Source organism: Garra rufa, chromosome 19, assembly GCF_049309525.1.
Source record: "Garra rufa chromosome 19, GarRuf1.0, whole genome shotgun sequence".
NCBI classification, from domain to species: Eukaryota; Metazoa; Chordata; class Actinopteri; order Cypriniformes; family Cyprinidae; genus Garra; species Garra rufa.
In genome coordinates this window covers 37,297,583-37,369,671 of record NC_133379.1, presented here as the reverse complement: position 1 = coordinate 37,369,671, position 72,089 = coordinate 37,297,583, and the positions used below count along the sequence as shown (strand labels likewise).

At 37.5% G+C, this 72,089-nt stretch overlaps 4 protein-coding genes and 1 long non-coding RNA gene across 6 annotated transcripts; all 5 read left to right on the top strand.

The window, feature by feature from the left end:
* Positions 1–19,661: 19,661 nt before the first annotated feature.
* On the top strand, positions 19,662–25,775 carry LOC141292972 (urokinase plasminogen activator surface receptor-like). Of its 2 annotated transcripts, XM_073825020.1 has the most exons (5): positions 19,662–19,788; positions 19,873–19,989; positions 23,212–23,349; positions 23,492–23,668; positions 23,860–25,775. In XM_073825020.1, exons 1-5 carry the CDS (start codon positions 19,740–19,742, stop codon positions 24,057–24,059), a joined length of 681 nt encoding a protein of 226 aa, XP_073681121.1. In that variant the 5' UTR covers positions 19,662–19,739; the 3' UTR covers positions 24,060–25,775. The 2 variants fall into 2 exon arrangements, with proteins under 2 accessions (XP_073681121.1, XP_073681122.1); XM_073825021.1 differs by lacking the exon at positions 23,212–23,349.
* An 11,105-nt stretch (positions 25,776–36,880) lies between these two features.
* On the top strand, positions 36,881–38,489 carry LOC141291868 (uncharacterized). The gene is made up of 5 exons (XM_073823881.1): positions 36,881–36,932; positions 37,016–37,126; positions 37,461–37,586; positions 37,748–37,909; positions 38,088–38,489. The coding sequence occupies exons 1-5, from the start codon at positions 36,884–36,886 to the stop codon at positions 38,276–38,278; spliced, it is 639 nt and encodes a 212-aa protein (XP_073679982.1). The 5' UTR covers positions 36,881–36,883; the 3' UTR covers positions 38,279–38,489.
* An 8,459-nt stretch (positions 38,490–46,948) lies between these two features.
* Positions 46,949–48,397, top strand: LOC141291924 (uncharacterized). Its single transcript, XR_012340419.1, has 3 exons — positions 46,949–47,168; positions 47,547–47,675; positions 47,834–48,397. It is a non-coding gene; the product is annotated as an uncharacterized lncRNA (long non-coding RNA).
* Positions 48,398–53,776: 5,379 nt separating this feature from the next.
* On the top strand, positions 53,777–56,873 carry LOC141291858 (urokinase plasminogen activator surface receptor-like). Its single transcript, XM_073823874.1, has 5 exons — positions 53,777–53,859; positions 53,949–54,071; positions 54,518–54,649; positions 54,839–54,946; positions 55,080–56,873. The coding sequence occupies exons 1-5, from the start codon at positions 53,811–53,813 to the stop codon at positions 55,283–55,285; spliced, it is 618 nt and encodes a 205-aa protein (XP_073679975.1). The 5' UTR covers positions 53,777–53,810; the 3' UTR covers positions 55,286–56,873.
* A 6,081-nt stretch (positions 56,874–62,954) lies between these two features.
* LOC141292089 (urokinase plasminogen activator surface receptor-like) lies at positions 62,955–65,703 on the top strand. The gene is made up of 4 exons (XM_073824050.1): positions 62,955–63,003; positions 64,724–64,861; positions 65,087–65,194; positions 65,510–65,703. Exons 1-4 carry the CDS (start codon positions 62,955–62,957, stop codon positions 65,701–65,703), a joined length of 489 nt encoding a protein of 162 aa, XP_073680151.1.
* Positions 65,704–72,089: the final 6,386 nt, after the last annotated feature.

Genomic DNA, 72,089 nt, shown 5'->3' with positions numbered 1-72,089 from the left:
AATTGTCAGTTTGTGCCCTATCACAACATTTCCTTAAACATCGGTTCGTCACTATGCAAAATTACATGCAAGAAGACAAAAGGTTGATTGATGTATAAGAATATTTTAAAAATGTATAACGAGTTAGATCAAATTATACATTTATGATACATTTTTTTAAATGTATTACAATTCTAATTTGTAATAAATATTTAAAATGCAGATTTATGTAGCTGATTATCACATAATCGCAAAAGAAAAACATAAAACTAAAAACAACTTAATGCAAAATACTTAGGAGCTTATTGTAATGATTAAATGGGCAGAAAATTGATTCACTGTTTGCTAAGGTGGTTATTTTCAGTAGGTCTGTACTGTAACACTACTACGATAACAAAAAACATATTTTTTTGCTTGATTAAAACAAAACCAGTAATTCATTTTAAACAACATATACCATAGACCATTCTGTTGATTTAAAAGATGTGTACCTTTTTACTTTGCTTTGCTTGTTAGCTTATTTGTATGTTCTTCAATTGGATTCTTTAGCTATTATTTATTATCGGCAGTTATACTTTTTAGTATTCCATGCTTTTTATATTAACAATATATAAAACAATGAAAGAAAGAAATATATTTCATCTAATAAGCTTCAGCATCCCTACATAGGACAAATTTAATGGAAAATATGTGGATATTTTTCCCATTTCCTTTCATTTTATGGACTAACGAACTACCTAAATAAATAAAGAAATACAACATAAACAAAACAAACACAGAGACATTTTTTAAATATGTGTTCCACAAAAGAAAGAACGTCAAACAGGTTTGGAATGACATGACAATACGATGTAATTTTTGGGAAAGCTGTCCCTTTAAAATGGTTTAAGACTGATTCCTTGTAATTCCTTATTAAACAGTCCTTTATCATTAACATCCATGTAAATTACATAGACAGTGGAGAAAAAAATACAGAAAACGAGTTGCAATGTACTGTATTAATATTAAGGTATTGATGTCTTTCTGTATTGTTTCATCTGTATTTTGAATTTTTGCGCATCACTGCATTGTTTTAGGGTTTACAGAAATGTTTGTAAAATTACTGGATAATTCTATTAGTTTTTTTAACAGTGTAAGTTTTTGTTTCTTATTTCAGAAATGTGTTAAACTTCTGTTAATTTTCCTACAAAGACCCTCCCCTTTTGATGAGCTATAAAATGGGTGCTGAAACAGACACGTTATCTCATTCATCTCCTGATCAAAGATGGATCTGCAAATCTCAGTTTTTCTTCTGTTCATACTTTTCACTGCAGGTACAAAGACAAATAATGTTTGTAATGTTATTGGGTACAAATACAGAATTTGCTGACACATTTGACTGATGAAGCTGCTTTTATTTACTGGTGCTGAAACAATGGAAATGTAATTTATCATAGAACTGCTAATTTCCATAAGTAAGTAAAGGTCATTAACTAAGTGCATAATAAACAGTAAAACTATTGGTGCTACAAACCAGTGTGTTTATGATTACGACAATGCATTAAAATAATATGATAAGAAATACCAATGTGAAATATTAAGCAGCATAACTGACTGTTTTTGAACAGTTCAAATATCTGGAAGTGTTCAAGCTTAAATTGCTGTGGATACGTTTAGATTTTTTTCACATAACTGCAAATGTTGAAAATGTTTCATTATCCTATTTTAAAGACATTTATGTCTTTTCTGAAGGTCCCATTTCGACGATCACAATAATTAAAAAATGTTCACCTGCATGTGTATCTGGAACCCAACAGATATCAGGACAGACAATAACTACCCAGTGCTGTGACACTGACCTCTGCAATGCAGCAGGTATTGTTCTTTATATGATCAGAAAATCTTATGAAGTAGTCAAGTGCTTTCAGAAAGTTTCTACTGTTTTTAGAAAACTGAGATGAAATGTATCAATAACAAATCATTTTTAATTACTACTATTATTAGTTGCAGCATTAATTAACAGTAATTTCCTTATTTGTTCAGATGGCATGTATAAGGGAAGCTTCCTCCTCCTCTCTCCTCTGCTCTTCTACTTCCTGTTTCAGTGACTGCAGCTGCACTCTCAGATTCTACAGCTGCAGGAGAAACGTCTTGGTTACGTATGTAACCAAGACGTTCCCTCTCAGTCGGTCTCTACGACGTCACGTCGGAGACCGACGAATTGGGATCCCTAGCAAAGCGCCGCAGCTGCTGCCCCCCTCCAGTGTCCTGAGCAAGCCACCTGGCCTCCAATTTTTGCTAAGGCCAAGGGCGGATCAGAAAAGACCAGTCACTGTATAACATAGCACTACCTACTTAGTGAAGCTGGAGCACTGGGAACGTGCGGAGCTCCCACCCATCCCGCAGGAGGTTCGGAGCAATACGCATATGGCTCAATTAGGACATATGGAAGAATGGAGGTGATTGAACCCTCGTGAAGATGGTAGAAGGTTACCGGGGAAACACGGTCTCTGTGGGTACCGTGGAAGACATATGGGATTCACTTAAGTCTCTCATGTATCCTAAGCCTTCTATCGGTTCTAAAGATTCATCGAGAGAGGCCTGGCGCCTAGACGCTCCGCTACGTCTGGAGCCGAGGAAGGAGGACTCGACAGGGTCTTCATGGACACTCTGGAGAAGATAGCAAGCCGACCTGAGCCAGTGCCTCTCAGTGCTTCTACCCGTTTGAGGTGAGAACACAGGAGGAGACTGGCTCTACACGAAGGCTATAAAACCTAGCGAACGTGTTAGGGGTCGCCCAACCCGCAGCTCTACAAATGTCAGATAGCGAGGCGCCACGAGCCAGCGCCCAGGAGGATGCAATACTCCTAGTAGAGTGAGCTCGCAACCTGAGCGGGCAGGGCACGCCCTGAGCTTGATAAGCCAAGGCGATGGCATCCACTATCCAGTGTGCCATCCTCTGCTTGGAGACGGCCTTCCCCTTCTGCCGTCCTCCGTGACAAATAAAGAGCTGATCTGAGGTCCTGAAGCTTTGCGTCCGGTCGACGTAGCATCTTAATGCTCGGACGGGACAAAGCAAAGCTAGGGCTGGGTCTGCCTCCTCCGGGGGCAGCGCTTGCAGGCTCACCACTTGGTCCCTGAAGGGAGTAGTGGGAACCTTGGGCACGTAGCCAGGCCGGGGCCTCAGGGTTACCTGGGAATCTGCCGGCCCGAACTGAAGGCACGAATCGTCGACCGAAAACGCCTGCAGGTCCCCTACCCTCTTGATGGAGGCCAATGCCAGCAGGAGCAGAGTCTTCATAGAGAGATACTTCAGCTCGACTGACTGTAAAGGCTCAAAGGGGACCCGCTGTAGTGCTGTGAGCACCAGAGACAGGTCCCAAGAGGGTACGGAGGGGGGCCTAGGAGGATTTAACCTCCTGGCTCCCCTGAGAAACCTGACGACCAGGTCGTGCCTACCTATTGACCTTCCTTCAACGGGGTCATGGTTTGCAGAAATAGCGGCCACATAGACCTTAAGGGTGGAGGGTGACAGCCTACGCTCCAACCCTTGCTGCAAAAAGGTAAGCACGACTCCGACCGAGCATCTTCGGGGATCCTCATTTCTTGAGAAAGCCCATTCGACGAACAGGTTCCACTTCAAGGCGTAAGCATGTCTCGTGGATGCAGCTCTCGCCGAAGTGATGGTGTCTACCACTCCTTGGGGTAGATCACTCAGAACCTCCGCGTCCCGTCCAGGGACCAGACATGTAGTTTCCAGAGGTCTGGACGCGGGTGCCACAAGGTGCCCCGTCTCTGAGTCAGTAAATCCTTCCTCAGAGGAATCCGCCAGGGAGGGGCTGTCGCGAGGAGCATCAGTTCTGGGAACCAGGTCCGAGTAGGCCAGTAAGGCGCCACTAACAGGACCTGCTCCTCGTCCTCCCTGACCTTGCACAGTGTCTGTGCGAGAAGGCTCACTGGGGGAAACGCATACTTGCGAAGGCCCCGTGGCCAGCTGCATGCCAGGGAGTCCGTGCCGAGTGTACCCTCGGTCAGGGAGTAAAAGAGCTGGCAGTGGGACGTCTCTGGAGAAGCAAACAGGTCTACCTGAGCTTTCCCGAAACGTCTCCAGATCAGCTGGACCGACTGGGGATGGAGTCTCCACTCTCCGGGAAGCGCAGCTCGTGAGAGCTCGTCGGCTGCACGGTTGAGCAAACCCGGAATGTGAATGGCACGAAGCGACCTCAGATGCTTCTGACTCCAGAGGAGGAGAGAACGGGCGAGCTGCGACATGCGACGGGAGCGTAGACCACCTTGTCGGTTGATGTACGCAACGGTCGCAGTGTTGTCCGTACGGACCAGCACGTGTTTGCCTCGAAGGCGCCCTTTGAGACGGTTCAAGGCAAGGCGTACTGCCAGCAGCTCTAGGCAGTTGATATGCCAGTGTAGCTGGGGGCTCGTCCAAACCCCCGACACTGCCTGCCCGTTGTACGTGGCTCCCCAACCGGTGGTGGAGGCATCCGTGTGTACCACAGCGTGCCTGGAGACCTGTTCTAAGGGAACTCCTGCCCGAAGAAAAGCTAGGTCTGACCACGGGGTGAAGGTTAGGCGACAGGCCGAGGTCACTTTGACCCGGAGAGTGCCGCGCTGCCACGCTCTCCTCGGGACTCGGCCATGAAGCCAGTGCTGAAGTGGCCTCATATGGAGCAGGCCAAGCGGTAAGACTGCCGTAGCTGCTGCCATATGCCCCAGGAGCCTCTGAAACTGTTTCAGTGGGACCACTTCTCTGCTCTTGAACGTATTCAAGCAGTTCAGCACCGACTGAGCCCGCTCTTGCGTGAGGCGAGCTGTTTGGCTGACCGAGTCCAGTTCCACACCAAGAAAAGAGATCCTCTGCACGGGGGAGAGTTTGCTCTTTTCCCAGTTGACCCGAAGGCCCAAGCGGGCGAGGTGTGCCAACACCAGGTCCCTGTGTTCGCATAACTGCTCTCGAGAGTGTGCTAGTATCAGCCAGTCGTCGAGGTAGTTGAGGATACGAACGCCCTGTTCCTTGAGGGGAACAAGGGCCGCCTCCGCGACTTTCGTGAAGACACGGGGGGAGAGGGACAGCCCGAAGGGCAGGACCTTGTACTGATATGCTCTGCCTTCGAACGCGAACCGCAGAAATGGTCTGTGGCGCGGAAGGATCGAAACATGAAAGTACGCGTCCTTCAGGTCGATCGCTGCGAACCAATCCTGGGGACGAACACATCTGAGGATGTGTTTTTGTGTGAGCATTCTGAAAGGTAGCTTGTGAAGAGCTCGATTCAAGATGCGCAGGTCCAGGATCGGTCGTAAACCGCCGCTTTTCTTGGGTACTATGAAGTAGGGGCTGTAAAACCCTGTCTTCATATCGGCTAGAGGGACCGGCTCTATTGCTTTCTTCGCCAGCAAGGTAGCAATCTCTGCCCGTAGGACAGGGGCATCTGCTACTTTCACTGTAGTGAAGTGGATGCCCCTGAACCGAGGCGGACGCCGGGCGAACTGAATCGCGTAGCCGAGCCTGATGGTCCGGAGGAGCCAGCAAGACGGACTGGGAAGCCCTCTCCAGGCCCCCAGCCAACGTACAAGAGGGACCAGCGGGACCACTGACGTACCTGCGGGGGGGGCAGCGAGGTGGAACGCAGGGACCCCGCTCGGGCGTCTCTATGCCGGTCCGAAGCGGGGTCAGGGTGTCTGTGTGTGGTGTGTGCAAGACATTTACCTGCGTTCTGGCAGCTGGTGCGTGAGTAGTCCGTCTTACCGCACTCTCCAACCGCCCAGCGCCATTTGCTGGCGGGAGGGGAGAGGGGGTGAAGCCCGGGGCTAACCCGTGCAACACCCGCTGTCCCCTCTGGGGACCCAGAGATAGTAGAAACTGCTCTTTTATTGAAAATTTGGGTGTCACCGACCGTGAGGCCGATGACGGGTTTCTTAAAAGAAACTTTTTTAAAGGAAACAAAAGATTCTCCGCCCGGCCCTCCTCCGGGGGAGGGAGTGGTGCGATCACCATCTCCCGAAGAGCAGCTTCCTCCATCTCTGGGTCGCCCGTCTCAGGGACGCTTGTTCTTGCGTTTCCCACTGGTCTTGGTGGGAGCCTGGACGGGCGGGGCGGCCGCCCTGGGACCGGCTCCACGGCGCCGCCGTGAAGGCTGCTGCGCAGGCTGCTGTGGAGCGGGGGCGGAGGCAGGGGGCCGCCCTCGGCGACGAGCAGACCGAGGTGCCGCCGGCGGCTGGGTGGAGGCAGCAGCGGGAGCACGCCGGGGCAGGATATGACTGATGGCCTCAGTCTGCTTCTGGGCGGCCGAAAACTGCTGGGCGAAGTTTTCGACCGCGTCGCCGAAGAGGCCGGTCTGGGACACGGGGGCATTCAGGAACCTGACCTTGTCTGCTTCCCTCATGTCGGCCAGACACAGCCAGAGATGGCGTTCCTGGACCACCATCGTGGACATCGCACGACCCAGAGACCGCGCCGTAACCTTCGTCGCTCGTAGCGCGAGGTCCGTAGCGATACGGAGTTCACGTAGAACTTCCGGGTCGTGACCACCCTCGTACAGGTCCTTCAGTGCCTGGGCCTGATGGACCTGTAACAACGCCATAGCGTGTAGGGCGGAGCCAGCAGCGCCACAAGCCGTGTAGGCACTGCCGATCAGAGCCGACGAGTGCCTACAGGCCCGGGAGGGGAGCAACGGGTTGCCCCGCCAAGTGGAAGCGGCGCCGGGACACAATTGCATCGCCACCGCACGCTCCACCGGCGGGACAGCCGCGTACCCCCGCGCTGGTCCGCCATCAAGGGTGGTGAGGGAGGACGTGCCACTGGAGCGGTTTCTGGCAGTAAAAGGTGCCGTCCACGTCCCAGTAAGCTCATCATGCACCTCCGGGAAGAAGGGCACTGGGGTGGGACGCTGAGAACCAGCGCGGGCCACCCCAAGATACCAGTCATCCAGCCGAGAGGGGTCGGGACGTGATGGAGGGTTCCATTCAAGCCCTACCCTCTCGGCGGCCCGGGAAAGCATAGCCATCATCTCGGGGTCGGTATCCGGCACCGCTGACCGCCCAGTGGACGGCAGCGATCCGGAATCGTCCTCCCCCGAGAAGTCTGGCTCACCCCCCGATGCAGCGATTGACATCCGGTCGTCAGGGGGAGCCCCAAAAGTAATGAGCGGTGCCTCACGAGGAGGACCCGAACACTCTTCTGGGAGCTCCAGATGGAACGGGCTGTCGGTGGAAGGAGGAACCCCCAGCGGATCACCCGCCGGGAAATTCCCCACCGTCACCGTCAGACCAGTCAGCCCTCTGCCAGAGGTAGAGTCCCCCCGGCGTTTGCCGGGGGGAACGGTAGATCTGGGCAGAGGAACTGGCACCCCGCCCCTTTGCAGGAAGCGGAGTCTGGTCCGCAGCTCCGTGATGGACATGCCGCCGCAATGACAGCATGACTCATCCACAAACGCCGCCTGAGCGTGCTCAATACCCAGACACGTCAGACAGCGATCGTGACCATCACCTGGCGCCAGGTAACGACCGCATCCAGAAACGCACGGGTGAAACGGCATTGTGTTTCAAATGCCTCGTCTTTAAAAAGACGTTCACCCGTGATACTCTTTTAGAAACTGCTCTAATGCTGAAGCACACAGGGGAGATGGCCGCTGCGACACAGAAGGCAGGTAGTGCAATCCTTGACTGCGCGCTTTTTCCACCCACAGGAGACCACCACCGCTGACGCGCCGTACCGCCAACACCGCAGTAAGAGTTCTAGTAGAATGGCTCGTTGCGTCTCTCTCAAAGAAGATCGGCTCCGATGCGAAATGCTGTCTATGCATTGCACCTGCTGTGTATTTATGCTCACGCTGTGATCAGCGACAGCTGGATGCAATCATGCATGCCAATGTGCATTGGCTCGTTTAGTTTACACACGAAGAGGATTGGTATCTCTAAAGCGATATCCCAATTCGTCGGTCTCCGACGTGACGTCGTAGAGACCGACTGAGAGGGAACTGAATGTCACACACATTTCTATTCATACTTTACTGAATAAATAGTTAATGTTGTATTGCTGTTCTTTGGATTTGTTTAACAGAAAATATGCATTTTATTAAACACTTTTGAGCTAGTTTTGAGAAACAATTATGCGGGGGTAAGATGTGTAAACCTGGCAACCCTGGGGAATGTCTTTTTGAAATAGATGTGAGTACTTTTCAGCGATTAAAACTTTAGAATTTACTCCGTTCTTTGCATATAGATATCATATGGCTTCAGAAGACTTGTTTTTAATACCACTTTTATACTGCGTTTTATGATCAGTTTTTGCAATAAATGCCTGTGACTGTACTTTCATTTGCCTGTTATGTTTTATATTGTTCAGAATTGGGATAGTTTAAGGTAGAGCTGGGCTAGGTGCTCCAAAATATCTATAAATCTATATAAAATGATATATATTTTTACAAAAGTGTGCAAACCATAAAATGTGACTTTAAAAAATGTATTACATGTTAGATGAAATTATAGTACTTATAATTAAATATATCATTTTGTAAATATTATGAGTTGTGGAAGCCAGTTTCCACCACTGAATAAAAAATAAATAAGGTAATTGCGACTTTGTATCTCTCAATTCTGACTTTTTTCTCAGAATTATGAGATATAAACTCGCAATTCTGAGAAATTAAGTCAGAATAGCGTGATATAGGCCTGAATTCGCAATTGCAATTTAGGTTAAAAAGTAGTTAAAAAGTGAAGCTAAAAAGTTAAAAAGTCAGAATTCTGAGATACAAACTTGCAATTCTGTGAAATTAAGTCAGAATTGCGTGATATAGGCCTAATTAATTAAAAATAGGCCGTATTGTGACTTTTTTCAAACCCGAGTTATTAAGTCAGAATTACGTGATAGAAACTCACAATTCTGACTTTTTTCTCAGAGTGGTGAGATATAAACTCTAAATTCTAAGAAATTTAGTCAGAATTGCGATATAAGCCTAAACTCACAATTGCAAGTTATAAAGTGAAGTCAGAAAATGGCAATTCTGACTTTCTTCTCAGAATTGTGAGATATAAATGCACAGCTGCAAGTTATAAAGTCAGAATTGCTAGATATAAAGTTAGAATTGAAGGATATAAGCTCACAATAAACTTGCAATTCTGATTTTTTTTCCTTGTAGTTGCAACTTTGTATCTCTAAATTCTGACTTTTTTCCCAGAATTGTGAGATAGAAACTTGCAATTGCGAGTTACAAAGTGCAGTTTTCCCCCCTTATTTCTTTTGTTTATGTTAGCCCACTTTTTGTTTAATCTATTTTGCTATTATCTTTTAGTACTCCTTGACTTTTATGTTAAAAATACATACATGCATGCATAAAGAAAATTTAATCTTAGGCTTCAGCGTCCTTGTAACCCCGTAAAAAGTGGTTTGGAAACTGGATAACAATAGAAATGCAACGTCTCATAGAACAGAAAGGATCGATTCACTGGCCTGAAAGCAAAGTCCAGCGAAGTCCAAAGTCTTTTTACAGCGCTTCTACAAATTTCACTTGATTTATCAAGAATTAGTTTCAATTTTGATCTAGCTCCATCTTAATCTGACTCCAATTTCAAGTGATCATTAAATTTTGACTGTATTTCTAATCAAAGGTGTTCACAAATATCAATTATGAATTAATTTAAATACTTGATCATTCTAGACATTCCATATTTTCAATTATCCGTTCATCAGGGATCCAATGTCGCTTTTATGTCTCACGTTGGCCTTTGTGTGGATCATTCGACACAAACTCGCCAGCCTGATTATTAATCAGAGGTTGTAGGGGACTAATACCCTCTTTGCCGGCCGCCTACTGCTTGCTTTTACAAAGAGTGTAGTTTACTTAGTCTTTCCCATACACAACTTATTAATATCAGTGATAAGCAGAAATCAGGTCTTCGGAGGACGTGCCTACTGCTTCATCCATTCCCAAGCCTTCAGTTTGTCATATCCTGGCCATATATCTGTGGTAACATCAGCCTCCATGATTTACTAGTTATAATGATTGCAGGAGATTTCAGAATAAAATCAAATATAACATTTTATTTGTCAGGTAAAAATGTATCATGCCAATTACACAATTAAACAATGAGAATCCAATTCAATTTCAATTTAGATAAACACATAACATTGTTCACTCAAAGATGAATCATGAGTGAGAGATGCATACCTGACTATCAAAGAGACATACTGCAGCATGAGAGAGACCTGGTGGTTTTTAGCTCCAGAGACTCTTGCGCAGTATCTGGGTACAGAATCCCGAGGTAGTGTTTTGTCACCTGCCTTAAATACTCCCAGACCAAAAAAAACAAATCTTCCAACCAGTTGTACAAACACAAAGACCTTTTGGTTTGTCAGGAAATCTCGCGACTCACACCTGGTTGGAGATTGTCATCTGACCCTAAGGGGAGAACAAACCCCTTAGCAGCAAATCCAATTCTATAAAAGTTTTCAGTCTTTTTAACAATATAAGTGACTGCTTTGAAATTGAGACCATTTTACCAAAAGACCTTTAGAATGATACCAAACATGAAGGGGAAAAACAATATATACTCAGGATATAACACATGTGGTATATGGATCTTCTTAGTGACTTTCAATTAAAGCTTTTAGGGAGAAAGGTGTGAGAGTAAGAGGCAGGGAATTCAGAGAAGAGAAGGGGGTCATAAATGAGCAAGGAGAGGTCAGGGTGGGGTTGTTTGTTCTCTTAGAAGATCTCTTAGATTAGTTTTATTGCTTTGTTGCATGGCATCTGTTTTCAAGAGTTCCTGGATTTTAATTCCATGAGGAGATAATTTCACACCTTACAGCACCACTAACTGCTTCTGCTATAGGTAATTACTACGTAATTAAAGTAAATAACTAGAGTAACAAGTGCATAATAAGTGCAGGTTTATGATCACAACAATATATAATAATAATTTGATTCCCACTCAGACAGAAATTGAAGGTGGGGATTGTGAATGAACAGCGCTCTTTCCATCTTCAATACCATGACTGAAGTGCCCTTGAGCAAGGAACCGAACCCCCAGTTGCTCCCTGGGCACTAGTGTGTGTTCACAGTGTGTGTGTGTGTGTGTGTGTGTGTGTGTGTGTGTGTGTGTGTGTGTGTGTGTGTGTGTGTGTGTTCACTTCTCACTGCTGTGTGTGCGCACTTGGATGGGTTAAATGCAGAGGCAATTTCGAGTATGGGTCACCATACTTGACAATACGTCACGACTTTCACGACTTTCTAATACGATGATAAGAAATTCCGGTATCAAATATCAAAAACATAACTGACTGTTTTTGTACAGCTACAATGCTTTCTAGACATGTGGACATGTCTACTCTGGATGCTTTTTGATCTTTTCATCTTACTGCAAATTTTGGAATTGTTTTATTATCTTATTATATGGAGACTTATGTTTTTTTGAAGGTTACATTCACACTTCTTTTTAGTCACGTGCTCGTGCATGTGATCAAATAATAGTAATGCAATCTGTTGTTTTCTATTTTACTAAAGCTATAAAGTCTGATTCTTCATGATTTCAGTGAAAATGAAACTATGGTTTCATTTGAACACAAAGTTTCATTTCACAGCAGGTGTGTGGGTGTAGGCCATATAATTGCACCTGTTGTAAACCTTTGATGTTTTACAACAAAGTAAAGTATATAAAAGTGAAATGATCATACAAAGATATATTAGGCATATACAGTTGAAGTCTTTCTACAGTAGAATCTGCAAAATTGTAATGATTTGACCAAAATAAGAGAGATCATACATAATGCATGTTATTTTATTTTTAGTACTGACCTGAAGTCTTGAAAAAAAAAAAGATTAAGCAAAATAAGAAAAATGTATGCATCTCCATTCTGTTCAAAAGTTTGCACCCCCAGGCTCTTAATGCATCGTGTTTCCTTCTAAAGCATCAGTGAGCATTTAAACCTTCTGTAATAGTTGCATATGAGTCTCTCAGTTGTCCTCAATGTGAAAAGATGCATGTTAAAATCATACAGTGATTGTTGGAAATGGTTCAAATACACAAAAATGTTGAAAAACCAAAGAATTTGTGGGACCTGAAGGATTTTTCTAAACAACAGCAGGCAGTTTAACTGTTCCGAACAAACAAGGGACTCATGAACAACTATCACTAAACAAAAACAAACACAGTTGTGGATCATTCAGGTAACAACACAGTATTAAGAATCAAGTGTAACTTTTGAACGGGGCCATTTTTATAAATTCAACCATTGTTTGCTCTTGTGGACTATGTAAAAGTATTTATGCAAAATATCTTATTCAGTTCAGTACTAAATAAAATAAAATGTATTTTGTATGATCCTTCTTATTTTGCAGATTCAGATATATAAAACTATTTAGATTAGTTGGAATGACATGAATAAATGATGACAGAATTGTCATTTTTGCATGAATTGTCTTTTGATATGGTTTGAGTAGACTGTAATTCCTTATCAAACATCCCTTTATCATTAAATTCAATTAAAGCACTTAAGTTTCTGATTCCAGAAATGTATTACACTTCTGTTAAACATTAACTTGCTTATAAAGACCCACACCTTCTGATAAGCTATAAAAGGAGCGCTGAAACAGGCATGTTATCTCATTCACTCCCTGATCAAAGATGGATCTACAGGTCTCATTGTTTCTTCTGTTCACTTTTTTCACTGCAGGTACAGTACAAAGACAAATAATATTTGTAATCGTATTGAGTACAAATACAGATAATAGATGTTTCTCTCTCTTCATGTCTTTTATTACTAAAGGACACTCTCTCAGCTGTTATGAGTGTTTTAGTCAGACGGGTTCTTGTACGGATCAAGAGTTAAAAGCATGTCCCAGTGGATATTTCAAGTGCATGAGTTCAACAACAGTGGCACAAGTTGGTAAGTCCAGTATGATGGATTGAAATGTAACTTATAACAAAACTTATTTTATTAAAGGAATTTTAAAATTGAGAAAAAACTATATAGATCTATATAGATTTCTGACATTTCGTTTGTTTTCTCTTAGATTGTTATGCTAACAATACAAGTTGTATCTAAAAATATATATAAATAATCAATAAATCAGTTGTCCATTAAACTATGTTCTGTTTAACTGTTTTTCCTGAATCATTCATGTTTTTTAGGTGGCACTAGTGGTAAAGCGGAGGTTAAAGAGTGTGCTGTTGACTGTGTAAGTGGATCCATGAACCTCGGCATTGGACAGACATCTTTTGCGTGCTGTAACACAGACCAGTGTAACCTCCTAGGTGCTCCAGGTATTGTGCTTTACTGGCCATATGCAAATTAATATCCATCTTTAAAGTCAACCCTCATTTTACTTCCAAAGGACACACTGTTAAAATGATTGCTGTGATTAGTTATCACAAACTAAATTTCTACTTTATAATAAGTAATAATGTGAAAATGATTTTAGTAGCATTTATTACAGTAAATTCAAACAGGAAATAATATGCTGATTGAATAGAGCGGCTAACAGAGTGTCGTTTCATTAGATTTTGTACGGACAAAAAAATAAAAGAATACTTGTTTTTGTCCTATAGATCCCTCTAATGTCCCCAATGGAAACAAATGTTACTACTGTGATGATAAGAGCTGCTCAAACATATTGAGCTGTAAAGGGAGCGAAGACCGCTGCTTTAAAGTGACAGGTGAGAATCTGGAAGGAGATTACATATTTTTAATCTCTCTTGTTTAGACATTTAATACATATCATATACATCAGTAAACTTAGACTCAACCTGTGGTTTTTTTTTTCCTTTTCTTTAGAAACTGTTGGAGGCCAGTCAGTTTTTCTAAAAGGCTGTGTCTCTAAATCTATTTGTGAAGCTGGAAGATCAGTTAGAGGTGTTACGAGTGCCTCGTGCTGTGAGGGGAACCTGTGTAACGGTGCTAAGAGCGTCACTCAGAGCTTCCTGTTTCTCTGCGGTTCTCTGATCTCCTTCTTCCTGCTGCACTGAATCCAGCAGCTCTTCAGATTCTAAAATGAGACACACTGTACAGAATATAGAGTTTGTATTTTCTCTGTACTATGCATTTTTAGTGTCCTAATGTGATTTTGTTATTCTGATGTGACATTTATGAAATAAAATATTAAGTCAGCTTATTCCTGGGGTCATATTTAAAAAAGCTTGTCTGTAAAGACAACCAAAAGATATAAAGCAATATTCCTAAATCATCATTATTGTGTTCAGAATTATTTTATTATTTAAATAAATAGTTTGTATTATTTGCTTTTCCACTATCAGGAGTTTTCCTTTTCACAGTTACAGATACAAAGGTAAAAGGTGTAACTGTAATATATCACATTGTGATGGACAAGTGCTGGGTATTGATCAGCTTGATTCATATCTTATCAATGAATTTATATATTTTTCAGGTAAATGTCAGTTTTTCTGTCACTTTCAGCTCTCACATTACTGACATTACTATAATATGCATTTTAAAGGAGTCATCGGGTGCAAAACTAACTTTTACACGTTGTATGAACATTAATGTGTGTTGGTAGTTTGTGTACACACCCTACAATGATAAAAATCCACCCAGTGGTATTTTTTTTAATCTTTAAAAGTAATATCCTCTTTTTAAGATCAGCTCATTCTTATCTTCTTGTAGTTGTGACGAAACACATTTGATTGACATGAGCCTCTTATCTTAGACCCGCCCTCACCGAGCTGAAACAGTCCCAATACAGATTGCCATTATGTGACTCAGGTGCAGAGGATGACTCTAATTGTTCTGTTGTTGGATGTAGTAGTGAACATAGCAGTAGTCATTTACTACCGACATCTGAGCCGCTGAAGACGCAGAGGTTTAAGATTGCATTCGTTTTTAAAGCGCTGATCCTGATATGCATCTATCTTTGTGTGAATCACTCGTGATGCAGCTTCACCCACAGCAGAAGTGAGTATAAGGGTTTTTTATGCATCTTTGTTGGCAAGTATCGCCGATAAATGCAGTTAAACGCGGCTAAATGTGGCTAAAGTAAACATAATCCCAGAGAGGGGTGGGGCGAGCAGAGCTCGGTGGCATTTAAAGGGGCCATGTCTTAAAATGTTGCAGAGCTGATTTTGACAAGGTAAAAGGGTGTTTTTTTTTTTACACTACTATTAAAATTTTTTAACCAAAGTATATTAGAGACTTTTCATTAAGACCCTAAAGAATCATATGTACTTGAAATATGAAAATGGGCATCCGAAAGTTTAAAATTAACTGTAGATCACAAACTGTTCAAATTCAATTGTTATTTGGTTTTAGATAAACATATCAACCTCAGCATCATTTTGCATTTAAATTTGCACTTAGTGTAAATAGCATCTATTGCTTTTGCACATTGTTTAAATGTGAAGCACTGTTGGTAAACCTTGGAGCTCTTTTAGTAGTGCTATAAAAATAAATAAACCACACCAAACCAAACTAGTTTTGTGCAATAAATCCCTGTGACTGTGCTTTTATTTGCCTGCTATGTTACATGTTTTATATTGTTCAAAAGTGGGTAGGTTTAAGGTAGGGGTGGTATTAGGTATTCCAAAATATGTATGAAGGTATACATTTATATAAAATGATTTATATTTTTAGAAATGCATGCAAAACATTAAATGCATCTTGATCTGATGCATAAGGCAAACAACTAAAACCAATGAAGCACGTTGCACATACAAAAGTGATGCAAAGGGGACCCTAACAACACTGCATCCCAATGGCTTTCACTTTATGGATTAAATAAAAAGCACACACATACACACAAACACAAATAAGATTTCTCAAATATCTTTTTTGTGTACCACTGAAGAAAGAACATCAAACAGGTTTGGAATGACATAAGTAGATGAATTGGCTTTTTAAAACGGTCCCTTTAAAATGGTTTAAGTAAACTGTAATTCCTTTTCAAACTTTCCTTTGTCGTTAACTTCTATTCAATTATGTAAGCTTCTGTTTCCATAAATGGTTCCATTTGTTAAACTTTCGTTTGCTCATAAAGACCCACATCTTATGATAGGCTATAAAATGACAGTTGAAACAGACACGCTTTATCATTCAGCTCCTGATTTTAATTCCAAAGGACACGCTATAAAAATGATTGCTGCAATTAGTTACCTTATTAGTTCTTCCACATTGACTGAATCAATCATTTATTTTTTCTCGCTTATACACAGATGCACTGTCATGTTAGAATAGAAAAGGGTCCTGTCCAAACTGTTCAAATCATACAATACCCTAAAACATTATTATATGCTTAACATTAATGTTTGTACTCATGGAAATGACTAAAGTAGTCAAACCTGTTCATCAGAAGGGAGTGTCCCAATACTTTTGACAATATAGTGTATGTGTGTGTAATTACATTACCCTTAAGCTTTATGCTGTAAATTTTCAAAACAAAGTATAATAATAAATGTATTTTAATAATAAATAAAGAGTTTGGCTATTTTTCTAGTAAAGAAAGATTATCAATAATACTTATTAAAACTTCATGTTTTCCACAGTTAGTTCATTAAGATAAGTACTTTTGTTCAAATTGGTAGTTGAAACATCATCCTAGTTCAGTTTAAACACTCATCTTTAAATCGTTAAAATGTCTTACAAGATATTCTACCAAAAAAAAAAGAAAACTCGTCATTTTATTCCCGTTATGTATTATATAAATCAAACATCCAGTTGAGAAATAACAGTCAAATGTTTAAAACGTTTGGTTTTGTACATTTCAGTAAATATGATCTATGTAATCAATAATAAGGTTATCATTAATATTTTTTTAATAAATAAAATTCCAGGGAGTGACCATAAAACAGAAAAGAACATAGAAATATACAAAATGATCTTTTACTGAGCTAGAACAGGACAATAAAACAACATTCAAGCAATTGTCCATATTAATTTAACTGTCAATCAAAGAAAACTTTGTATGTCCTCATGTTCAGCATTAGGGTTCAAATTAACTGTAGATCACAAACTGTCAAATTCAATTTAGATAAAATAATTAACATTGGCATCATTTCTCTTGTCTGTTCTCTGTGGCTTTTATTTACAGTTCAAATAAAAAAATTTAATTGCAAATACATGAAAGAGGTTTTCATTCAGTTTCCCACTTCATCACTCAGGCTGATCAGGCATTTCTATATAAATTTGCATCTGACTCTCAGGTGCAAAGGTTTATACTCTACAAATATTTCATCAAGACTTAACCAGAATTGACCTAAGCAAAGCCATTTAGTAGCTACTTCAAGCGGCTAAAAAGCAAATGTGCTCTTAAAGTAATTAGGAATAGAAAAACTCAACACAGAATTGTAATTTTTTGGTAAATACAGCAATTTATTAATTGTTAAATAGTTGGCTTAAGCAAACCTAAACATTCCTAACAAAAATACACACCAAGGACGATAACGATATAGTATACAGAAGATATAGATCTACGGAATCACTTTCAGAACGATTCTTTTCCTGCTGATGAACAATAAAAACATTGACATGCAATAAATCCTGCTGCACAAGATTGAGAATTTAAAGCGGCTGAAAAGTGTGTGCTTAGAATAAACTTTTCTCCAAAAGACCATCCCCTCAGATAATCTATAAAATAAACACTGCAACAGTCATGTTATTTCATTGACCTCAGAAAAATTGAACCAATTCACTGTTTTTTCTTCTGTTTATTCTTTTCACTGCAAATAAAAGAGAAACAGTTTTTGCATTGTTGTATTTTTATTATCCTACTATATATAACTGATATTACTATACTATACCATTACTAGTGGGGATTCCAAGTGCTAGCTTAAATACATGTTATTAGGCCACAGATACATTTGTAGAGTGCCAAAGTTTATCAGTGGCAACATACACTGGTTTTGTGTGCAGTATGATGGATTGAAATATACTGTTATATTTGAAAACTGCGTTTAGCATCATTTTACACAACATTTGTACACATGCTGTAGATCTTTGCACTTGCTGACATCGAAACACCTACTGCACAGCTCAATAGTTTTAAGTTTCATTATTGTGTTATATCAGTTTGTTATGGAAGCGTTTGGAAGCGTTTCCGCCACTTAATAATAAATAAAGGTAATTGCGACTTTTTTTTATCTCACAATTCTTTTGGTTTTTTGGCATCTCGCAGTTCTAAAATTTTTCCTCAGAATTGCGTCATATAAACTCTCAAATCTGACTCTTATAACTGTGAGATATAAATGCACAATTGTGAGTTATAAAGTCAGAATTGCTAGATACAAAGTCAGAATTGTGGGATATAAACTCACAATTGCGAGAAATAAAGTCTTCTAATAGCTTTTTTTCTGACTTTTTTAATCGCAATAGCGAGTTTATATCGCACTTCATTTCTCAAAATTGCGAGTTTACATCTCAGAATTCTGACTTTATAACTCGCAATGGCGAATTTATTTTGAATTTATTTCATGCAATTCTGACTTTATAACTCTTGATAACAATTGCGAGTTTATATTGTGACTTTATTTCTCAGAATTGGGAGTTTGTATCACACAGTTCTAAGAAAAAAGTCAGAATTGTGAGATAAGTCCCAATAGCCGTTTTTATTTTTTATTCACCCTGCTGAAAAAACAGCATATGCTGGTTAGGTAGGTTTTGGTGCTGGTATGCTGGTTTTAGCTGGTTTATGCTGGTCCTTTGCTGGTCCTTTGCTGGTTTATGCAGGCCATTTGCTGGTTTATGCTGGTCCTTTGCTGGTTTATGCTGGTCCTTTACCAGCAACATGACCAGCATAAACCAGCAAAGGACCAGCATAAACCAGCTAAAACCAGCATCCCAGCACCAAAACCTACCTAACCAGCATATGCTGTTTTTTTCAGCAGGGTAGGCTGTAACGAGCTTCCATAGTTTGTTGTACCTCTCAACTAATAATGTAACAGCAAGTTTTTGCTTAAGAAAAACCTCAAGACGCATGTATTGTATGTGCAATACCGCCACAAGAGAGCGCTACTGGTGCATACAGTCTTCCATGCAACATGGACTTGTTCCTCATTTCACCATTGCCTCATTTTATTAAACCATGGTAAAAATACACTATATGGGCAAAACCATGTGAACACCTGAACATCCAATACAAAGCCACAAGTGTTTATAGGGAGTTGATCCTCCCTACTATTGTACAGTTTTGCACTAGATGTTACAGAATCACTGAGATTCAGGTCTGGGTTTGGTGCAGGTACATCAAGCTCTTTAAGACCAGATTCAAAAGAACCTTCCTCGTTTGTCTGTAGAAAGTGATTCTATGGCATAACAAGATTTACTTTCAGACATCTGAGAAACAGGTAGGGCCTACTATAACTGTCAGTTTACTGTTTCATTTTGTTTATGTACTGTAGATTTGCTTATTGCAGGAGTGTCACATCAATCCTGCCCAAACACACCTTCCTGGAAGTTCCCAGTAATCATGAAGACCTTGAATAGCAGGTTCAGGTGTGTTTAATCTGGCTGGAGCTCAAATCTGCAGGACAACGGCCTTTTAGAAGCAGGATTGCACATCCCGGCATATAACCGCATGTTACATATGTAACTGTTTTTAACACTGATAAGAAAAAGTAGTTTCTTGAGCAGCAAATCAGCATATTAGAATGATGTGTCTACTGTACATTACACAGCTACAATTTCCTTAATCTCAATTTCTGTTTTATGAAATATCCACTTAACTACTTTCTGTTAAACTGTCATTATCTCATGAAAGCCCGTCCCTTTTTACTAGGATATAAAATCAGCACTGAAACACCATATTTAATTTGCCTCCTGAACAGAGATGGATCTGCAAATCTCAGTTTTCGTTCTGTTCCTTTTTTTCACTGCAGGTACAGAGACAAATTGCTTGTATTAAATACAATATAGAGATGACTGGATTTCTCTCTCACTGCCTCTCTCTTTTATTACTAAAGGACACTCTAGATACTGTTATGACTGCACAAATACAACAGATTCTTGTGCAAAACCACTGGTAACAACATGTCCTGATCAGCACTCATGCTACAGTTTAACATCTGTAGGACAATATGGTAAGTCCAGCACATTTGATTGAAATTTACTGTTATATTTGACTCATGGGGATGCTGCAACAGTGTAAATATATGCATGTATAATATGTATGATTGATACGGATACAGATTACTGCTGCTTAATTCATTTTCAAACAGAATGTTGCGTAAATAATTTCTTAATTGAAAAACATTGAACATTGATTTTAGGCATTTTCACTTTTAGATCTCATTTTATATTGCACATTTTGTCTTTTCTCTTATGCCATGCAGCTGCTAAAAAGACAAAACTTCATATTTTGTAGGGCTGCCCTTGACTAAAGGTTCTTCTGGTCGGCTATTAGTCGTTCATTTTACAAGATTAGTTGACTACTCACGTTTATATTAATAATCCATACTAATATGTCTCAGATAACATTTCAAAAGCAAATCAAAGCCATTTCCATCATGACATCCTAATTAAAAAAATATATATTCTTGGAGCAGCTGCTGTCCTTTGTCCAAGAAGTAGGTCCTCAGTAGGCATGTAGCTTATGTAACAGAATCACTGGCTATATATAAAATAAAAAAGAGTTTAAGAATGACACAGGATGCTCACACCAGGCTAGCTTGTATACATTTCATTAGGCCACAGATATATTTGTAGATGTTTCAGGCATTGGTGCAAACACAAACAAACAGTCAAGCCCGAAATGATTCATACCCCTGGCAAATTCGGATTTAAAGTTACTTTTATTCAACCAGCATTTTTTTTCTTTGATTAGAAATGACACAGACATCTCCCAGAAGATAAGACGATGTACAAGAGGCATCATTGTGGAAAAGAATATTACTCATCTTTTATTTACATTTGAAAAAAGTGGCATGTCCAAAATTATTTATACCCTTCTCAATAATCAATAGAAAAGCCTTTATTGGCTATTACAGCAATCAAACGCTTCCTATAATTGCTGACCAACTTTTTGCATGTCTCCACTGGTATTTTTGCCCATTCATCTTTAGCGATGAGCTCCAACTCTTTCAGGTTGGAGGGTCTCCTTGCCATCACCCTGATCTTTAGTTCCCTTCAGATTCTCAATTGGATTGTGTTTTGGGTCGTTGTCGTGCTGAAATGTCCACTGGTGCCCACGGCCAAGTTTCTCTGCAGACTGCCTGATGTTGTTGTTAAGACAAACAATTCAATTTTAGTTATATCTGACCATAAAACAGAAGACCAGTCAAGTCTTCTTCTTTGTCCAGATGAGCATTTGCAAAGGCCAAGCGGGCTTCTGTGTGCTTTATCTGGAGAAGTGGTGTCCTCCTTGGTCTGAGTCTGTGGAACCCAGCGGTGTGCAGTATCCGTTGGACTGTCTGCCTTGAGATGTTGTCTCCAGCAGAGCCCAGATTCATCAGGATGGCCTTGGTGGTGATCCTTGGATTTTTTTTACCTCTCTCACTATCCTCCTGGCCAGCACAGGTGTCACTTTTGGTTTTTCCGACCACGTCCTCTAAAATTTTTCACAGTGCTGATGGTCAATGGAACTTCAAGACATTTAGATATGGTCTTACAGCCCTTTCCTGACTTGTGAGCAGCCACAATGCGCAGCCACAGGTGCTCAGTGAGCTCCTTTGTCTTAGCCATGACTGTCCACAAACCAACAGCAGAGAGCTTCTGTTTTTCACCTCTTGAGTTAAAACATCTGTTCCAAATGAATCAGGCTAATTAGGAGGCTTTAGAACAGCTTGGACTATTTGGAATGGTATAGAACTTTGGATTTTCCCATAGACTGTGACAGTTTGCAAATGGTATGAATAATTTTGGACATGCCACTTTTTGTTCAAATGTAAATAAAAGCTGAGAAAATGATGCCTCTTGTACATCGCCTTATTATCTTTTGGGAGAAGCCTGTGTCATTTCCGGTCAAAAAAAAAAAAAAAAAAACTTGCTGGTTAAACAAAGGTAACTTTAAGTCAGAATTTGCCAGGGTATGAATAATTTTGGGCTTGACTGTACTTCTATAGATATTTTCCAAGTGATTTTTTTGTTGTTGCAATTAATCAACTAATGAAATTTTGCTCGGTGTAACGTGGGGTTTTGTTTTGTCTTGGGGTTTTCATGTTCATGTTTTCATGTCTTTTATTTTGTATTTGTTTCATGCCGTTATGTCTTGCTTCCCTTGCCCTCGTGTATTCCTGCCATTGGCCCCTTTGTTCCTTGCGTCATGTTCTGATTGGTTGTCTATTGGTTGCTATGTCCTGTTTCTTGTTTTTCATTGGTTGGTTTGTGTCATGTGATCCTCATTGTTTAGTATAAATAGGCCTTATGTTTCAGTTGTTCCCTGTCGTGTATTGAAGTTGTAATTCTGCTGTTTGGTGAGTGTTTATCAAGTCTGTTTCAAGTCACGTTTATGTCAAGTCTGTATCAAGTCAAGTCAAGTCTGTTCATGACAAGTCAAGCCTTTGTCAAGTTCTCAAGTCAAGTCTCGTCGTTGTTTGGATTTCACATTTGGTTTGTTTGTTTGGATTTTGCATCACATCATTTCAATAAACTGCACTTGGGTTCACTACATCTCGCCATCTCAGTGGATAATTGCTACACTTGGCATTTTCTTCACAACAGACACGAATTCACGTCATGGGAGGGGCTTCTGCCACTCGTCAGCGGGAAAGTAGTTGTAAAATATGTGAATGAGCTCAATTTGCCATCTTTAGCTTGCTTGTAGTCTCAATATGTATGTATATGTAGGTCAAATTGAGTAAAGAGCGTTTTTTAAAACTTACCAGATTGTCCGACCTATTCACTCACTTTCTTCCTACCAAAATCCTTTTTATTCCTGTTTCTACAAAAGTCTGAAGAAGTATCGTACAGCTCCGAGTAACCACAGACATCAACGGTGATTTTGTCCTCCATTGTTGTTTCGGATTTCTGCCTCTGTCACTACTAGAGCAAGCTCCTGATTGGTTAACGCGGCGTGAATTTTTTGATTTTTGAACTCACGCGTTTTGCGCGATTCGCGCGAATGGCGCGGCAATCGCTTGATACGCTCAATGCGCGCCGCTTCATTCGCGCTATTCGCGCGTTTCGCGCCGCCTCTTTCGCGCGTTTCGCGCCGCAGGATGGCTATTCGCGTCTTTGCATTGACTTAACATGTAAATCACTCGCACTTGCCGCTTCATTCGCGTCCGGTGTGAACGCACCATAAGGGTTAGGGGGCAGCCCCAATATTTTGACATATTTATTTCTGTATCGTTTGTATTTTTTAGGAAACATTCCTGCTACATTGAAGTATAAAGGTTGTATTTCACCTTTTGGCTGTGTGAATGGGTCCACAAACTTCAACAGTAATAATGTATCTTATTTCTGCTGTAGCACGGACTTTTGTAATAAAAAGGATGCTCCAGGTAGGCTACTGTACTTTATACTATATGCAAATGACTGTCCTCTTTAAGTCAACACTTCTTTTGCATCTATAGAACTTTCAATTCACAATTGCAGGAATTGATTGAAAGAAGCAGTTAAAGTAGTGTTATATTTTTTTTCCAGATCCTATTGGAAATTCTGGTCTCAATGTCCCCAGTGTCATCCAAATCACCACTGTCTTCAATGACTCCAATACCTCCAGTACCCCTAATGGAAAGAGATGTCACTATTGTGTTTGGCAGAACTGCTCAAAAATAATGAACTGTACAGGGGAGGAAGACCACTGCTTTGATGCAAAAGGTGAGAATCTGCTAAATGAAGAGGATTTAAGTAAAGTGATTTTCCTCTTTATCACTGGTTGGTCTTATTTTTGAGCATTTAGTACATAGTTAATATATACCAATTATTTTCTTACTTAGGCAGTGATTTTTTTTATGTCATCTCAACTTGCATTCGTGACTCAACTTTTCTGTTTTCTTTCCGTCCATCAGGGACTTTTGGAAGAATGTTGTTTAATTTAAAAGGCTGTGTCACTAAAGCTGACTGCGATGCTGCAACATCATCTCCTCATATTAAGAGCATCTCATGCTGTGAGGGGGACCTGTGTAACAGTCCTAACAGTGCTAACAGTGTCACCCAGAGCTTCCTGTTCCTCTGCTGTTCTCTGCTCTCCTTCATCCTGCTGCACTGAATCCAGCAGATCTTCACATTCTACATTGTGACAAACTCAATGTACAGAATATATAGCTTGCATTTTTGTTGGTATTCTGATGTGATGAACTAAAAAGTATACATGAAATTTATGTAAAATCTATGTATATTATCATTTTGCGAAAGTTCTAAAGAAAGCTCATTACATATGGCCAACTAAATCTGTAACATGTTATATATATGTATATGTTATATATTTATTACCCTAAAGCCTCAAGCTGTAAAAAGTCCAAACAAGTACAATAATAAAAGTGCAGAGTGCATAGGGCCCAGGGGTTCAGAGATTATTATTATTAATATTTTTTTAATATTAATATTTAAAAAAAAAATAATAATGCTGTAAACTACTAAGGGAAGGTTAATGTAACATTTTCTGAGGTAATTGTAAAGTTACTGTTTTTGACATCTTTCCATGATCAAGACACTGACTTATTTCAATAAGTTGTACCATACCTATCTAAATAACTTTTGATGTTAATATGGGTTTATTTAGAGTTTTTTTTTTACCTATAAAGAGGTAGAGATGCTTGGTTCATTCATGCACCACTCTGCCGTTTTAACCTTCATGCAAGATAAATACGAGGACAAGATTGGTAATAACAGGATTTGGGATAATCAGGACCTGTATTGTATTTTACAAAAATAAACCCAGATAGTTGCAAATAAGGAATAGGCCTAGAACATTTGTTGTGACAGATTTCATCTGCTCAAAAATCTGCAAATCTCAGTTAATTCTTTAGGTCTACATTCTTCTTCGTTAAACACTTCCTTCCATACAAATAATATTACTCTATCAATATTTAATCAACAGGAATATATATTTATATCCTAACATTCATATGCATTACTTCAAGCTGATACACTATATTGGCAAAAGTATGTGAACATCTGAAAATCATACTTATTTGTTCCTGCTGAACATTTGATCTTGAAATCAATTCAAAGCCACAAGCGTTTATAGGAAGTTTATCCTCCCTTTGCAGCTATTACAGCTTTATTCTTCTCTAGTTTTGCAATAGATGTTACAGAATCTCTGAGGTTTAGGTCTTGGTTTTGGTGCAGGTGCATCATCTTTAAAACCAGATTCAAAAAGATCTTCCTCAAATGTCTGTGGAAAGTGATTTTGACATAACATTTGACACAAGATGTGCTTTCACTGGGATTGAAAACTCATTAATCATAAGGTGTTCACAAACCCTTACACAATAACTGAATCATACAGTTAGTTGAGAAATACGTTAACTGTCATCCTAATGTTACAGTCATTTTGTTTTTGTACATTTCAGTAAACAAGATCTAATCAATATTAATAATGCCTTGAATGAGACATTAAACAATTCATCACTAAAACAAACTTAAAAAATAAAATACATGAACAAAGCCTAAAACAGATGTGACATGCAGGGTTGCCAGGTTTTCACAACAAATCTCATCCAATTGGGTTAAAAAAAAAAGAGGCTGAGAAATTAATTTAATACTCAATCAAGGAATACAGAGAAATGCCACTTCTGCTTTGTATTTTCTCAAGTTTCACAATTAAACTATTTAATGCTACTTCCTAGAAACCTGTTTGATTTTATATATTTCAGGTGTGTATTTTTATAATAGATCTGTGTTTTGTAAAAAAAAAAAAAAAAAAAAAAAAAAAATCAAATATTTTAAATAAGAGGATTTTTTTTTGTTTATCTTATGTTGTTTCTACAAGATTGGGAACATTTCATCACACTATGTAAATGCAATCTAAATATCGAAAGGAAATAAAAGCATGTTAAGCAAAAACATGTTATTAAACTAATATCCAGTGTGTGTTCTATGTATGTCATATTGCTGAACGTCACCTACAGGTCCTTCTCAAAAAATTAGCATATTGTGATAAAGTTCATTATTTTCTGTAATGTACTGATAAACTTTAGACTTTCATATATTTTAGATTCATTACACACAACTGAAGTAGTTCAAGCCTTTTATTGTTTTAATATTGATGATTTTGGCATACAGCTCATGAAAACCCAAAATTCCTATCTCAAAAAATTAGCATATCCGACCAATAAAAGAAAAGTGTTTTTAATACAAAAAAAGTCAACCTTCAAATAATTATGTTCAGTTATGCACTCAATACTTGGTCGGGAATCCTTTTGCAGAAATGACTGCTTCAATGCGGCGTGGCATGGAGGCAATCAGCCTGTGGCACTGCTGAGGTGTTATGGAGGCCCAGGATGCTTCGATAGCGGCCTTAAGCTCATCCAGAGTGTTGGGTCTCTCAACTTTCTCTTCACAATATCCCACAGATTCTCTATGGGGTTCAGGTCAGGAGAGTTGGCAGGCCAATTGAGCACAGTAATACCATGGTCAGTAAACCATTTACCAGTGGTTTTGGCACTGTGAGCAGGTGCCAGGTCGTGCTGAAAAATGAAATCTTCATCTCCATAAAGCTTTTCAGCAGATGGAAGCATGAAGTGCTCCAAAATCTCCTGATAGCTAGCTGCATTGACCCTGCCCTTGATAAAACACAGTGGACCAACACCAGCTGTATGCCAAAATCATCAATATTAAAACAATAAAAGGCTTGAACTACTTCAGTTGTGTGTAATGAATCTAAAATATATGAAAGTCTAATGTTTATCAGTACATTACAGAAAACAATTAACTTTATCACAATATGCTAATTTTTTGAGAAGGACCTGCATTTTTATCCTTTAACTGAACACTACAGTATATTGATGTGCAAAGAGGAAAGAGAATGAAAATCAATCTTGGCCTGATTTCTCAATATCTTCCCATCATCACCACCACCCAACATAAACCATACCCTAATCATTCTATGCAAACTGAAATCTAACTGTTAGGCCCGTAATGAGTTATTTGTAAAGACGTACCGTAATTACATTTCTTTTGTCATGTCCTCTTACTCATCTTTAACTTGTATCCATTTCCCGTTCAGGGTGATTTTTGGTGAATAATGCTCAAGTAATTCAAATACTGATCTTAATCCAAAACATAAACTAATGCATAATGCATTTAACAGATAGTTCAGACAAAAATGATTTTAATTATTTACTCACCCTCATGACTATGCAAACCGAGCTGTCTTCCTTCTGGTACAGAAGAAAAGAGTATGTGTAAAAAATAAATAAATAAATAAATAAATGGTCATTTTAGCCAGGCTTGGTATTTTTGTTCTGTAAATTGTGTTTTTCTGATGTATATCATTCTGATATTGTTTCTGTTGTTCTGTTCCATTCTGCCCAAACACACCTTCCTGGAAGTTTCCAGTTATCCTGAAAACCTTGATTAGCTGGTTCAGGTGTGTTTAATCAGGACTGGAGCTCAAATCTGCATGACAGTAGTCCTTTAGTAACAGAATGGACACACCTAATATAATGCATGTTACAGATTTAGTTGGCCATATGCACAGAGCTTTCTTCAGAACTTCTGCATAATGATAAGCAGCTCGTAAACTTCCACTGAAGCTCATTTTATATGTGCTATATATACAGGTCCTTCTCAAAAAATTAGCATATTGTGATAAAGTTAATTATTTTCTGTAATGTACTGATAAACTTTAGACTTTCATAAATTTTAGATTCATTACACACATTTGAAAGTAGTTCTAGCCTTTTATTGTTTCAATATTGATGATTTTGGGCATACAGCTCATGAAAACCCAAAATTCCTATCTCAAAAAATTAGCATATTTCATCCGACCAATAAAAGAAAAGTGTTTTTAATACAAAAAAAGTCAACCTTCAAATAATTATGTTCAGTTATGCACTCAATACTTGGTCGGGAATCCTTTTGCAGAAATGACTGCTTCAATGCGGCGTGGCATGGAGGCAATCAGCCTGTGGCACTGCTGAGGTGTTATGGAGGCCCAGGATGCTTCGATAGCGGCCTTAAGCTCATCCAGAGTGTTGGGTCTTGCGTCTCTCAACTTTCTCTTTACAATATCCCACAGATTCTCTATGGGGTTCAGGTCAGGAGATTTGGCAGGCCAATTGAGCACAGTAATACCATGGTCAGTAAACCATTTACCAGTGGTTTTGGCACTGTGAGCAGGTGCCAGATTGTGCTGAAAAATGAAATCTTCATCTCCATAAAGCTTTTCATCAGATGGAAGCATGAAGTGCTCCAAAATCTCCTGATAGCTAGCTGCATTGAAGCAGTCATTTCTGCAAAAGGATTCCCGACCAAGTATTGAGTGCATAACTGAACATAATTATTTGAAGGTTGACTTTTTTTGTATTAAAAACACTTTTCTTTTATTGGTCGGATGAAATATGCTAATTTTTTGAGATTGGAATTTTGGGTTTTCATGAGCTGTATGCCAAAATCATCAATATTGAAACAATAAAAGGCTAGAACTACTTTCAGTTGTGTGTAATGAATCTAAAATATATGAAAGTCTAAAGTTTATCAGTACATTACAGAAAATAATGAACTTTATCACAATATGCTAATTTTTTGAGAAGGACCTGTATTTGGACACACTTGAGACTCCTCTACTGCCTCGTTCTTATCAGAAACTGAGAAAAATAATAATTGCAACATTGAAAATAATAATAGCGGCATGAACGTTCATATTTAACAACATATCATTTAAATGCGGAGCCTGGTAATCCCAGAAGAATACCTGCATAGTTGTACGTGTAAATGCTGACAGCTAAACACTATCATAACGTGTTTAGGCTAAGGTTAGCTAGCTAGCAATACTTCTCTTCAAGGACACTTTAATCGTATTCTTGATTATCAGTAACTTGCCTTCAAAGTCATGAACACGTTTTTAAAATCTTGAAAATTTTTAAAGCCTTGATTACTTTACTTTAACTCAACAGCTCATTCATTAATAAAGACGACATGGAAAAAATGTATATTCGCGGAAAACAACATCTTTTCTTAAGTTAAAAATGACATGAAATTACCCATATAACCACAAGATGGCAGCAGAGGATTAATCATTTGCTAAAGCTGCCATTTCAACTCCCTAGTTTTTTCAAGACGTCTTGCTTTTCGATTTATTATAAAATTACTAGTATAATAAATTGTAGTACTTTTACCGCACTGAAGTATATAGTATAGCAAGTGCAGAAAGACATTAAGCTCAGACACAAATAAGGGTGAATTATTTAAATACTTATACATAGTTCTCTACAAATTAAATAAGTTAAATATTAATGGTATAATAATTAAATAATGCACTCAATATGAATCGATATGAATTTGAAATATTTAATAACTAAATTTAAGTTTTATTTTGACCTGTAAAAGCTATTAAATAGCCTATATTTAACCAACACAAAATTGTTACTGCTCTAGTTTTGTTACTCTGAATTTAGTCTGAATCATTTAATGCACAGCTCTCTTTTTTTGCCATCAGCTTGTCAGATATTTCCTCCAGTTATTACTGCCAATCATAGCAATGACTTGCACATATTTAGCCGTATTTCTCGCATTTTTTTTTTTTTTAACTTGCGTTTGTCATTCTTGAAACGGTATACATGGACGTTTGGTCCTCTTAGACAAACTAAACTTCTCTTTGATTGTGAATGGATTATGTAGCGAAAACTAACAAAGTAGCCTACACTCCCATTATGGCACAGTACAGTTGACCGGAAATGACTTAGATGGCTCGTCTAAACAAGGAAGTAATCCATGCATATGGGAATTTACACTTTCATAAGTTCTAGTGTGCCCAGCCCTTTCTAAAATCAATTCTTAACATTTCAAAACAGACTCAATGTGATAAATTCTATCTGCTTCTGTTGTCCCATCATTATTTTTAATGACTTAATTAACGCCTTCTGTACACATTCCTTTAATAAGACTCATTTCCTGATTCCTATTTTTTTTTTCTGTTAAGCTGTCATTATCCCATGAAGGCCCATCCCTTTTGCTAGGATATAAATGAGCACTGGAAGACATCATTTCATTTGCCTCCTGATCAAAAATGGATCTTCAGATCTCAGTTTTTCTTCTGTTCATTTTTTTCACTGCAGGTACAAGGACAAATCTCTTGACTTTCTATTTGATTCAAAGATAAATCATTGGACTTCTCTCTCATTATGTCTCTTTTATTACTTAAGGACGCTCTCTCAACTGTTATGTGTGCATAAGTGCAACAGGGTCTTGTGCAGATCAAAAGGTGATGGAATGTCCTGAACGTAACATCTGCTTCAGTTCAACAACCATATATGGTAAGTCCAGCGCAATTGATTGACATGTAGGCTACTGTTATACTGCAGATGCTGCAAAAGTGGAATTGTATATATACAATTAATGATTGCAAGCATGAAATAGAGACTTCTGCTACTTAATTCTGCTACATTTTCACTCAGTTACATAAATAATATAACTTGTAATTGAAAAAAATGTTTGCAATTCGAAAGTTTCACTAGTGGTAGAAAAAAATGTTGATAAATTTTGTCTTTACACTTTTGTTTTGCAGCTGTGATTAGAAAGATAAACATTTTCTATTTTGAAATGTAAATAAATTTAACAATAAAATTATGTGCAATTGTCATTCCTTTTTGTCATTTGTGTTTTTTAGGAAACTCTACTAAATACAAAGTTAAAAGTTGTTCTCCATCATATGCATGTGTGGACACAAACTTTAATTCTGAAGATATATCTATTTCCTGCTGTAGCACGGACCTTTGTAATGCTAAGGATGCTCCAGGTATTGTACTTTATTACCAACTATGTGCAAATGACTGTCCTCTTTAAAATCAACACTCATTTTGCATCCAGAGCCGGATTAAATAAATGGACTACACTAGGCAGGCTGCATTTTTTGGGCCCCCCTCCGTCGATGTTATTTATGAATTGAAATCTGAAACTTACCAAAGTTACTAATAAAAGTTAATTCACATTTTACATAGCCTAGTCTTTGGTTAAAATTTGGTTGTTGTATGCCAAAATAAGTCATGTGTTGTATATAAAACAGTCTATCAGACTATTTTTTGATATTCATTATTTATACATTACACGGCTCTATTAAATGCTATTAAATTATCCTCATCTTATCCATTGGGAGTGTCATTGTTAAGGCAGTAGTACCAGTAAATAACCAATAGGTGTCAGTAAACTATGTAAACAGAGCAAATAAGTTTATTAAGCAAAACGATATTGGGCTCACACGGAGCCCCTTACGTCACCTGTAGAAGAAAAATAATTAATCCGTGGGGACGGTTTTGCAATTCGTTCCCTCAGTTTAAACTGTACTCACGAGTTCTTAAACTGTTCCCTCTGTTAAATAAATGAATATAAATCGTGCCCATGGATTATCAAACCGTACCCACGAATTTCCAATCCGTGAGCTCAGATTTTGTAAACCGTACCCTCATATTTTGAATCCTTACCGACAAATTTATAATCTGTGCGCACGCTTTAGCAATCCGTTCCCACGGGTTTGTAAACTGTACTCACGGATTTGTGATGCATTGTATTGCATTTATTAAACTTTATTTCTCATATTAGGCTATGAGACCATGGAACACTGACAAAACAGAGTTTTAGGTTTATTTTATTTATATTAATCACCAATAGATTAGCTGCAAAAACACCACATCTGTGTTCTATCCTATTGGTTATTATTGTAAAATAAACGCTAAAAAGAAGACTGTTTTGTACGTGTGGGTCATGGTACCACAATAAAATAATAAGTGAAGAGCGCTGTTCAAACGGCTTTGCTTTATTTAATTTTTTCAAAATATAAAATTGCCTGAATTAAAAAAAAAACGAGTTTTGGAGGGAAGGTAAAAAGCAATACAAATCAACTAATGTACAGGTTATGTTGTCATTCTTTTGCTCTCAAACTAAATGCAATGTAATAATAGGCCTTATTTAATAATAACATTAAATGTGCAGCATGCATCTAATGCTACGCGTTCCAGGCAGGTTTTTGAGCTCGTAAAACACGACTTAATCACGACTCACGACTTTTTGTAGCGTTCCAGGCAAGTCACGCCAAACTGCCTGGGCACATTTATGAATTATTATTATTTTTATATTATTATTAATTTGATTGCAACGTTATATTGTCCTATGCTCTATTTTTCCACCGTGTACCGCTTGCATAAACGCCGCACGCATTAGGGCTGATATTGTATGTTACGTCAGAACTCGTAACTGGGAGTCCATCGATCTAGTACGAGTTCACGAGTGGGAAGTCACGGGTTTGACTGCCGTTCCAGTGCACTTTCACGGGTAGAAGGCTGGAAAAACACGGGTTACGGGCTGCCTTGAACGCGGCATAACTCTGGGTGAAAAGCTTATCACAAATCTCTCTGTATGGCTCTGACTTGCTGGCGCCGCTCTATACAGTCATGGGCTGGCGTTAATATGACAATGTAACAGTCTATGGTTAAGATAAACATCGTCACTATTTTTAGTTAATTAATAAATATTGAAATAGATTGTAGATAGGACATTTGTACATTAAAAAAAGAAAAAGAAAAAAGTGTCCCTCTGTCTGGGCCCCCTCCCGCCAATCGGGCCCTAGGCACGTGCCTAGTTTGCCTTTGCGTTAATCCGGCTCTGTTTGCATCCATAGAACATTCAATTCACAATTGCAGGAACTGATTGAATGGAACAGTTAAAGTAGCGTTGTTTCATTAAATGTTAATTTTTTTACAGATCCTTCTGGAAATTCTGGCTCCAATACCCTTCCCTATTTCACCCAGAGCTTCCTGTTCCTCTGCTGTTCTCTGCTCTCCTTCATCATGTTGCACTGAATCCAGCTCTTTAGTCTACATTACTACACAATCTCTGTACAGAATATATGGCTTCCATTTTCTTTAGCATTCTGATGTGATGAACTAAAAGTATACAGGAAATTTATGTCATATATACAGTGTGTGTATATATATTACTAAACTATATACCTAGTTAACTATATACCTAGTTTCATGCTGTAAAAAGTTCAATAATAAAAGTGCAGAGTGCATAGGGCCCAGTGGTTGAGATGTTATTTATTTATTTTTTAAGGAAAAATGTCTCAGCTAATGCTGTAAACTTTTAAAGGAAGGTAACGTTTCCTGAGGTAATTGTAAAGTTACTGTCTTTGATGTCTTTCCATGATTTATTTCAGTAAATTGTACCATACCTTTCAAAGTCACTTTTGCTGTTAATTTGTGTTTATTTAGTATTTTCTAGCTGTAAAGAGGTAAAGATGCTCGGTTCATTCGGACTCCGTTCTGCCATGTAAACTGAGGTGAGGAGCTTGAACCGTCATGCAGAAAAAGACCCATGACTCGAACCTAGAGAAAATAAACAATCCCTATGAAAGGTCATGCCAGTGACATTTACATTTATTAATTTAGTGGACGCTTTCATCCAAACAACTTGCAAATGATAACTAGGCCTACAGCACTTGCTGTGACAGACATTTCTGCTGCAACAGATGTGTTATTTCATTCATCTGATCAAAGATTTGCAAATCTGAGGTCTAAATTTTACTTCGTTAACCACTTCCTTCCATACAAATAATGTAACTCTATCAGTATTTAATCAACAGAAATATGTATTTATATCGTAAAAGTTCATATGCATTGCCTCAAGCTGACACCGTGGTAAAGATGCACTATATAGGGTTTGCACCTACATCACATTTTGGTCAGTCACCTGGATGCACAGCCATTGTGGCGATACTCAGATTTATACAACAGTTCCTTCTGGTTCTCAAATCTGATTGTCTGTGGGAAGTGATTGTATGATATCAGGGGCAGACGTAACCAATAAGCAAGGTAAGTGGCTGCTTAGGGCCTCGGGGAATCATGGGGCTCCATCTGATATTGCGGAAACAGATCTGTTTATTTCTTGAACGCAATGACCAGAAGTGTTTAAGTTAGAATCCACTTACCGTTCAAAATGCAGAGTTTGTGGAGTTCTGCAAGCTCGGAAATCCTCTAATTACAACAAAGTGTAGATACGATGTAAATAAGAGATTCATTGTGCAGTGTAGAGAACTTTGTGAGATCGAAAGTGAAAGTGAGTGAGGTTTTAGTGATTATATGAGGGAGCGAACTTTGTGTGCATTTTAGGCTGTATAGGCCTATTACTGTCTGACTGTCTCAGAACTAAGATATTCACCTCAGTAATAAGAAATTATTGTGTTTCAAGTCATAATTTTATATATCTTGCAGATGTTTCAAAATGAGTCTTATTATGACTTGCACACTCGTATAAAATGAACTTTTAGCCTAAATGCACTCGTATTAACGCACAAATGCGATGACTGGAGATTTTTGCTTAAGAAGACATTTTTTATTTCTTTGTCAGCAAACTCTACCACATGCCTTTAGAACACTTGGAATATGGAATGAGTTGTAATTTCGTGTTTGCAAAAAGTTTACAATTCATTACAAGTGCAAGCATTTTTTTATCTTCTTTTGTGATCCGAAAAAAAAAGGTAGTTTAATATGGCTTTAGCACAGCATTAGGTTGACTAATTACTGGTTGTGAAGGGGTAAATAAATTATGAAAGCGAGTGGGCAAAATAAGGGTTAGGCATAAAAGAGCACATAGTAATTGTGTTGGGGCCCCATATCTGAAATTTGCTTAGGGCCCCCAAATCACTAAGTCCGCCCCTGTATATAGGCTAACATCAATATTTGCTTTCACTGGGATTGCCAAACCCATTTATCACAAGGTGTCCACAAACCTTTACACAACGAATCATACAGCCATTTTTTTTTTTTTTACATTTCAGTAAATAAGATCTAGGTAATCAATATTAATAATGACTTGAATGTGAACAGACACACAGAATTAACAAAACTCATCACTGAAAAAACCTTCTAAATAAAAGACATGAAACATCTACACAAACAAAACCTGAAACAGATGTGACATGCAAGGTTGCCAGGTTTTCACAAAGAAATCCACCCAATGGGGTATATCGCATTCTGGGGGTAAAATAGGCTTTTTTTTTTGGCGAGGTTCCCCAGGTAAAATTCACATTCCAGGGAATAAATATTACGTATCACATGAATTTATTAAATATCACGCAGCAAACATGTTAAAGTAGCACAATTCCACTGGAAAAACTAAAATCATGAAAAAATCTAAAATGATACATTGAACAAGAGGACAATCCAACATCCTAGCAAATGATTAAATTAATTTTAATATTTAAACAAAGAATACTGAGAAATGCCACTCCTGCTTTGTAATTTCCTCAAGTTTTGTAATCAAGCCAATTTAATGCTACTTCCTACGAATCCCTTTGATTTTTCATATTTCAAGTGTCTTTTTATAATAGATCTCTGTTGTAAAAAAAAAATAAAAAATTCACTTGTGACACATAACAGATATTTTATATAAGAGAATTCTTTTTTTGTTTATCTTGATATGCAGTGTCTACAAAAAAATGGATCGAGCACATTGCGTCACACTTTTTAAATGAAAATAACATTGAAAGAAAATTCCTGCAGTCCTGCAATCCTCACCACCCAACCTAGGCCGTACCTGAATCATTCTGTGCAAACTGAAATCTAATTGTTATATCAGTAGTAAAATTACGTAATTACATTTCTTTTGTTACGCCTTCTTACTATCTTTAACCTGTATCAATTTCTCGTTCAGGGTGGTTTTTGGTGAATAATGCTCAAGTAATTTAAATACTGATCTTAATCCAAAACATAAACCAATGCATAGAAGCATGTGTTTTAACAGATAGTTCACACAACAATGAACATTCATTTACTCACCCTCACGACTATGCAAACTCGACTGTCTTTCTTCTGGTATAGAAGAAAAGAGTATCTGTAAAACAAGAAAGAAAGAAAGAAAGAAAGAAAGAAAGAAAGAAAGAAAGAAAGAAAGAAATGGTCATTTTAGCAGGGCTCTGTATTTTTGTTCTGTAAATTGTGTTTTTCTGGTGTATATCATTCTGATATAGTTGCTGTTGTATATTGCAAAACAGTGTTGTTTTTGACAACCATCTTAGATTTAGCCATAGTCTTAGTCTTTTGGACTAAAATGCTTATTAGTTTTAGTCAAATTTTTGTCACTTCCATATGTGATAGTTTTAGTCCAATTTTAGTCGACGAAAAGTCAAAAAGGTTTTAGTCTAGTTTTAGTCAAAAAAGGGGAAAAAGTAGTCTTTTAACAAATTAATGTAGGTCAGTAAGTATTTTGCTGTTGGGTAGTGTCACTTGTAAGTTCTGAAAATAGCAGATCTATAGTTCAACACAATGTGAGCTTCCGGATCGACTATTTTCACCAATAATTACAATAATGAAGGAATGTTTTAAAACATAAAAGACAAACAAGGATGGAATGCTAAAACGGCTTGCCATAGCGACAGGTACGTTTTAGGTTATGATTGGCATGCACAATAAGCAGAAATGTCATGCATTTTAAACGTCTGACGGACCACCCACTAACATTTTCGTCTATTCTCTACTCGTCAACGGAAACTCACACGCGTCTCGTCATGTTTTAGTCATCAACGAGCCATTTTTATCTCGGCATCGTCTCGTTATCGTCATGAAAAAAAGTGGCGTCAAGAAATGATTTCGTCATCGTCATCGTTGACGAAAACAACACTGTTGCAAAAGTGATCAATCCATCCTGCCCAAATAATCCAGTCCATCCAGTCAACCTGAAGACCTTGATTGGCTGCTACAGATGTATTTATACTCTATCATACGTTCTAGTGTGCCCAGCCCTTTAAATTCTTCACATTTCAAAACAGACTCATTTATTTCTGTGTTAAACTGTCATTACCTCATGAAGGCCCATCCCTTTTGCTAGGATATAAAATGAGCACTGAAACACATCATTTCATTTGCTTCCTGATCAAAAATGGATCTTCAGATCTCAGTTTTTCTTCTGTTCATTTTTTTCACTGGAGGTAGACAAATCTCCTGACTTTCTATCTGATACAACCATAAATCATTGGATTTCTCTCTCATTATGTCTCTTTTATTACCTAAGGACACTCTCTCAAATGTTATGAGTGTGAAAGTATGACAGGGTCTTGTGCGGCTCAAACGGTGAAAGAATGTCCTGAAGAGAACATATGCTCCAGTTCAATAACTATAAATGGTAAGTTCAGTGCAATTGATTGACATTTACTGTCATATTGAGGATGCTTCAAAAGTGGAGTATATTTTAATGTATATATACAATTAATGATTGCATAAAATATACAGACTCAGATTGTTAGATAAATAGGCCTAATATAACTTGTAATTGAAAAAAATGTTTGCAACTAGAAGACAACTAGAAGTGTTTTACTAGTGGTAGAGTTTTAGACCTAAGCGATCATTTTGTATTGTAAATTTTGGGTTTTCTCTTCTGTTTTGTAGCTTTTCTATTTGGAAATATAAATAAATTCAACATTAACATTGTCATTCCTTCTTGTCATTTGTGTTTTTAGGAAACTCTAAACACAAAGTTAAAGGTTGTGTTCCATCAAATACATGCATAGTGGCATACTCGATTGCTGGAAATAAGTCGTATTCCTGCTGTAGCACGGATCTTTGTAATGCTAGAGATGCTCTAGGTATTGTATTGTATTTTATTACTAACCATGTGCAAATGACTCTCCTCTTTAAAATTCACACTCATTTTGCGTCCATAGAACATTCAATTCACAATTGCAGGAACTGCAGTTAAAGTAGCGTTGTTTCATTAGATGTACATTTTTTTTTTTTTTTTTTACAGATCCTTCTGAAGTTTTCGGCCCCAGTGTCTTCCCAAACTTCCCCAATGTCCCTGATTATCCCAGTGATGCCAACGGAAAGAAATGTTACAATTGTGTTAGGCAGAACTGCTCAAACATAATAAACTGTCCAGGGAATGCAGACCACTGCCTTACAGCATCAGGTGAGAATCGGCTAGAGAAAGAAGATGATTAAAGTCATTGATTTTCCTTCTCATTATTGATTGGTCTTTTGCATTTGATATAGTTCACATATACCAATGACCTTCTTAGGCAGTGATTGTTATGTCACCTTAGCTTGCATTCATGACTTAACTTTTCTGTTTTCTTTCCTTACATCAGGAGCTTATGGAGGATCATCATTTAAATTAAAAGGCTGTCTCTCTAGAGCTAGCTGTGATTCCTTAACATCAAATCCTTATATTCAGAGTGCCTCATGTTGTGCAGAGGATCTGTGTAACAGTGCTAAGAGTGTCAATCAGAGCTTCCTGTTCCTCTGCTGTTCTCTGCTCTCCTTCATCCTGCTGCACTGAATCAGCAGCTCCTCACATTTTACATTCTACGTTTCTACATGTACAGAACATGGCTTGAATTTTTGTAGCTTTCTGATGTTATGAACTAAAGGTATACAGGAAATTTATGTAAAGTGTATTATATATATGTTTATTTTTTTTAATCCTGATGTAAAAAGTCAAAAAGTCAAAAAAAAAAAAAAGGTCAAAAATAAAAGTGCAGAGTGCATAGGCCCAGTGGTTGAGAGTTTTTTTTTTTTTTTTTTTTTAAGGAAAAATGTCTTAACTAATGCTGTAAACTGTTAAGAGAAGGTATTTTTTTCTGAGGTAATTGTAAAGTTACTGTCTCTGATGTCTTTCCATGACACTGATTTATTTTAGTAAGTTGTACCATACCTTTCGAGGTAACATTTAATGTCTGTTTAGTTTATTTTGTAGCTGAAAAGAGGTAGAGATGCTTGGTTCATTCGCAGAACTCAGGTGAGCTTAAATCTTAAAGGTGCCATAGAATGCATTTATTCAATATTTTAAATTGTTCTCTGATATCTACATATCTACACGTATATGGCATAGGAAAGGGCAAAAATTCTCCAGAAACGGTTTTATAGGTCCATTTACAACCCTAGGATTTGTCCCTAGAATGAAATGGTCTGTTATTACATTATTTGGAAGGTTCATGAATAATAATGATGAGCACTGCTCTGATTGGCTGTTTCACAGAGCGGCTCATTTCAGTAGCTCGCACATGGAGGAAAATATTCAATCACGGAGCCCGAGTCGCTATTAATAAGCGGGTCATTAAAGCTGCCGTTTTGAATGCACGATCATTTTACTTTCACTCTTGAGATTTGCAATTGCACGTGCTCCGTGTATCTTTATACTACAGCCGCAGTACTTACCACATATTTTACAAGTTTAGATGCTTGTTAGTGATCTGTAAATCATTCGCCATCGTCCGCGAAGTCATCTCTCTTTACTCTGTTTATGTGGTAAGTGAAATCTCATGTACTGCAATGTAACAGGCTACTGCTAGCAAGAAGCTAACCGTGTCCCTCATTATGCTCACTTATTTATTAGATCACCTTATTAGTTTGCCTTGCCTTTCTGAGTACAGACACCATCAATTCCTGCTCTTAACATCTCCTGCACAACCTGAAACATAACATTTATTCCCGTGATCTGCCATTTTCGCTGTTGTCCTCACTTTGTTGTTTTTTTCCACAATCCTATCTGCAGAACTTCTGATAATTGGGCTATGCAAATGTTGGGGGCGTAACTATTCATTATTGCGACTATAACGTCATAGTCTGTGTTATGTTAGGATTAACCTATTTTTCAGTGGTCTTTTGCAAACACCAGATTAATATAAGGAGGAGGAAACGATGGTGTTTGAGACTCACGGTATGTCATGTCAATGTACAGAACTGTTATTATTCAACTATGCCAAGGTAAATACATTTATTCCATTCTATGGCACCTTTAATGAAAGATAAATACAAGAACAAGATTGATAATAACAGGATTCAGGTTAATCAGGACCTGTATTGTATTTTACAAAAACAAGCCCGGAAAAAGACCCACATATAATTTATTCATTTAGTGGACACTTTTATGCAAAGCAATTTGCAAATGAAGAATAGGCCTACAAAACCTATTGTTGTCAGTATCATGTCTGTGTTCTGTCATGTTTTCCTAGTGTCTTTTCCCCTATGGTTCTAGCTTATATGGTTTAGTCCTTGTCTCCCCCTTTTGGTATTGTTTAGTTAGTTCAGTCATGCCCTTATTTGTATTTCCCCCTTGTTATCTTGTTAGTGACCACGCCCCGTTTCAGTGTATTTAAGAGTCTGTGTGTGCACTCCCCATTTGTCTGTCATTTATTCTGTTACCTCTGTTTGCTTGTTTTCATGTGCTCATCTTATACTCCCGGTTTTTGTTTGTTTGTATTAGTTTCAGTGTTTCATTTAATAAACTGTTTACGTTTTCATTTACTCCGGTTCTCCTCATTCCATCTCCACTCCACAACCCAGCCTGATCGTGACAGATTGACGGACCTAAACAGAAGATGAGTCGTGCTGAGGCAGCTTTGAGGAGACTGCGGCAAGGTGGCCGTGAGTTGGAACGATATGTGGAGGATTTCATCGAGCTCTCCCATCAGGTAGGCTGGCACGAGGCTGCTCTTGGTGCTGTGTTTGTTTTGGGGCTGGATGATGAGACCATTCGCTGCGATCTTCCCTCTTGTAATTTCCCCTTGATCGAGCTAATAAACCTGATTCTCTATTTGAATGGATCTGATTTTGAAGTTGAAGAATTTCCAAATTCTGGTAGGTCTCATCTTCCAGTCCCCTCACAGACACAGCACATCGCGCCAGCCTGCCATAAGCCGAGAACCTCCACATACCGCTCCAACGGATCGGACCGCCAGCCCAGTCTCCTATCCCCAGCCGTCCTCCAAAGCTCCGCTGCTGTCCTCAGCCCGATGCGGCCGGCTTCCTCCGCCCAGCGCTCTAATCTGCCGGCTGCCACGCCAGCTCACAAGATGGCTGCCACGCCAGCTCACAAGATGGCTGCCATGCCGGAATCGGCACGCAAGATGGCTGCCACGCATGAGTCTGCACGCAAGATGGCTGCCGCGCATGAGTCTGCATGCAAGATGGCCGCCGTTCCTGAGTCCTCGGCCAAGATGGCCACCAAGCCTGAATCCCTGGCCAAGATGGCCGCCGTTCCTGCACCCTCGGCCAAGATGGCCGCTAAACCTAAGTTCCCGGCCAAGATGGCCGCCGTTGCTGAGTTCCCGGCCAAGATGGCCGCCGTTGCTGAGTTCCCGGCCAAGAAGGCCGCCAAGCCTGAGTTTCCGGTCAAGATGGCCGCTGTTTCTGAGTCCTCGGCCAAGATGGCAGCCAAGCCTGAGTTCCCGGCCAAGATGGCAGCCAAGACTGAGTTCCCAATCAAGATGGCCGCCGTTACTGAGTTCACGGCCAAGATGAACGCCGTTCCAGAACCCTCGGCCAAAATGACCACCCTACCTGAAATCCCGGCCAAGATGGCCACCAAGCCTGAGTCTGCACCCAAGATGGCTACCACCAAGTCAGAGTCTTCGCTGGTTCCGCCCAGCCTTTCAGAGTCTCCTCTGGTTCCGCCCAGTCTCCCAGAGTCTTCACTGGTTCCGCCCAGCCCTCCAGTCACTGCGCCGCCAGAGCGCCCTCCAGTGACTGATCAGCAAATCTCAGTTAATTCTTTGGGCTAAATTCTACTTTGTTAACCACTTCCTTCCATGCAAATAATGTTACTCCATTAACAGAAATATATATTTCACATATGCATTACCTCAAGCTGATGCATATGGGCAAAAGCATGTGAACACATGAACGACACACTCAATTGTTCCTGCGTAACATTTATTCTTGAAATGAAATTCAAAACCACAAGCATTTTATAGGAAGTTGATCCTCCCTTTGCTGCTATAACAGCTTTATTCTTTTATAGTTTTGCAATAGATGTTACAGAATCACTGAGGTTCAGGTCTGGGTTTGGTGCAGGTACATCAAGCTCTTCAAGACCAGATTTAAAAGGACCTTCCTCAAATGTCTGTAGAAAGTGATTGTATGACATATCTTCAAGCTTTGCTGTCACTGCAATTGCAAACTCATTAATCATAAAGAGGTGTCCACCTTTACATGATAATTAAATCATACAGGCAGTTGAGAAATATGGTAACTGTCATCCTAATGTTTCAGTCATTTTATTTTTGTACATTCCAGTAAATAAGATCTAGGTAATCAATATTAATAATGCCTTGAATCTGACCATAACAGAATAAACTCATCACTGAAACTCTAGGTTGTCAGGTTTTTACAAAGAAATCAGGCTTACCCTTACTTTTCGTATAACCATTTTCTTTCCAGATGTCCAAATACTCATTCATACCCGTTTCAACATATTTACTGTCAGTTATTATTATAGCCTGTTTCATACCTAATTCGTTTAATCTCTGTATTGCCTCTTCCACAGCTTTAACTTCAGCTGTTTGTGCTGTTCCTTCCATTTCTCCTTTATTTTTGTCTTTGTCCTGTCCTTTCTGTTTCATTATGTATCCCCAGTGTGCCTGTTTATCCTTTACTGTTTTAGAGCCATCTATACATACCACTGTACTTTTCTGCACGTTTACTTTTTTCTTCTGACACTTTTTCTGTTCCTTGTGCCTAAGTTTTAGATCTGGGTCTAAAAGCATATCTGCCCATCTTTCCCATCTTGTGTTCTGGGCTTTACTATCTTTCACTTTATTCTTACTCAAATGTGCCATCACTGGTTCATCCGTATTAACAAATATAGTCTGTCCTCTAGTTAATCCTTTTAATTCAGGATATCTTTTACCTAAAGCTGCTAACTTCTTTTCAATTGGTGCAAACTGTTTCTCTGGGTTTTCCCCATGTTCCTGTAATAATTCTGATAGTGACACAAACGACCATTTTGTCACTTGAGGTGTAGTAGGGTAGTTTCTGACGCGTGAGATCCAAAAAAAAACAATCGTCCTCCAAATACTGCTTATCAGGTTTTATTTATCACACAGTTCCTGTAGTTCCATTTCAACTCACAGTTCTGGTACACAAATGCACATAAAATCCCATCGGATGCCTCCACAAGTTTCACTCCAGACACGGTCAAAAAATGTTGTGTTTCCCTCTAATTACACACCTGTTGTTCTAACTCTTTGCCTACCTATGTACTCCTCCAAACCCACACTCCACCCAGTGGTCAAAAAACAGCATTACAGCAAGCATAATGGCTCTTACAATTCTTATAGGCATATTACTTCCTTCATTTCTTGCTATTAACTGGTACCCAACAGGATCTGTTGAAAGATCAGTTTGCACTTTCCTGCATCAGCTTCACTTTCACAATTTAGACTTCCTCTTTTTACTGTTGCATATAATGGCTTAGCCATCTGACTGTATCCAGTTAATATCTCGTACATATCCCATTATCACTGTTGGACCTCCCTAACTGTGAATGCTGTTTTTTCCTGGCTACTCTCTTCTAGAGGTGCGCACCAAAAACCATTAGGTACAGTAAATCTATTTTTGAAATATACTTCCCATGTCTAATTCTTTCAACTGTGTCTCTTGCATTTATCAAATACCGTCTGTCTGGTTTTGTCATTCTGTTTAGGGCTTTAAAATTGGACACTAATCAAAATGTGTTATCTGGTTTTGGTACCAACTGAATCGGACTATAGTAGTTATAGCTCCCTTTACATCTCTTATAATTCCTTGTTCTACATGTTCTGTAATTGTTTCATTCAATTCATCCAATCCTTTTTTTTATTAGTGGGACACTGTCTTTGTGGTTTATGTATGCCTCCTTCAATCTTATGTGCATATTTCTCACTGACTTTACCACAGTCGTTTTTGCTCCTTCAATATGAGTTGTTGCTTAATGCATTCATTAGTTCTCTTTTTGCTAATTCAGATCCTTTAATATTTGCCTCTATTCTCTGCAGTTCTTTCTGCCAATCAACCTCTTTTAATCTCAAAACTTTTTTAAGGTCTTTAGCTGCTAGCAAGTTTTCAGCACCTTGTATCATTTCTATTCCATGCTTACTTCCTAATTTTTTCTTTTTAACTTCACCGTCATATAATTGAATATATACCGTTCCAGTCTGCTTTATTGGCTCTATTGAAGTAGACAATTCTGCTCCAGTGTCAATAAGGTATTCAGTTCCTGCTAAATCAACAAATAATTGATCATTTCTCAGGAATCACAGAGCTTCTGCTTCAATAGACCTGCCTCGCCCTATTCTGCATCTGGCTTTAGTTTCTCTGTTTTTACTTCCTGTTTTTGCTGTGTTTGCTCTATCACTTTATTCCTTCTCACTTTCTTTGTGTTAACTGTGTTATTCTTTCTTTTATCTATGATCTTTTTCTTTTCTTCTGCAGTCGTTTGTCCCCATTTTTCATCTGGGATGTAACTATTTCTAACATTTTTTAAAGTTCTGATTAGTCCATTTCCCATGACTAAGACCACTTTGGATATTCTGCCTTCTCTGGAATCCAGTATTTTCTGTTCCACTGTTTTAGGTTTAAATGGTTTATGTGGCCTGCTTTTTTATAAACCTGTTCTGAGTGGTTTCTATTCTGAGGTGTTTCCTTTTTCTTTTTTACATCCTTCAATTTCAGTTTTGCTGGCATTGTTTAATATTGTGGCTAACTTATGCCCTCCAGGTATTTTTTTCCTACTTCACGAAGCAACCTAATTTTATCTTCATGAGGAATGTCATCTTCTATTGACAGCCACATACCTAATATTGGTACACCACCTCTTTGGGCTTCAACTAAGTCTTTTTTCCACTGATTAAACCTATCTTCTGTTCCGGGCAATTTTCGTGCCCTGTCTAATGCTTCTGCAGAGACAGCATGGCCTGTACAAGTGTGTACTAAGCGTGTAACTGACTCTTTGTTAAGGTTTGCTGCCTCAGCTGCCTTCATGATTCGAGTTGCGTAAAGACTAAGATCCTCACCCTGTTTTCTGCTGCCTACTTGTTGGCACACTGCTTCTGTTAAATTTAACTGTAATAATTTCGATTGTAAATCAACCTGTTCATCTCTTGATTCCCTTAAAGTATCAAACGTGGTGCAGTGGGTTGTGAAGTACTCATATGTTCTAATATTCCTAACCTTGCATCGTACCTCTCTTTTTGTGTTTTAATAATGTTTTATTTCCTCTTGATCTCTTTCTGTAACAATGCGATTTATAGTTACATAGTTCTCTTGAGAGAGTTCTATTATTCCAACTATAAGACCCTCTATCACTAGACTCATTTGGGTCATATGTATTTCTCTGTTACTTCTACTCACAGCTTCTCGAATTATGTTTCTTATTAACAATCTGCTCTCTTCTACAGTTTGTTCTTTACTGCATGTCTGTGTATTACAGTCAATCATTACAGGATGTGCTATACTCTCCCATTTACTCTCTAGTAACTCTTAATGTTCCAGCTTGTTGAGGACCTAATCTAAACCTCATATTCTCTATTTCTTTAAGGTCCTCTTCCCCTAAACATCCAAAAACTGCACCTGCTGCTCCTGATCCCTTTACCATTTGTGCATTCCCTTGTATAACTACCATACCTCCTGAGGAATTTCTATCCATCCTTCATACATCCGGAACATTATCCGTTGCATCTGTATTTCTGTAATAGCTGACCGAGGTGGGTGTGGGTCAGCTATTGTGACAACACTATCTCTGTCATCATCTACTGGTGGTAAAATAAGCAGGAACTCATGTGCATTGTGAAAGTCTGTCATTGCCTCTTTGTATATTCTAACCTTTTCAATATTTGGAGTCTCACCCTGAGACTTTTTCAGGCTTTTACCATTCATAGTATACAGTTTAATTTTGCCCATATGTTTCTTACGCACAGTGCTCATAATTCCCTCTGCCTCTGAGGTTTTACACTGTATAACCACTTCCTGCTCATAGTGGCTTGCTATTTCAAGGGCCCATTGTATAACTACTAGGCCAACTTCTGACTCTTGAAAGTCACCTCTCTGCAGTCCATCCCTACTAGGTAACCATAAAAGTATCTGACCCTGGCTCTGTTTCCTGGACTGAGGTTTCTGCCCTTAAGGCTTTTTTCTCCCAGGCTTTTACCCTGTGGTCCCCCCAGGTATATGCCTTATACAGGAAAAAACATCTTTCTTTAAGATAAAATGACATGAAATTACCCATATAACCAAAAGATGGCAGCAGAGGATCAATCATTGGCTGCAGCTGCCATTTCAACTCCCTAGTTTTTTCAAGAAGTCATGCTATTCGATTTATTATAAAATCACTATAGTATAATAAATTGTAGTACTTTGACCACACTGAAGTATATAGTATAGCAAGTGCAGAAAGTCATTAAGCTCTAAGGGTGAATTATTTAAATACTTATAGTTCTCTACAAATTAAATAAGTTAAATATTAATGGTATAATAATTAAATAATGCACTCAATATGAATCGATATGAATTTGAAATATTTTATATAATTTAATAACTACGTGTTTTAAGCTTTATCTTGACCTGTAAAAGCTATTAAATAGCCTATATTTAACCAACACAAACTTGTTCCTGCTGTAGTTTTGTTACTCTGGCATCAGCTTGTCAGATATTTCCTCCGGTTATTACTGTCAATCACAGCAATGACTTGCACATATTTAGCCGTATTACTCGCATATTTTTTTTAAACTCGTGTTTGTCATTCTTGAAATGGTATAGATGGACGTTTGGTCCTCTTAGACAAAAAAAACAACAACTTTTCTTCGATTGTGAATGGCACAGTACAGCTGACCGGAAATGACTTAGATGGCTAGAAGTAATCTGTGCATATGGTCAATTTACACTTTCATAAGTTCTAGTGTGCCCAGCCCTTTCTAAACCCAATTGTTCACATTTCAAAACAGACTTAATGTGATAAATTCTGTCTTGCTTCAAATGTCCTGTCATTATTTTGAACAAACTGACTTAATTAACACCTTCTGTACACATTCCTTTAATAAGACTAATTTCCTGATTCCTAATTTTTTTTTTTCTGTTAAGCTGTCATTATCCCATGAAGGCCCAACCCTTTTGCTAGGATATAAAATAAGCACCGAAACACATCATTTCATTTGCCTCCTGATCAAAAATGGATCTTCAGATCTCAGTTTTTCTTGTGTTCATTTTTTTCACTGGAGGTACAAGGACAAATCTCTTGACTATCTATTTGTTTCAAGGATAAATCATTGGACTTCTCTCTCATTATGTCTCTTTTATTACTTAAGGACACTCTCTCAACTGTTATGTGTGCATAAGTGCAACAGGGTCTTGTGCAGATCAAAAGGTGATGGAATGTCCTGAATATAGCATGTGCTTAAGTTCAACAATCATATATGGTAAGTCCCGCTCAACTGATTGACATTTACTATTAAATTAAGGATGCCGCAAAAGTGGAGTGTTTTAAAATGTATATTATACACAATTAATGATTGCAATCATAAAATAGAGACTTCTGCTACTTAATTCATTTTCACTCAGTTACATAAATAATATAACTTGTAATTGAAAAAAAATGTTTGCAATTTTTTTTTTTTTCAAAGGTTTTACTAGTGGTAGACTTTTAGACCTAAGTGATTATTTTATAATGTAAAATTGTGTCTTTACTCTTCTGTTTTGCAGCTTTGATTAGAAAGATTCTTTTTTGAAATGTAAATACATTTGTAATTAAAATGATGTGCAATTGTTGTTCCTTCTTGTCATTCGTGTTTTTTTAGGAAACTCAACTAAATACAAAGTTAAAAGTTGTTCTCCATCATATGCATGTGTGGAAACAAACTTTAACTCTAAAGATGTATCTTATTTCTGCTGTAGCACGGACCTTTGTAATGCTAAGGATGCTCCAGGTACTGTACTTTATTACTAACTATGTGCAAATGACTGTCCTCTTTAAAATCAACAGTGATTTTACATCCATAGAACATTCAATTGACAATTGCAGGAACAGATTGAATGGAACAGTTTAAGTAGCATTGTTTCATTGGATTTACATTTTTTTTTACAGATCCTTCTGGAAATTCTGTCCCCAATGCCCTTGCCTATTTCACTCAGAGCTTCCTGTTCCTCTGCTGTTCTCTGCTCTTCTTCATCCTGCTGCACTGAATCCAGCTCTTCAGTCTACATTTTCTTTAGCACTCTGATGTGATAAACTAAAAGTATACAGGAAATTTCTGTCAATTCTATATAAGTTTTATGCTGTAAAAGTACAAAAATAAAAGTGCAGAGTGCATAGGGCGAAGTGGTTGAAAGGTTATTTATTTAAGGAAAATGTCTCAGCTAATGCTGTAAACTATAAAAGGAAGCTAACATTTCTTGAGGTCATTGTCACATTACTGTCTTTCATGTCTTTCCATGATTTTCTTCAGTAAATTGTACCATACATTTCAAAGTAACTTTTGATGTTAATTTGTGTTTATTTGGTGTATTTTCTAGCTAAAGAGGTAAAGATGCTCATTCATTTTGACATTTCGTTCTGCCATGTAAACTGAGGTGAGCTTGAACCTTCATGCAGAAAAAGACCCATGATTCGAATCTAAAGAAAATAAAATAAACAATCCCTTTGAAAGGTCATGCCAGTGACATTTACATTTATTCATTTAGTGGACGCTTTCATCCAAACAACTTGCAAATGATGAACAGGCCTACAGGCATGTTATTTCATTCATCTGATCAAAGATTTGCAAATCTGAGGTCTAAATTTTACTTCGTTAATCACTTCCTTCCATACAAATAATACTCTATCAATATGTTATCAACAGAAATATATATTTATATCCTAAAAGTTCATATGCATTACCTCAAGCTGACACCATGGTAAAGATGCACTATATAGGGTTTGCACCTACATCACGTTTTGGTCAGTCACCCGGATGAACAGCCATTGTGGCGATACTCAGATTTATACAACAGTTTATTCTGTTTTTGTACATTTCAGTAAATAAGATCTAGGCAATCAATATTAATAACGACTTGAATGCTAACAGACACACAGAATTAACAAAACTCATTACTGAAAATCTAAATAAAAGACATGAAACATCTATATGAACAAAACCTGAAATAGATGTGACATGCAAGGTTGCCAGGTTTTCACAAAGAAATCCACCCAATGGGGTATATTGCATTCTGGGGGTAAAATAGGCATTTTTTGGCGAGGTTCCCCTGGTAAAATTCACATTCCAGGGAATAAATATTATGTATCACATGAATTTATTAAATATCACGCAGTAAGTGTAAAAGTGGAAATGTGCTAACAACAGGCTGTTCATTATTTTATTTGTACTATTTCTTTTATTTTGGAATGCTTGTTAATTTATTGATTTTTTTCATTAATCGGTCATACGTCTAGGTCAAACTCCTGAAACTTTGGTCTATTGCTCTGGTGTACAACGTTTGAACTCCAGTTGATAGTTCTAATTTGGACAGCCAGATCTTTAAGCCCTTTGATTCCTCTGTTTTTGACCCTTACAATGGTGATATTGATCCTGATCAGAATTTCTTTTCTTCATTCGATGTTTCCAGCCTCTGTCTTCGTTATAATGAAACCCAGTTTAATGATTTATGTGCTTCTATATCTGGGGATATTTTTTCTACTTTTCATTTGAATATTAGAAGTCTTCAGAGTAATTATGATCATTTCAGCCATTATTTATCTTCACTTGGGCATAATTTTTCTGTTATAGCCTTATCTGAAACATTGCTCACGGAGGACTCTAAAGAAATGTTTAAAATACCAAAGTATAAATCAGTTCACCGTGTAAGAGTAGACAGATCTGGGGGAGGGGTATCTTTGTTTTTTGAGGAAAATTATGATTTTAAAATTAGGGAAGACCTCACTCTAAAAAAAGATCAGGATGATGTAGAGTCGCTTTTTTGGAGCTTATTAGTGCTTTTAATGGAAAGAATATACAGTAATTGTTGGGGTTGTCTATCAGCCACCTCATTCTATTATCAAAGATTTCAATGAAAGCTTGCTTTATTCACTTGAGCGTGTTAACAATGAGAAAAAGCCTTGTTATATACTGTTATATACTTAACTATGATACAGACACTCTCACTGGGGACTTTCTAAATGTTCTTTATTCTAGTTATTTTTTTCTACTCATCCATAAAGCTACTCGAGTCAAAGAAAAATCAGCAACTTTGATATGCATTTTATGTAATTCTTTAGGTAAAGAAATGAAATCTGGTATTCTGATTTGTCTGACCATCTCCCTATATTTCGGTTATCTGTGACTTAAGCAAATGGAATACAAACCAAGTATTGTTTATAAGAAATATGAGCGATGTACATATTTGTTAGTTCAAGGATAGGCTTGACAATACATCATAGGATGTCCTATATGAGGAGAGAAACGCAAATTTAGCATATCAAAAGTTTATGATTATGATTTCTACTAATTTCAATGAATGTTTCCCTATGGGTAAATTGTCTAAAAAACAGAACACAGCCCTAAATAGACCTTGGTTTACAGTTGAACTAAGGAAACTGTTAAAGAAAAGGAATAAATTGTACAAAAAGTATGTTTCAAATCGTACTCCACTTACTTATGCTGTTTATAAATCAGCAAGAAATAAATATATACAAGCTCAATTAGGTTTGCGAAAAAAAAAAGTATTTCAGTAATGTTTTTCTTAAGTGTTCAAATAATGTTAAATCCACATGGAAAGTAGTGAATCAATTGCTTCAAAAAGAAAAGGCTATCAATGATCATAGCTTAACATTTTAATTTTATTTTATTTTTTTCGTCAGTATTGGTCTGAAATTAGCCAATTTAATTCCACATAGTGATGGAAATCCTTTGGATTTATCCATCGGTCATTTCCTGTTATGTCTTCATTTAAACCTATTGATGGCCATGAAGTAAGTGACATCATTGATCAGTTAAAACCTACCACAGCGGGTCATGACAATATTTCAGAATACCTTGTCAAACAGGTGAAGCAATCCATTCTGCAACCACTTTCTCATATTATGTCTTTGTCTCTGGAGTTTTCAAGATTTCAAAGTTGCAAAGGTCATTCCTTTGTTTAAAGCTGATGATCCTTGTTGTTTTACTAATTATAGACCCATTTCTATTTTGCCATGTTTCTCTAAAATATTTTAAAAAATCATACATAAAAGGATAATTTCTCATCTAGATTCTAATATGATTCTTTATAACCACCAGTATGGCTTTCGAAAAATCATTCAACGTATATGGCTCTACTTCATCTTATTGATAAGGTTATTTCTGCACTTGAAAATAATGAGTTCACCTGCAGTATTTTTTTGGATTTTTCAAAAGCATTTGATACAATAAATCACAATATCCTCATTGCTAAATTGTGCAAATATGGTTTCCAAGATATCACTTATAAATGGTTATCAAGTTATAATTCAAATAGATCACAGTTTGTTTATTTTAAGGTGTATTTTTCCAATAAAGCTAAATTACAATGCGGTGTCCCACAGGGGTCTATTCTTGGACCACTGTTGTTCCTCATTTATATAAATGGTATGTTTAGTGTTTCGGATGTGCTTTTCCCCATCATATTTGCGGATGATACAACCCTTGTTCTTTCAAATTCACATTTTAGTATGTTAATGAACAATGCAAATATTGGCCTAGTTGCCTACACTGCTTGGTTCAAGTTAGGTTCTTTAAATATTAAGAAATGTAATTTTGTTATTTTACAGTGGCAAAAAAAACATACAACAAAGAACTAGCGCGAATTAAAATCAGGCCTACTGAGATGCTTCAGTTAAGAACAATAACATTTTTAGGAGTTATTATTGATGAAGGTTTGAGTTGGAGAGGACACATAGACTATGTTTGTGGCAAAATTACCAAGTCAATTGGTATAAAAAAGGAGGATTAGCCATCTTGTTACTACAAAATGTCTCAGTACACTATATTATAGCTCGGGGTCCCAAATCTTACCCTGGAGGTCCAATGCGCTGCAGAGTTTAGCTCCAACCCTGATCACACTCACCTACCTTTTATTCTCTAATGATCCTGAAGACCGAAAACATGGGCAATTTAATAATCACATAACCTATTCGATATTCTGTCATTAAATCAAATAATCGAATATTCGAAAATCGTGACCCATCCCTAGTTGGTAAGCGTAGTGACCCTGGACCACAAAAACGTTGTAAGGGTCCATTTTTTTAAAACTGAGATTTACACATCATATAAATAAGCTTTCCATTGATGTATGGTCTGTTAGAATGTAGGACAATATTTGAGATGCAACTATTTGAAAATCTGGAATCTGAGGGTGCAAAAAACATACAGTGTATTTTTGGCTGTTGCTACAAGTACAGTAGTCAACATTTTAAGTGGAAAACAGCTTTAGTTATAACAGCTTCCACTCTTTTACAGTTTCTCAATAGATGTTACAGAAAGGTTCAGGTGTGGGTTTGGTGCAGGTACATCAAGCTCTTCAAGACCAGATTCAAAAAGATCTTCCTCAAATGTCTGTACTGTAGAAAGTGTGTTATTGTATGACATAACATCAAGATTTGCTTTCACTGGTATTGCCAAACCCATTAATCAATATCAAACAGGTGAGGTGTCCACATGACTAAATTATACGGCCACTTGAAAAAATAACTGTCAGTCAAATGTTTGAATTGTAAAATAACAAATAATGCTAAGTATAGAACCACTGTCTTATCCTCCCTCAAAGCCATCATGTTGACAAAGAGCTCAATAAAAAATTAAGTAGGCCTAATTAAAAAGGTGACATAATACTTTTTTTGTGTTTGCAGCGCGTTCGTGTGTTTGCAGTGTTTGCGTTGCGAGGATTTGCAGTGTCTGTGTTGTCAAACTGATTATGTTTTTTTTATTATTTGTTGTCGTTTTTTCTGTTTGCATGTGTTTTCTTAAGTTGCAGCGCGTTGAGGTCTCTCGGCCACTGTAGACATGCTCTTCACATACAAAGATTATGCACAAGTTATAGCAAAAGAGTAGCTCAACTTACCCCACCCATTTACCTATTTTCTGGATGAGGAACATTTATTCCATCTTATATTTGTTTGTTACTTTCAATGTTTTTCATTCCTTATTTTTTCTTGATATGCACAAAAATGCACTGGTAACTGCAGTGAAGCAGGATGATGTTAAATATCCAGTGTGTTAAATGTATGTCATATTGCTGAACTTCACCCATTTTAATCCTGTAACTGAACACTACAGTACATTGATGTGCAAAGAGAATGGAATCCAATCTTGATCTGATTTCTCAATAACGTCCCATCATTAAGTTTTACCTGTAACAATTTCCTGTTCAGACTTGTTTTTGGTGGCGAGTGCACAAGTACTGACTGTAATTCAAAACATATACTAGTGTGATGCTGCTGGTTAAAAAACTAGAGCATCCCTTTGTGGTTAAATGGATAGTTCACCCAAAAGTGAACATTCATTTTTCCCACCCTCATGTTCTAGTACAGTAGGAAAAAGTATCTGTTAAAATATTTACTGCATGCATAATACATATGTTTTCAATCCTGCCCAAACACACCTCCCTGGAAGTTTTCAGTAATCCTGAAGACCTTGATGAGCTGGTTCAGGTGTGTTTAATCAAGGCTGGAGCTCAAATCTGTGGGTGCCGTTTAGCAGCAGGGTTGGACACCTCTGGTATATTGCATGCTACAGATTTATGAGGGCTCTGTGGCTCTAATTCCCAATCCTGGACACCACTACACATTTTAGACGTCTACCTTATCATGCACATCTGATTCAACTCGGCTCAGTTAGTAAAGACTTCAAGACCTCAAAAACGTGCTGTGTCTGGGGTTCCTCAAAACCAGAATTTGAAACCCACTTGTCTAATTTATATGTATCTGTACAAAAAGACTTGTTTTCTTAATCCTATTTTTGTTTCATGAAACATCTAATTGCTTTCTGTCAAACTATAATTATCTTATCGCACCCTTTTTTCTTGGATATAAAATGAGCACTGAAACAGGCGTTTCATTCACCTCCTGAACAAAGATGGATGTACAATTCACAGTTTTTCTTCTGTTCATTCTTTTCACTGCAGGTACAAAGACAAACTGTAAGAATTTCTATTTGATACAAGCATAAATCACTGGATTTTCCTCTCACTATGTCTCTCTTTTATTGCTAAAGGACACTCTCTCAAATGTTATGAGTGTGCAAGTGCAGATGAAAGTTCTTGTACAGCTCAAAAGGTGACAACGTGTCCCGATGGATTGTCTAAATGTTTAAGTTCAGTATCAGCAGCACAAATTGGTAAGTCCAGTATGATGGATTAAAATTTACAGTTATATTTGACTAATGGAGATGTATGGAAATGTATATCAGTATATGTAAAGGGAATATTCAGATTTCTGCTTTGCAGTCATAAGTAGCATGGGTATATTTAGCAATAGCCAAAAATACATTGTATGGATCAAAATTATAGATTTTTCTTTAATGCAGAAATGTATCAAAACTTAATTTTTGATTAGTAATATGCATTAACAACTTTGAAGGCGTGTTGTGTTTGTTTTGTTTTTTGTTTTTTATGTGCACCCTCAGATTCCAGATTTTCAAATAGTTGTATCACGCCCAAATATTGTCCTATCCTTACAAACCAAACATCTATGGAAAGCTTTCAGATGATGTATAAATTGACCCGTATGTCCTTACGTTTTTCTGGTCCAGGGTCACATTTCTGTATCATTCATGTTTTGTAGGTAACAAGACTACTAAAATGAAATTTAAAGGTTGTGTTACTGAGTGCCAGAGTTCGTCCTTCAACTTCGGTACTACTATGATATCTTCTTCCTGCTGTGACACAGACCTTTGTAATGCAAATTATACTTCAGGTATTGTACTTCAATAATCATGTGCAAATAAAATGAACACTAACTTAACTTTATGACATTTAATCTGGGAGGGAAAAAAAAAGTAGAGTGGGACTTAAATTTTATATTGGGAATTGATGGAATGGAGCAGCTATGGGAGTGTTGTTTACTAGATATAAAGAAAATAAAAGAATACATTTTCTACTGTAGATCCCAGCACTGACCCCAATGGAAAGAAATGTTACTATTGTAATGGACAGAACTGCTCGAACATATTGACTTGTGCAGGGAGTCAAGACCGCTGCATTACAGCAACAGGTGAGATTCTGTAAAAAGAAAGAACACAGATGTTGTTTTAGTTTTTAGCTCTCTTACATACTCTCTTGAATTGCTTTAGATCACATATACCAGTAAAGCTAAGACTAACTTGTGTTTTCTTTCTTTTCATCAGTGAATTTACCAATTTTCGGAGGCCAGTCACATGTTTACAAAGGTTGTGTCCCTGAATCTATTTGTGATGCCATGACATCAACATATTTTCCTCATGTTCAGGAAATCTCATGCTGTGAGGGGGACCTGTGTAACGGTGCTCAGAGTGTCACTCAGAGCTTCCTGTTCCTCTGTTGTTCTCTGCTCTCCTTTATCCTGCTGCACTAAATCCAGCAGCTCTTCACATTCTACACCTGCAGCAAAGAAAATGTGCTGCTGTACAAATATATGGGTTGTATTTTTCTAAATGATAAACTAAAAAAAGTATATACGACATTTAATGTAGGCCTAAAGAATGTATTTTATTTATATGTAAAGCTTAATGCTGTAAAAAGTCCAAAGAAAGGACAATAATAAAAGTTTTTTTTTTTCTTTAAAAAAAAAAATCGTTGTTACAGGTCAAAAAGGCAACAAGAGAAATAATCTGGTATGAGGAATTTCATTATTTCTTCAATCATTTTGTCTATTTTTCCCCCCAACATCTTTATGTAAGTAACTAGCATAAGAAGTAGCCTATGATGCGTAACTGTAAAACACAGTTTTATGAAGGATTAGTGCTGGGTTTTCATACAGATTTCACGATTAGATTCAAATTACGCAATCTCAATTTGCTTTGATTAGATATCAACTCATTTAGAAATATTTCAGGTAGGTCTACATGTCAATTTCTTAAGAAAAACGACTCTCATCTAATGCTGAAAACCATATACGCTAAAGGCAAACGTCTCATTTGGTACAGAGGTACATTATACTTCTTCTAATTAGCTGTTTAATATGCAGACATTTAAGTAGTAGAAATTTAACAAGTACACAACATATTATGTGACCCACAAAACTAGTCATAAAAAGCACGGGTATATTTGTAGCAATAGCCATGATTTTTCTTTTATGCCAAAAATCATTTGGATATCAAGTAAAAATCATGTTCCATAAAGATGTTTTGTACATCTCCTACCGTAAATATATAAAAACTTAATTTTTGATTAGTAATATGCGTTGCTAGGAACATTATCTGGACAACTTTAAAGGCGATTTCTCTATATTTGGAATATTATTATTATATATTTATTTTTGCACCCACAGATTCCAGGTTTTCAAATAGTTGTATCTCGGCCAAATATTGTCACATCCCAACAAACCATCAATGGAAAGCTCATTTATTCAGCTTTCAGAGGATTTATAAATCTCAATTAAAAATTAAAAATATCCATAGGGTCACACATAGCAATAAACTGGACTATTGAACTTATTTCTATCAAGCTATAGCCTATATTTTTCTGTCGAACGCGATTGAGACACTGATTACAGGAGAAGAAGAACATGAGAAGAAATTTCAGTAAGTTGAACGGCACCTTTCAAAATAGCTTCTGAGGCTAATATACTATATACTCGCTGTAAAAAGGAAGAGATCATCGCTTCAGTTGTTTCGTGCTGCTATTTGAACTGAGGCGAACTTTAGTGCATGGTAAATACAAGAGTGACATCTGGAGGAGAAGAATGGGAACATGAAGGATTCATACCAATTCATCAGACCCAGTATCGTATTTTGCGAAAATAAATCCAGAAAAAGACTGAAATTATAAAAAAATAAAAATAGCCTTATGAAGTGTGACCCATTTCCTAGCACTTTTCATGATACATTGCAACGCAGCTTCACAGAAATTTTCTACATTACATGTATGAGTAGTTAATAAGTGGTGAATGTCAAGGTGATGTCCATACGGCAGATATGTCCAATAAAAATCATAAAAAGTTACATCGACTTCCAGTCCTCCTGTGGCAGAAACCAAAAGCATAAAGAAAAACTAGCGTAGCTGCTGTTCAAACCAGCTCAATGATAGCAGATCACAACAGATGAGCATGAATTATCAGCAGGTGGCAGCAGATGATTTTTTGTGCCAAAATACTGTTCCAGATCGTGTATTCTTATAGCAACGACTCGATTTTACAGGTGCTGGTCATTTAATTAGAATATCTTCAAAAAGTTGATTTATTTCACTAATTCCATTCAAGAAGTGAAACTTGTATAATGTATACATTCATTCCACACAGACTATCCCTGCTGAAAAAAACAGCTAAAACCAGCTTAGGCTGGTTGGCTGGTCTTAGCTGGTTTAAGCTGGAAGTAGCTGGTTTAAGCTGGTCTCCCAGCCTGACCAGGCTGGTTTTAGCTGGTGGTTTCCCAGCCTGACCAAAACCCCTCTAAAACCAGCCTGCCTCCCAGCTATGACCAGCTAAAACCAGCCAACCAGCCTAGGCTGGTTTTAGCTGGGGTTTTTTCAGCAGGGATATTTCAAGTGTTTATTTCTTTTAATTTTGATGATTATAACTGAAAACTAATGAAAACCCCAATTCAGTATCTCAGAAAATTAGAATATTGTGAAAAGGTCCAGTTTTGAAGACACCTGCTTAACTCAAAACACCTGCAAAGGCTTTTAAATGGTCTCTCAGTCTAGTTCTGTAGGCTACACAATCATGGGGAAGACTGCTGATTTGACTGTTGTCCAAAAGACGACCATTGACACTTTGCACAAGGAGGGCAAGACACGAAAGGGCATTCCAAAAGAGGCTGGCTGTTCACAGAGCTCTGTGTCCAAGCACATTAATAGAGAGGTGAAGGGAAGGAAAAGATGTGGTAGAAAAAGTGTACAAGCAATAGGAATAACCACACCCTGCGAGAATTGTGGAACAAAACCCATTCAAAAATGTGGGGGAGATTTCGCAGCTGGAGTCAGTGCTTCAAGAACCACTAGCACAGACGTATGCAAGACATGGGTTTCAGCTGTCGCATTCCTTGTGTCAAGCAACTCTTGAACAACAGACAGCGTCAGAAGCATCTCGCCTACATTTAAAACTATTAATTGTTGTATTTGGTAATACAACTCATAGTGTGCTTCATAGACATTTACATTTTGGAAAAGGAAAGGAAAGGACACAAAGGACTCACATTCCTAAAGTTGTCAACGTTTTAAAGGAGAACTCCGGTGTGATATTGACCTAAAGTGTATTGAATCATGATACCGAGTGTAAACGTACCTTGCATATCTCATCTCGTCTTGTCCACTGCTGTCCGAAATCTGGGGTCAGTTAGCCGATGCTCACAACAGCTTGTCAATGAAAGTCAATCGGGCATCGAAGGAGCTATGTAAATAAATCACTGTTTTACGCCATTTACGAGGCACAAAGTAGCTCCACACTTCATTGGTAGACTTCCAAGGGCCCTGACATTTAAAACGCGACATTGAAAACTCATAAAAAGCACCGGTAGTTTATTTACGAGAAGATTTATACAGACAGTAACTTCAAGGCGTTTAGCGATCGCCGCCATCTTGAATGTAGTCACGTTAAGTCGAATGTCGAGCACGAAGGAAACTACAACCTGATAGGTTGAAAACCTGATACGTTCCTTCCTGCTCGTCACTCGACTTAACGTGACTACATTCAAGATGGCGACGGCCGCTAAACTTCTTGCCGTTACTGTCTGTATAAATCTTCTCGTAAATAAACTACCGGTGCTTTTTATGAGTTTTCAATGTCGCGTTTTGAATGTCAGGGCCCTTGGAAGTCTACCGATGAAGTGTGGCGCTACTTTGTGCCTCGTAAATGGCGTAAAACAGTGATTTATTTACATGACTGCTTCGATGCCCCATTGATCTCATTGACAAGCTGTTGTGAGCATCGGATAACTGACCCCAGATTTCGGACAGCAGTGGACAAGACGAGATGAGATATGCAAGGTACGTTTACACTCGGTATCATGATTCAATACACTTTAGGTCAATATCACACCGGAGTTCTCCTTTAAGCCTACAACAACAACAACTTTTTAGCAGTTTGCAAACAATTCGAATGATGTTCTTATGGATGCTTCTTCCAGTTTCAAAATAAATGAAAATGTGACATATTTAGACGTAGACGGGGCTTGTGACGTTACACTTGGACGTGGACGGGGTTGTCCACGGCAGGCTGCAGTGAGATGCTCCTCAATGCACCTGTGTAATGAGCCAGGTGGTGTTGGTAATGGGAACGCACACAGTTTTTGATCGTGCTAAAGGGTAACTTGCTTGCTAGGATGGGGATAATGCAGTATCTAGATATGTACGGTGTACAAGTTTACAATTTTATACGTACGTTCACGGAGGAAGGATGGTGGCTTTGTTTAGAAAAAAAAGGGTGGTCATCCGGCTGCCACAACGCAGATGCCCCAGGGGGCCACAGCGGCAAGCCCGCAGGCTCCGCCGGCAGCCGGCCACACCAGGGCAGGCCGGCCCCTGGGCCCGGAGATCCAAGGGCTCAAATAATTTTCAAGTATATATGTGAATAAAACATTGCACATACATGCAGTCACATAGAGAAAGTGTGTCTGTCATCAAATGACAGAAAACATGGCTCTCCATCATTCAGTTTACAACCTTTACAGCAAAAGGCACATTCTTTGGCTAACTCGTCATCTCCATTACTGCTAAGTTTTCCCACAAACACTGCTTCACAACTAGACATGACCCTATTCACTACCCCAACAGTCAGGCTGTTCAACATTATCATCATCGTCATGATCCTCTGTTTCCACAGCCAAAGGACCTTTGACATTGCTGTTGCTTTCATCCGAGGATGACACATCTTCAGATCCCCAAAAAATCACTGACGAGCCTTAGCCACTCTCGCTAGCTTGTTTACACAGAGCACTGCTAGTTTGACAGAAAGATGGCTTCAATCGCGTGCTTCCTACTGACTACTGACAAATGATCAATGTTTATGTCATTGTTTGTATACATTTCAAAGCTTTTTGATTGGTTTTATACAGAGACAGGGGATACCCGAAACAAAGGAAAGTGTTCAGAAGTGAAGAGAGGAGTTGAGAAAAGCAATGTTTATTTCCAGTGAATTTAGTAAAACTAAGTCAAATTTAATAGTCATTTAAATACCTTTACTCAATTATCTGGACTACGAAACTTTGGGAGATTATTTTTGAATTTTTTAATCTTTGACGTTAGCTAAAAAAAAGAAAATTAGATTTTTTCACATTATCGGCCAGTATCTTAAAATAGTACGTTGTGACTTCTGACGCCAGATTGGGTCACATATTGTAGAAACCAAAATTTTCTGTACAGCTGCTTTGCAATGACTTGTATTGTAGAAAACGCTATGTAAATAAACTTGAAACTTGAATTGAAATGAGAAAAACACAAATTTTAAAAGTGACATATCAAGAAAATCTGACTTCTTCTGTGTTTAAAGGTTGTATCAGCGATTTCTAGCCTAAAACATAAAGTGTCAATTTCAGCTGACCTTTCTTCACGATCCGCTCGCTGCCTGCCCCATAAATTGTCTGTGAAAAAACCGCGTCTCTCTGGTCAGCCTAGGGTCCGAGATATGCCAAAAAAACAATCGGCACTACCAACCATTCCACAGATAAACATACAGTGTTCCAACCAATCAGCGTCAGGGGTTTGGTGTTGTGGACTTTCCTACTGGTGCAGGGATGTGAGGGAGGCAGAGCGAAAGTCCACAACACCAAACCCCTGACGCTGATTGGTTGTAACACTGTTTGTTTATCTGTGGAAAGGTTGGTAGTGCCGATTGTTTTTTTGGCATATCTCGGACCCTAGGCTGACCAGAGAGACGCGTTTTTTTCACAGACAATTTATGGGGCAGGCAGCGAGCGGATCGTGATGAAAGGTCAGTTGAATTCGATACTTTATGTTTCAGGCTAGAAATCGCTGATACAACCTTTAAGTGCTATTTGCCTGGTTCGAGCGAAGCATGTTAACTGTTCCATCTGAGCACAGAGCACTATTTAGAGTCCCATTTAGAGTGCAGTGGACTTATTGATTTATTTACTGTATATTATACTGCTGCCACACAGATCTAATATAAACATGTAATTTCTTTCTCAGCTCTTTACCTTCACAGACATAACTGACTGTCTTTGTGTTTTTAACATAAACTTGTGTGTATTTGACAGTTAGTGCTCACATGCCATGCGACAGCCGCTTTCTGTGCTTTGGATGTGTGCGCTCAGAAAACAATGCGTTTCTGCTTCCACTCAAAATAAGCATTTTCAAAATGATATAATAAATGACCTGTGGGATATTTTGAGCTGAAACGTCACAAACGCCTTCTGGGGACACCTGAGACCAATATTAAATATTGTAAAAAGATGCATAATAGGTCACATTTAAGCATTTTCACTAGTGGTCTTAAGACTTTTGAACCTTGCAAAAAAACATATAGCAATTTGTGTTTTCTGTTTTTATAACTGTGAATCGATGTATTATTGGGAAGAAAACACTTTCTACTTTATATTTATAAATAAACTTTACCCAAGAATGTGCAGTTGAACTGGTATCATTTCGGTCATACTAGTTCTACAACTAAGCTTAAACATTGTGTTTTACCAACCGGCTGTGCAAATAGCACTGAACAGTTCTCCTCTATCTGCTGCAAGCTTCTAAATGCTCCATGTGTTGTAGTTTTCTACCATAGAATAGTTTACTATCATTTAAAGATACACAGATAACATTTTCTTTATGGCACCACTGATGCCAGTAAAGAACCTATATTATTAAGATTGTAGCAATGTAAAACATAAAGTTGGTCAAGACTATAAAACCAACTTTAACCCATTTTGAAACCTGTATGGAAAAAACCTTTGCATGCAATCAGCATTAAATGTGATGACAGTCAAAAGGAAAGTTGTTTTACGGGCATTGTTGATGGCATGTTGAAGACAAAATGTTCTTTGGTACAATGAGCCTCTAAGAAGTTTATGTCCTGTAAAGAAATGTTTACAGTTGTCTCTGTAATCTCTTTGGTGTTCTGATGTATTAAACTCAAATCTGTACTGTTTATTGCATCATCACCTTGTTTCTAGTTTGATATTTAAAAAGCTTGTCATGGCTGTAAAGATGTCTGGTAAACAGAAACACAGTACTGCTACAGCAAAAAAAAAAAAAAAAAAAAAGTTAATACTATGATGATAAAAAGTATTGGAACATCCTTTTTCATTTACTTCAGTCCTACTAAAGAGGGCCAAATTAATTAAATTAAATATAATTTTAAACTATAATAAACAGTTAAGTATTTTCTTTTAAAATATATGTGCCCTTTTCAAAAGCATTTTCAGGGTATTGTCAGTTTAAGCAGTAATTTTAGTGAAGTACTCAATAGCATGATTAGTTTGTTCTTGCGTCAGATTTTATTTGAGTTTGCATGTTAAGTACATTTTTTATTACAAATATCAATGGACACTTCATGATTTAAAAAAAACACCACTTCCAGTGTATGTTATATCATACTTCATTCCTATGTATAATTAATGTGTTATACAATTACAAACAATATCTTAGAACTAAAGCATTATTGGTTTCTCGTTGATGTTCCATTTTAACATTAGTCATACCTTAAGCATTCTTACTAGCTGAAGTTTAATAGTCAACCTTTGGCAAACACCCACAAGAACCCCTCACTCGTGAAAACAAAAACAAAACGAGTTTGACTTGTGTGAACAACATTGGACCCCATTGTCTTTCAACGCATGGAATGCTGAAAAAAAAAAGAAAAAGTCATACAGCCATTGAAGGATCATGAGAAAATGAAAGCAAAATTTCAGAATGTTCATTTTTGGATGAACTCTTGCTTTAAGTACACTTTGTACATATTTATTTTATAAAGATGTATTTACTCATTAGACCCTCCATGTGGTAATTAATTGGCAAGTAAAATGCATCTTTCGGTTTCAATTCTTTCAGTTAAACTTTCATTTTCTCGAGACCTACCCCCTTCTATAAAGTGAGCACTGAAAGACCATCTCATCTCATTCACCACCTGATCAGAGATGGATCTGCAAGTCTCAGTTTTTCTTCTGTTCATCCTTTTCACTGCAGGTAAAAAGACAAATGGTACTATTGAGTACAAATACAGATCATTAGATGATGTCTCTCATGCCATCTCTCTCTCTCTCTCGTATTACTAAAGGACACTCACTCAGGTGTTATCAGTGCACAAGTGTTTCAGACTCTTGTCCACAGACAACATGCTCAAATGGAGTTACCAGCTGCATTAGTGCAGCATTATATGGTAAGTCTTGTATGATGGAAGGAATATTTACTGTTAAAACTTACTGCTATAAATTACTGAATAATTAGTTTTTCTGGGTAAGTTCACAATTGCATTCATGGACACTGCAAAAAAAAAATGCTTTTCCTACTTAGATTTTGTTTCCAGACAAAATATCCAAATATTCTTAAATCAAGAAGGATTTTCTAGATGAGTAAAAATGATTGTCTTGTTTTCAGAAAAATGAAGTCACAATGAAGTGTTTTTGTTTGAAACAAGCAAAATAATCTGCCAATGCGTTAAGAAAAATAATCTTGTTTTCGGTTTTAAATTCTTAAAAATTATTATTTTGCTTACCCCATTGGCAATTTTGCTTGTTTTTTTTTCTGAAAACAAAAACTTTTACTTAATAATCCTGCTTGGTTTAAGAATTTTTAGATATTTCTGCTGGAAACAAGACAAAAAGTCTAAGTACGAAAAGCATTTTTTTACAGTGGAATGTTATATATAGGTTTCTGCCATTGTTATTTTGTTTGTACAATTAAAATAATAGAATGAACCTCAAAATTTAGCTTGAAAGTTTTAGAAAAACTAATTGTAACGCATTTTAAAGGGGTCACCGGGTGCAAAACTAACTTTTACATGTTGTTTGAACAGTAATGTTTGTTGGCAGTTTGTGTACACAATCACCCTACAATGATAAAAAAAATCCACCCAGTGGTATTTTTTTAGTATTTAAAAGTAATATCCCCTTTTTCAAATCAGTTCATTCTCAGCTTCTTGTCATTGTGAAGAAATACATTTGATTAACATGAGCGTCTTACATTAGACCCGCCCTCACCGAGCTGAAAGTCCCAATACGATCGCCATTGTGTCGACTCAGGTGCAGAGGAAGACTCTAATTGAGCGATTGAGGTGTTCTGTTGTTGGGTGTAATAATGAACAAAGCAGTCTTCATTTACCAACATCTGAGCCGCTGAAGAAGCAGAGCTTTAGCGTTACTTACGTTTTTAAATGGGTGCGAATCGTTCCTGATGCAGCTTCACCAACAGCAAAAGTCAGTATAAGGGTTTTTGATGCTTCTTTTCAAATGGCCTTTCTTAATAATGTGCTTGTTGGCAAGTTTCGCTGATAAACGCAGCTAAATGCAGTTAAATGCGGCTAAAGTAAACATAATCCCAGAGAGGGGCGGGGCGAGCAGAGCTTGGTGGCATTTAAAGGATTGATTTTTTGCAGAGCTGATTTTGACAAGGTAAAAGGTTTTTTTTACACTACTATTGAGAATTTTTAGCCAAAGTATATTAGAGACTTTTCATTAGAATCCTAAAGAATCATATGAACTTGTGGAAAATGGACATCCGAAGACCCCTTTAACTACTGGTTGTACACTTTTGGATGTCTGTAAGTAAATATTAAAGATCATTCAATATAGCAAGGTTTGTATTTCATATACACTATAGAAAAACTCGTCCTAGTTGAACACATTTATAAATACATTTTCCATCAAAATGATATTCAGTTGTACTGCACTTTCCTGTGTGTTTTTAGTCAACAACAGTACTACAATAGCAGCTAAGAGTTGTGCTTTACCAATTGGCTGTCCAAGTGGATCCATCAACTTTGGCATTGGAAAGATTGCTTCTTCCTGCTGTAACACGGATCTCTGTAACGCCCAAAATGCTCCAGGTATTGAATCTTATTGATATCGATCTTAGATCATTTATCAAGAACAACAACAAAAGCATCATAAGGTAGAGACTTAAAGGCATTGTAAAGTCAGATGTCATACGAGTTTGCTTTACAGGAAGAGCAGGTTGTTACATTTTGATTATGAAACCAAAACATTTTTTGGTACGCTGAAGTGTGCACAATAAGGACTATGAACAAAAAGCTATTTCTGTTCTCCTGTAGATGCCTCTGTTGTCCCCAACGGAAAGACATGTTACTACTGTGATGGACAGAGCTGCTCAAACACACTGAGCTGTTCAGGGAGTGAAGACCGCTGCATTAAAGCAACAGGTGAGAATCTGGATAAGCAAGATTCTAATTGTTATTTTGGTCCCACGTTACATTAGGTGTCCTTAACTACTATGTACTTACATTTAAGTTAATCATTTGGTACAATGTACTTAAAGTATACATACATGTTTATACACTGTACTTATCTTTAAAAAAAAACAATATGTAATTGCATTTGTAAGTAATTTCAGGAAGTTAAGTTCACCTAATATAAAGTGTGACTGTTATTTTTATCTGTTTAATGTTTGATACAGCATTTGATACAGATTGCATATGACCCACTTTGAGTGACTCAACTTTTTATCTTTTCATCAGCGAATCTCGGAGGCCAGTCTATAGTTGTAAAAGGCTGCATCTCTAAATCTGTTTGTGATGCTGTCTCAATCCTGGATTCATTTGTTGGTGGCGTCTCGTGCTGTGAGGGGAACATGTGTAACAATGCTATTAGTGTCACCCAGAGCTTCTTGTTCCTCTGCGGTTCTCTGCTCTCCTTCATCCTGCTGCACTGAATACAGCAGCTCTTCGCGTTCTACAATGAGACACACTGTATTGAATATGTGGCTCACATTATCTCTGTAATATATTGGTGTGATTAATTGGAAAAGATATACAAAATCTGATTACTGGTAATGGGAAAATAAATTTTCTGGTCTATACAATACTAATATATTAAAATGAAATCGATTCATTAAATATTTGCTTAATCCACCTGTGATTGCAGATCTTTGTTACGCCGTTGCAGCTTTATATATTTTGCTATATTGGTAATGTATAATGTATATTTAGGATTGAGATGAAGAGGGTAAAGGTGATACATCTGGGGGTCCTTGAGGAGCTGCTAGCTTGTCTCACTTTCTGATTGTGCTCTACACCCTACATCTACATATATATATATACATCATAAATAGAACAAGGAATCAATTGACCATTGACAGAAGCTTGATTAATAGGGAGATCTGACTAATTTTAATGCATTTTATCTCAAATTAACTTGAAAATAAGTGTGTATTGATATCATTCTGAGGTTGAAATAAAATATGCTCTGATATGTATGTGTGTTTGTTTTGTGCTTTTAAGCAAAAATAATAAAAGTAACATGCCGGTCACATTCATCCACACAAGACCACACCAGGTCACATGAAGTACAGAAATAGCCAAAAGCATTAAAAAGGTGTATGCATGTATTTTTAGAAAAATTTGCTTTCTATGAAGCCTGTATTTATAATACATTATAAGGGTATTCTAAAGACATTATAATGACTCCATAATGCATTATAAAGAACCTTATAATATGTTGTATTATCTCATGAGTATTCATAAGAATAGTTTTAATGTATTATATATATTTTTTTTTACTTATTTGTGGTTATAGCTTTTAAAAGTATGATTATCTCCTCATAGTTATAAGGTATTATAAGTCTCATATTTTGCCATGTTACTGATCTCACTTTACTTAAAGCTTGCAAAGACCATTTAGTAATAATACTAATAATAATATTTCTCAAAGAGCCATAAGATCAGGTTTCAGATCAAATGAACGCGTAATATGGCACATTTGTATAATCGGTTTGATTATTTTGATGGTACCCTTTATACAGCTTTTGATAAGTAACTCAACTGCAACTGCATGTCAAAAATTGGTATTAACAGTATGCTAAATATATGCTAACACTGTATTCTGATGATTCCCCAAAAGACAAACTGATTATACTGTACGTATAGAAGTATGTGAACCTTCTACCTAGCCTAACCTTAACATAAGTCAACTAATACTCTAAGGAGTTTTAGTTGACATGTAGGTGCAAAGTTGCTTAAGGGGACCATCAAAATAAAATGTAATATATTATAAAAAACAAATAATGTAATATGATATGGTCCATTATACATGAAGTAGATTTAATATGGTGACTATTGTGTGTTATAAATAATCATAATCTTAAAAGTTATAACCTCAAATTCTGAAGTATTATAATGTATAATAATTGCTGTTATGATTATTCACGAGATGATATAACATATAATAAGGTTTTTTATCATGCATTATGCATTCATTAGAAGTGTATTTCTAAGGCATTATAATGTATTATAAATAGGGGCTTCATAGAAAGTGTTACCAAATGAGCTTCTGAAAAAAAAAGGATGTTTTGCTGAAACCCTTTTGATTGCATAGAACAGTTGAGCAAATCTTCACCAGTTTAATAATGTAAATGCTTTCATTTTTGCATTTCATTTAAGTGAAATCAACAGGGTAATACTTCACATTCATACACTGAGCAGTTTCAAGAAGCCTACAGTATAGAATGTAGTCTATATGTGACCCTGGACCAAAAATCAGTCTTAAGTCGCTGGGGTATATTTGTAGCAATAGCCAAAAATACATTGTATGGGTCAAAATTATTGATTTTTCTTTTATGCCAAAAATCATAAGGAAATTAAGTAAAGATCATGTTCCATAAAGATATTTTGTAAAATTCCTACTATAAATATATCAAAATGTAATTTTTGATTAGTAATATGCATTGTTAAGAACTTAATTTGGGGAACTTTAAAGGTGATTTTCTCAGTATTTTGATTTTTTTTGCACCCTCAGATTCCAGATTTTCAAATAGATGTATCTCGACCAAATATTGTCCTATCCTAACAAACCATACATCAATAGAAAGCTTATTTATTGAGCTTTCATATGATGTGTACATCTCAGTTTTGTAAAATTTAACCTTATGACTGGTTTTGTGGTCCAGGGTCACATATAAATAAGTAAAGTGAAAGTATTCTATAATTACATACCTTAAGCATTCTTTTGAATAACTGAAAGCTGCCAGTCAAATAAAAATCTCTACTGAAAACAAAAACAAAACAATTCTGACCTGTATGATTTTCCTTTTTAAATTAGCTTATTTATTAATTAATTAATGTATTAATATTAATTGTCTCCCCCTGTTGTACTGCTTGTTTTGGTTTCACCCATTGCCCGTATTTTCTGCTGGACTATTAGCCTATTTCCAAAAAAAGTGGAGTGTTCCTTTAACTGATTGTTTGTTCCTTATGACCCTGGCTCTAAAGTTATGTCTTGGTTGTTGTTTTCCTGGATTTCCTGTTTGTTTTCATTAAATACTTGTTTGGTTTGTACTCCTGCCTCCTGCATGTTTCCTTATGGCTCCTCACCCCCAGCAACCCGTGACACCAGCAAAAATGTATAAAACATGATAGTTAAAACTGTTCGGGGTGGGGAAAATTATCACCAGCACATACTGTACTTGCTGGATCATTTCAAAAGGAAATAATTTGAGCTGATCTACTGTTAAGCTGACCAGTGTTTTTAATGAGCAGTCATTTTAGTGAAGTGCTCAAAAATTTGCTTAGATTTGTAGTCAAGACCGCCTAAACCGAAACCAAGACACTACCAAGACCAGAAGGTATCGAGACCAAGACAAGACCAAGACCAAGACCAAAACAGACCATGTCAAGACCAAGACCAAGTCGAGACCGGAGAAAAAAAACAGACTAGTGTTGAAGCTACGCAATAACTTGTATGAACAGCAGCATACTAGGGTTCAGCCACAGTTTACATTCAATACATATTAGATGGTATTACTTAAACGTTATATGGATGGATGAGCGCCAACGGCTGTAGCAAAAAAAAAAAAATTATTAAAAAATACATGCATGTGATTGTAGAGGTCTGCATGGGACTGCTTTTCTAGTCCCGCTCCTGCGAGGTTTTATTCCGCACCCACCCGCTCCCGCTATATATTCACGCTTTGTTCACCCGTTGCCCGCTTAGAATAATTTTCTTCCAGACCCGACCGTTCCGCTAAATTTAGTTCTTGTTTTCAGAATCTCACATTTAATCATTAGGAAACAATACCGAGTGTATAAAACTTTTTTCGCAGTACATCCATTATATTTCCATGTTCCACATTTAAGATGTATTATAGCCCTGCATTTCAGCCCGTCATAAATCAAATGCGGGCTAAAAATGATATTTTAGACATTCAATGGTGATTAAAAAAACACCAGACCAGGCTACCATGACCACCATGAACATGATCAAGAGCGGCTCAGACGGTCCTGTCAGCAGCATTGAGCGCACCAGCGCAGCCGGAAGGGTTCTGCGTTCAAGTGCACGCAGTAGGCTAAAGCTTGCCACAAAGCACCGGCAAAAGTAATTACAATGACTGTGAAATAGTAAGGAGATATTTTAATTATTTATTTATAAACTAGTGTTTTCTGAGTCAGTGATGAAGTTAACGATCCTCCTCATCCAACTCCTCATTGGATGCGCCTTTAGAGAGAAACGCATCTTTACGGATTAGCTACATAATAAAAGAGTTTTTGTTTTCGATTTGTTTTATTTCGTTAAGTACTAATTTAAAGTTTTTTACATGTATATGTCTATCTAACGAAATAAAACAAATCGAAAGCAAAACCTCTTATATATATCATGTCTGCAAAAAAATAATTCCACTGAAAAAAATGTAGCTGATCGCGCACATTTAGGCTATATATATTATTATTTATATATTATTTAAATCTATAGATTTTATTTTGGCCAATTCGTGATTTGAGAAGGCAAATTCAAACATAGAGTAGGTCAACTCAGTCTGCCGCCGGCCACTTACTTTAAGAAACAAAAAGCTTACGTTCAACGAACAAAAATGCTCCAAACTTTGTTTCTTTTCTAAATTAACTTAATGAAAAAGAAACGAAATTATAACCACTTTGCCATTACATGCAAAACTGAACTATTTTAATTGCCAAAACAGTAGTATAAGTTGTTTTGGCAAAGAAAAAAAAAAAAAACGGGCTCGGGTCAGGAGTTAACAACCACGCTGTTTGCGAAAAATCAGTCTGCATAACCTTATGAAGTTTTGCGCTGTGGAGAAACTTATAAACAGTTGCCCACAGAAAAAAAACACTCCCACTTTCCGCGCCTATGAGACCTTGACAATGAAATGCATGACGCAGAAAGCACTAGTCCATGAGTGTAGCGAGTGCATAACAGTTGAGCGCAGGCTGTAGCCTACAGGTGCTCGATAAGAATGAGTAAAGCGCAGATTTGCTGTTCAGAAAAGACGTCCGGAACGGTATATTGTTACTGCCCGCTCCCGTTCAAATTACATCAGCGTTACCGACCGCAACCGCTTTTAATTGGAAATTTATTCCCAAGTTGCAAGAAATCTGGTCAGGTCCGGCAGTTGCAGACCTCTAATTGGTTGCATTTGATTTGAAGGGCCCAAGATATTAATGTTGCATTATCAAACGTTGTGTTGTCTTGGATACCAAAGATTCTAGAGCGTTTTTTTTTTTTTTTTTTTTTGAGCGTGTATAGTACTGCTAAATCCCCGACCACTATCACGGTCTGAGACAGCGAGACCTTGACAAGGCCGAGAGGTCCGAGACCAAGACAAAAGACCGTCAAGGCCGTGACAAGACCGAGACCACGTAAAAGTGGTCTCGAGACATACATCACTAGTTACACTTACACAGAGTTTACACTTGGATTCAATTTTTTTTATTAAAACTTGTGCACTGACTCTATTTCTAGTGAAAATGTGTGTATATTTGTATTTGGTGGGAAATATGTGTATTATGTGTACTACAGCTGTGGGTACAGTCTGTGAAAACAAATTTTCTCTTTCTTAGGACAATCTAAATGGCATGATTTGAAAAAGAAAAATCAGGGTTTGTAAGATTACACTGTTGTAAATTCCTATACTGATCTGTATCACTTAAAGTGTTTGGTCACAGTTGTACAATTACAAACAGTCTCTTTGAATGAAAGAGAACAACTGTATTTTAGGCCTGGTTTCTCAATAATGTTCCACCGTAACCCTTTAACTGTCACTGTCCCGTATACAGGACGCCTACGTTTACTTCAAATTACAAATGAATCATAATCTAATCATGACAAACAATATATCTTTGGGAAGGTCTAAGACTCTTAGATAGATATTTTACCATTGTTTTGTGTTACAAATTATGTAGTAAAAGTAATAGATTCATTTATGACAAGAGTGTACCTCAAAAATCTACATCATAACTGGGGTTAAGACCTTTTTCACAAAAAAGATTAGTTAAGACCCTTTTCCCTATCACGCTATACAAATCTTAAGAAACTATATATATTGAAAAATTTCTAAATGTATCCTTTGAAAACCATTTTAAAATCAGACATTGCATTGAGATGAAAATTGTTCATGAAAATCCTATTACAAAATGTTTTCATTCATAAATTATAAAAGTTTAACTTTGGATAGTCAATTTTCACATCTATGTTCAAAATAGGGAGTGACAGTTAAGGGCGGTAATATTTACGAAGCATTCTTACGCACATGTGCGTAAAGATTACGTATAACAGTCAAGATAAAGCAAACGCACAATTAAATCAACCTCCCACTTATGAAAACAAATCTAAAAACTAAACAAGTTTGACCTGTATGAAAAACATTGAACACCTTTGTCTTTCAATCTATTAAACGGTGGAAAAAGTACATCAAACGGGTTTGGAAAATGACGTAGGACTTAAGGGAGAGAAAATTACAATGTTTAAACATTTATTTTCTTAAAAAGACCCACCCCTACTGATGAGCTATAAAAGAGCACTACAACAGGCATATTATCTCATTCACTTCCTGATCAACAATGGATCTGCAAATCTCAGTTTTTCTTCTGTTCGTTCTTTTCACTGCAGGTAAAAAGACAAATAGATTTTGTAACGTTATTGGGTGTAAATTAGTTGTCTTTCGCTCTCTAATCACGTCACTTTTTTATTTACTAAAGGACACTCTCTCAGCTGTTATCAGTGCACAAGTCAGTCAGCCACTTGTGACCAGGCGACATGTACATCTGGACTTAACAGCTGCTTCAGTGCCACAGTAGTTGATGGTAAGTC

What these genes read in the sequence shown, in the direction of transcription:
- LOC141291868 (XM_073823881.1), top strand. Translation starts at nt 36,884, where the DNA reads ATGGATCTTCAGATCTCAGTTTTTCTTCTGTTCATTTTTTTCACTGGA. An exon ending in CAGTTCAATAACTATAAATG is followed by an intron (nt 37,127 to 37,460) that starts GTAAGTTCAGTG and finishes TTGTGTTTTTAG; the next exon opens with GAAACTCTAAACACAAAGTT. An exon ending in TAATGCTAGAGATGCTCTAG is followed by an intron (nt 37,587 to 37,747) that starts GTATTGTATTGT and finishes TTTTTTTTACAG; the next exon opens with ATCCTTCTGAAGTTTTCGGC.
- LOC141292972 (XM_073825020.1), top strand. Translation starts at nt 19,740, where the DNA reads ATGGATCTGCAAATCTCAGTTTTCGTTCTGTTCCTTTTTTTCACTGCA. An exon ending in AACATCTGTAGGACAATATG is followed by an intron (nt 19,990 to 23,211) that starts GTAAGTCCAGCA and finishes TGTATTTTTTAG; the next exon opens with GAAACATTCCTGCTACATTG. An exon ending in TAATAAAAAGGATGCTCCAG is followed by an intron (nt 23,350 to 23,491) that starts GTAGGCTACTGT and finishes TTTTTTTTCCAG; the next exon opens with ATCCTATTGGAAATTCTGGT.
- LOC141291858 (XM_073823874.1), top strand. Translation starts at nt 53,811, where the DNA reads ATGGATGTACAATTCACAGTTTTTCTTCTGTTCATTCTTTTCACTGCA. An exon ending in TAATGCAAATTATACTTCAG is followed by an intron (nt 54,650 to 54,838) that starts GTATTGTACTTC and finishes TTTCTACTGTAG; the next exon opens with ATCCCAGCACTGACCCCAAT. An exon ending in CCGCTGCATTACAGCAACAG is followed by an intron (nt 54,947 to 55,079) that starts GTGAGATTCTGT and finishes TCTTTTCATCAG; the next exon opens with TGAATTTACCAATTTTCGGA.
- LOC141292089 (XM_073824050.1), top strand. Translation starts at nt 62,955, where the DNA reads ATGGATCTGCAAGTCTCAGTTTTTCTTCTGTTCATCCTTTTCACTGCA. An exon ending in GTTCATCCTTTTCACTGCAG is followed by an intron (nt 63,004 to 64,723) that starts GTAAAAAGACAA and finishes GTGTGTTTTTAG; the next exon opens with TCAACAACAGTACTACAATA. An exon ending in TAACGCCCAAAATGCTCCAG is followed by an intron (nt 64,862 to 65,086) that starts GTATTGAATCTT and finishes GTTCTCCTGTAG; the next exon opens with ATGCCTCTGTTGTCCCCAAC.